The following is a 72,089-nucleotide window of genomic DNA, read 5'->3' as shown; positions in this document are numbered from 1 at the left end:
TTCACTCTGACACTGCAGATCTTAATGTGGCTATAGCTGTTACTTAGAATCTAGACTTCAAGCAGTGAATTCCATGCATAATTCAGCATGTCCTAACATTGCATCCTGGGAAAAAAAGCATCTGCTCAATGGTCCCCTTTTTTCAGAGTCAAAAAGTAGTCCAGATGTCAGCATCCTCCTAAGAGTCCATTTACTTTTGATTCCCAGAGCAGGGAACGGATTTCCTTCCCAATGCTATGCTCCTTTCAGATTTACGTGTCCTCCCTCCCTATAATATGCTTTTCTATCAGGGCTGGGGGTTGCCATAGAGACAGAGTGAGTTGTCCTGCTGTTTTCACCTTTGCTGTCTTGTTTGGTACAGATCGCTGTCCTCAGACCAAACATAGTGGATGAGATGCACATACAGATGTCTGATTTCCTGGCAGTTGGTCTCTAGGGTTTCCTATAACACAGCACTTCACAATCTGGCATTCATCCTCTCTCGGTCTTTCTCTCTAATGGCCCCATCACATGTCTCTCTGCTTTTCTGATCTCTCTTTTAAGCGGGACAAAGCAATTCATGAAAGTATATTTCTGAAAGCTTTCAAGTCCGACCCCTTCAAATAAACTGTTGAAATATCCACTAATGCAGTCCCGGGCTACGATGGGTCAGCTGCTGTAGGGACAGATTAATCATCTATATAACACTTAGAGTCTATGTGCTTAAAGCTTTATTGAAAATCAAACATATAATTATTTTTCTGGGGTTAAGCATAAGGACAGTAGAAAGCAGCTGTTATTGAGTATATCTGACCACCAGGCACTGAGTAAGGACTAAATAACACCAGAACACAGAAAGTCAATAAAACAAATCTCTTAATTGAGGTTTTAATGTGTTGCTCACAAAATCCAGTTGGCAGACTAAAATCCATATGTCACTGCTTGTCATAGATAAAAGCACATTTGTGCGCATCACTTACTGGAGAGCAACAAGTAGCCTGTAGAAGTCATGATGGCTACATGAAGCTATCTGCTGGTAGCCCCCACTCAACTGAATCTGTTTTTAACACACCATTCTCATGATGTTAAAGCTCTTGAAAATGCACGATGTATATCTATTATTTTAACATTTTACTTTGTTTGAATTCAGAATTCATTGTCTGTACACATTGTATTTGCTGGCACCAAAAACTCTATGGAATTATCCATAAAGAGGAGTGATACAGCGACATGCAAATATTTGATCTGGCTAAATTTAATACAAACATACAAAAACATACAACACACATTGATCAATTCCCTCTTTTTGTACATTCTTAAGAATGACAATGTTCTACCACCCTGCACTTGCTTTCATATCTTCCTGACATGTTGGGTGGTTTACATTCCTTTTCATTCCACACTTGTTGCAAATAGGATTTAGACCAAATGGTAATGATCATTCTCTTGGCTTAAACCATCTGAATTCAGGAAAAACTAGTGTAGAATGTAGAGATAGTCTATCCCCACACTAAGCTATGGGTCTCGGTCAGTTTAATACTATAGGGCTGATTCACTAAGGTGCGTTAAAACGAGTGCTATTTATAACACGCGTTAAAAATTTTATTGCATCTAATTTTTCGCATCTTAACGCATGATTCACTAAAAGGATACTTGTGTTAATTTAGACGCGATGCTGTTCGCGTTATTTAAGTCGTGAAGACTATTTTTGTGCGGTATTTGACGCAATGCGCACTAATTAACGCAGTGTGCACAAATTATCACCGCGTGCGAAAAAACGCACGCCATATTAGCCATACACACCATTACTTTTTCATACAGACTAATGCGATATTTAGCATTAGTTTGTGAATCATGCGTTAGTATTATTTCTGCGCGCTAATTATCGCAATGCTGTAAAATTAACGCATTTGGTTGCGTGCTATTTAAACGCACGCGATATGTGACTTAACACATGCGATAATACTTTAGCGAATCGCACGTTTTTTTGCGAGGCAATTTTAACACAAAAAGCGTGCGATAAGCGTTATCTCACTTTAGTGAATCAACCCTTATATGTGGTGACTTGGACAGCCTGGGAAACCCTCCACGTCTAATGTTCAGAACCACTTTCCCCCAACTGATAAACCCATTATACAATCAGCATAGGCAGGACTTAATCCTGCAACACACCAAGGTCCATTCTATTTCTCTGTATCAGTTACCCTTTTTTTAAAAAAAAAATTATACTGTAACTTTGTGTTTTTTTCTTTCTTATACTGTTAAAGGAGTATAACTGACAGATACTGGCAGTGCCACGTGAAGCTGGCATTCGCACTTGATGATTGTCCTTTTTTTTAGCTCCTACCTATGTGCTGCTTACGAACTGTGCTCTGTTTGTCTAAAAATTATTAAAAATGTAAGTTACAAAATAAATAGTATATGTGGTGAAGTATTTTTTGCACTAAGAACAGATATAGTAATAAGACCATACGCATTTTGATTTTATCTCATTTTTAAGTTAATGAGGATAAAGCAAAGTCTGCAAAGCTCTCATAATTAGCCAGTCAGCAGTTTGTATTTTATAAAGTGAAGTCTGGAAAATGAAAACAACCTTCTAATTGGTTGTTATGAATTATTAGAGCTGGGTACATTTTACAAATATTTTCCCACTATGGTAAGATTCCTTGATAGGCCACTTTATATCAGCGCCGGACTGGCCCACCAGGATACCAGGAAATCTCCCGGTGGGCCCAGGTGTCAGTGGGCCCTCCTGCCCTTTACCAAATGGCCTGCTATATGGTCATTACCTATTTCTAAATGGAAATGAAGAGGAGAAATAGATGGAAGAATAGATGCTAGCATGTACAGTAAATAAAAGAGACTAGGAGAATATAGATGTTGGGTGAGGAAAGGAGGAAAAATAGTTTGGAGAGGGGGCCTATGATATAAGGTTTTCTGGTGGGCCCCTGGGGTCCCAGTCCAACACTGCTTTATATGACATAAACTGTTTGTTGGTTAAGCATTTATTCTGGGGTATCTTTTCCTGAGTTAATTAAGCTTATTTTTTTTTATTGTGGGCACCAATTACAAATGGGGCCTAATTGCCAAGAGCTACAGAATATGTGTGGTGTATGTACATGAGTGTAATGAGCGCTTCAATAGTCCTCAGGCTTTATTTCTCTTGTTGTATGTGTTTCACTGCAAGATCCTGTAATGCATCAGCCATACCATGTCAGTCTTGTTTTGTCATCCAATGGCTGGAGTTTTTTTCTGAAACAAAACACCTAGTTATTTTGAGGTGAGGGGTTAGAAACAAAACTGCAAATGATGATTTGTCAGTAGCAGAATGTTTCAGGGCTTGAAAGATATTTAAATTGAGCAAGACGCTTTGCCAGAGGTCTTATTTGAGAATTCAGAAGGAGGTTCCCCCAGGACATTTCAGAGTGAGAGATGGCTGCTTGCTTTCCTGGCAGGTCATTACGGCGGATCACGCTGAGGCACTGCGCAGTGTGACACCGGCTCTTTCTTTTACTGGATACTGATGTCTGAAGAATCCTAAAAAGATGAATTAAAGTATGTCTTTAACTAATACTTGACAAAGCAAGGAACATCCCTAGGTACAGCTTTACTGTTTTTAACCCACATTACAGTTTAGTGAGGAATTTGGGCGGGCAACAGGTAATTAACTTCTTCTGGATTACCTTTATCATCATTTTAGATTTTACGTATAAACTAGAGATAGAGATCAGGGATTAAGATCAGGAAAGATAAAAAATAAATCTAATATTGTTCTGTCATATATTCTATCTTTAGATAGTCAGCCTGATAAAAAAAAAAATATAAAGTATTGCTGTGCCTGAATGTCTATATACCACTTTAAACAGGTATGATTCTAAAAATGTATTGTGCAGTACAGTGCTGAATTCTCTGTCATCCCACAACACCACTCCCTCTTAAGGCATTATTATAGAAGAATATGCACCTAGGTATGATTTCAGCATAGCTACTAACTATCTTGCTTTTTATGGCACAGGGTTCTTTATAAAAAAAAAAGTAGTTAGGGTGTTGGCATGTTTGAGCTATATACAAAGCATTTTTTGTCATGCTGTAAGTCTACTTATTAAAGGGGAATGCAGAAGGATAGGCATTAATGGCAAGATGTACATATAAACAATAAGCATTGTCTAGGACTAGGTCATCATCCTTTTGACAGGTGCAGCTCATTGTAGGAGGGATTCCACATCTGAACCACACTAACATTGTTATATGTAATGTACAAGCCAAGCCACATATTTCCCAGATTGTGCTCTCTGGCAGTCCTAGAAAATGGTCATGTAACAATTTTATTTTCATAATTAATGTAATAATAAAGTCCTGAGATATAGGTAAAGGCCTTCAAAAATATGTTTTGTGGACTCACTTATAATTTGTCCACAGAGGAGACCAGATTTTATCTGTAATTTGATGGGTAAGGCCCCCTAAATTTAAAGGTGAATTTCCCCAACCATGAGTATGCAATAAACATAAAACCTAATGTTTAAACTGGGAGAAGATCTTCAATGGAATGTGCATTCTCTACATGTAAAGGCTACATATTTCAGAAGTGTATTATGTTTAATAGTGTTATTTTGGTTCTAGTCACTGGATGGCACTGCTAGATAGACAGTAGGATCCCCTTAAAGAAATGCAATAGCAGGTTCTCCTCTGTGGCACTTAAAAGGAATTTCCCTAAAGACACAGAATAAAGGGGAGGACAGTGTGCCACCTCCTCTTTGTTTGAAGTGAGAAGATAGGATAAGGACCCAGTGAGAAGGGACACTAGGAACATATTACCCCTGTGCCAGTGGCCTGTGAAGTACATGTCATGTCTGACGAAGGGGCGTGCCCCCGAAACGTTACATGGTTTGCTACTATTAAAATCAGCAGGGTTTATCCCGCTAAAACAAATCCTGTTGTGCCGGTATTTTGTGCTATTTTGGATCGTGGTGGAGAGTGCCGACGTCTCTAAAAGTACTGTGCACCAGGTGGAACAGAGTGGAAAGGCCAGGGTGTGCTGGTGAGTGTGGATTGGCTGTGAAGTACAGAGCCTCTTACCTTAAGAGAACAGGCAGGAAGGGAAGTGGCAAGCTAGGGCCCAGCAGCCTGAGAATCAGGAACTGTGGAATTTCTACAACAACTATTATTGGAGAACTACAAGTACCCTCTGGGTTGTGACAGGGTTATTTTCACCACTTACTACTAAAAGTTATATTTTGCACCTGTTACAAACTGTACATCGTGAACATAGCACCTGTAACTGACATATAAATGAAACAGGTTGTATGTGCACTGAATATGCATGCTTATTTCTGGGTGTCTGCACATATTAGGCACATGTTATTCCTGTGGGCATACTAGCTGTACAAGGGTGTGTGACCATGTAAATGCATACATCTAAATTTTATAACCCTCCACAATATATAGAGCCCTATAATTTCAAGATTAAGACTGGTCAGTAGTACCATGCAAGTGAACAACCTTGCTGAGAAATACACAAAAAATGAGCTACATGAAAACCTTCAGAAGCCCCAAACTAAATGAAAGTAAGACCCACAGATTCCCTTTTGCACTTTTGATATTGCTCCTAAAAGCAATCCTGCAATGCTGGATGTTCTTCATTCAGAACATATCCTCCTCTGACCTCATGTTTAACAAATTCTTCCAGTAAAATATTTATCTTTTTCTTTTTAAATTAAAAGTGTCTTTTTCATATAGGATTTGATTTTAGGCAACACACAAGCCTGATCCCTGTAGCAATGTACATATGCTTACAGGGTATTAAATGCTGCCGGTCTTGCTGTAGGAAATTGGAGTTTTGTTGACTTTGATGTTATTCTCCTCCACATTGCTTGTCAAAGCAGCAGTAGAGAGAACAAACCTGCAATTTAACAGCTTAAACTGTGCAACTCAGAGCATCCATAGTTCACTGCTGAATTCCAGATTGTCTCCAGAAGCAATGTCAGCACAAGAACTATTCATTGGGAGCGGGGGGTTTTTCTGGGTGATAAGAGGCAAACAAATATACAGTAAATGGTATACTATCATTGTAGTGATAAGAGGTAGATTTGTCAACGTTCAGGTTTGATTTTTTTTCACGTTTGGTGCAAAAAAAAACTCGAATGTCTGGTATTTATTAAGTGCAAAAAACCCAAAAATGTAATAATGTAAAAAATTGCCCTTTAAAAGCTTATGAGTTTCTATAGAAAGTAGAAGAAAATATAATGGTGTAAGGCTCTATGGTATCGCCCCTGGTTCCACTGAAAACAAACCTTAAGGCTAAAGCATACAATTACATCCTTTACAACCTTACATGCTTCCTACTTTGTAGCAACAGTTTGAAGACAGTTTTTTTACATTTTCAGCACAATAATGTCCCAATACATTCAAGAATTTACTGAATAGTCCTGCACCTTCCCTCCCCCTCGCGTCAAGCGGGAGCGCGGGGGGGGAGGGACTCATTGTCCCCCAGCGTAATGACAACCAATGGGGGCAAGAGAAGAGGCAGGAGAGGTTCCTGCCTGGCGCCTCCCAATCGTTGCGGCCTATGCAGGTGCTTCTTCTTTATACACCTAGTCCTGGCCCTGGATGGAAGTAGCCTTGTTTGGCCCATAACGAGCCCTAACCTCAAACACCTGTAGATAAATTGGAACACCAACTATGAGTCAGGCCTAATCCATAGCATCAGTTCCCAACATGGCAAATACTCTTGTGACTGAATGGAAACATATCCCACTAACTAACAAAAATCTCCAGTTCCTCTTAATGTGGGGGTACCCCAAGGCTCTGTACTTGGGGCATTGTTCTCCCTCTACACGCTGTCTTTAGGAGATCCTATGCGTTCATTTGGCTTTATATATCATCTGTATGCTGATGATATCCAAATTTATTTTTCGACCCCTTTATTAACTGAGACTCAAATCTCTAACTACCTCCTAGCTATCTCCAATTGGATGACCCAACGCCACCTCAAACTGAACCTAACAAAAACTGAACTAATGATCTTTCTGCCTAAGCCTGGTCCTAACCCCCCCCCCCCTTTACTATCTCTCTTTCTTTCTACTGCAACAGCTAGACTGCTCATGCACGCTCTCATCCTATCCCAACTTGACTACTGTAACCTGCTACTAACCGGCCTCCCTAACTCCCATCTTTCCCCCCATACAGTCTATATTAAATACTGCTGCCAGAATTCTCCTCCTCTCATCCAGAGTCCAGGCCCCTCCCCTACTAAAGTCCTTATCGTGGCTTCCTATTAAACAAAGAATATCTTACAAACTCCTTCCCTTAAAGAGATACTGACACCAGAAATTAAACCTTTTTTTACATCTATCATAACATTGTCTTTGCATGACTTTCATTTTTGCCATAAAAGTATTTGCCCAATGCTTTTATATTACCTGTCTGATCCCCCATGTTCCCCTATAAGGGGGCTGCCATATTAGTGCAGCAGGAGGCCGTTAGCATTAGAAGCTGTAACTGACAGGCTGAGAAGGGACAGTCAGGTTGGCAAAACAGTCAGGTTTAGGAACTTCAAGTAACAATTACTTACAAAAGCAAATCTCTCAGCGAAAATCAATCAACATGACCTATAGGCAACTTTTTATGTACATTCATATTTTGAGGAGTCGTTTTTTAGTGTCAGTGTCACTTTAACCTTCAAAGCCCTCCATTCCTCTGCTCCTCACTACATCTCTTCCCTTGTGTCTCCGTACATTCCTGGCCGACTCCTTCGTTCCTTGCAGAGCAATCTGGGAATCTATGGCCTTCCCTTGCCAATTAGTAATACCTGTATATCTAGTATATCTGATTGACCATGACGTTGTCATTACTACATATATTTTTTTATTTGTTAAAAAGGACCCGTCACCCTACGAAATTATTCAAATTCTTTTCTATTGTTTTTCAAGTAAAATAAACTTCACTTACACTATTAAATATTTAAATCTTGTTTTCTTCAGTCTTTGATCTCACAGCCAGCAGGCAGGCAGGCACCATTTTGCAGGCACTGTTATTAAGGCAAGCTTTGTATCAACCCAAAATCTTGTGTATGTGCCAGAATGGGGGATCTGATGCCCAGGCCCATGCACTGGCTGCACAATTAGATGGTGAGGAGGAAGGGGGAAAGTAAGGAGTGTAGTGATATCTAGGAAGTGCTGAATGGAAAGTGAATGGAATGGTCTGCCCCATCCCCATGTCTATGGCAAAGAAGTGAGGCAGGCAATATATGATCGACAGCTGGGATTTTAAAAATAGTTTTATAATGATCACAGATGTTTTAATAAAAAAGAAATGTGTGGTTCACATTAATTTAAAAAGTACTTTCATTATATAGCTTTTTATTTCTTGGTCACAGGTCAACTTTAACTCAGTATATTAAGTCAGTATATTTTAAGTATCATATACCTACAGTAGCATCATGCTTAGTCACATCCAAAGACCACATCACCCTTGGCACACCTTGGCACACAAACCTTGCCCCCCTTATTTAATAAAACCTAACGCCAGAATTTCTGATGTTACATATGTCTTTGCACCAGTAAAAAGAAAGAGAAATACATTCACAATTGTTTGAGCAAAATATGGTTCTTATTGTAGAGATTTAAATGATATAATTCTAGCCCTGATTTGGCAGCGAGTCCAAAGGTGCACAACGCATGGAAACCGGGAAAGAAACTTTTAACTTGCTACAGAAAAATGATTATTTTACAATTTAACTCTTCACTTGCTTGTTTTTTTTTTAGCAGAAAGGGGTTTTACATTCATTTAGAGTACATCTTGAGTATTTGTACCTAAAGCAATAAACTTTAAAAGCAAGCGTAATCCACAGGATTTGACTTTTCAACCACAAAACATAACTTAACCAACACTGCCACCTAGTACTCGGTTCCCAGTATTACAATACTATTTGACAAGATGTTTTTAAGAAATACTTTTTCACAACATTGGGGTGCGAGGTGGCCTTAACACTGCAATACTTTATTTGCATAATTTAGAAGAAAGATGAAAATAGTCAGAGTGAGCCTGTATCCAAGTGCAACAAAACTAGAAAAAATGGCAATGCGTCTAATTTATTCCAACTCTAAGGATTTGTAAATAACAGCTTTAATCATAATGCGAGTGACTCAATCTGGATCCCACCCACATCTGACTGTTTCCCCTGAACCAATCATTCCTACTAGCTAACTTTCTTATATAGTTCAAAGAGGGGTAAGTGTGGTCCGTGGAATTGTTAAGCCACCTGCTATGACAATAACACCACCCCCCCCCCCCCCCCCAGAGGTAAAACACTCCTATTTAGTGCAATTTCACCCTACGTTATCATCAGTTTGAGACAAAGAAGCAAAAAATAAAAAGCTGAAGACATGGGAACAGAATAGATGAAAGGTGCAATAACAATGTAATACAGGTATAGGACCCATTATCCAGAATGCTCGGGACCAAGGGTATTCCGGATAAGGGGTCTTTCGTAATTTGGATCTCAATACCTTAAGTCTACTAAAAAATCAATAAAACATTAATTAAACCCAATAGGATTGTTTTGCATCCAATAAGGATTAATTATATCTTAGTTGGAATCAATTACAAGGTTCTGTTTTATTTCTACATAGATAAAGGAAATCAGTTTTAAAATTCTGAATTATTTGATTAAAATGGAGTCTATGGGAGATGGGCATTCCGTAATTCGGAGCTTTCTGGATAACGGGTTTCCGGATAAGTAATGTAATATGTAATGTAATGTAATACATTGGGGTTATGTTATAATAGGCACTAAGTTTGTCTAGGAGCAACCTATCAGCAGGTAGAATTTACTGGCCACCTGTTTAAACGCAAACATCTTATTGGTTGCTATGGGTTACTGGTCCTGGGCAAACTTAGTACCTTTTATTACATATGGGGGCATGTGACTGATCTGAAAGCTAGGCATTATACAGTGCAAGCTGAAGTTGTTTAAAGAGCTAAAATGCATTGCAGAGTGTAATGATATTCTGCTTTTGTGGATTGAACTATTCTTTTTAAGGGGGGATAAAATGAGGTTTGCTTGCCATATAAGCTGATGCTACTGGGCTATTTATTAAATTCTGATGCAAGTTGCGCTGGTTTCAGAGCTGCCGTGTAATTAAAATCTGCTTTAATTACTAATCAGCCTTGCATTGTGACACATATATTCTATATATACAGCATATTGTGAGTCAGTCCCTAAGCTCATGTGCAGGGAATCAGCAGAAAAGAAGATGGGGAGCTACTGGGGGCATCTTTGGGGGCACAGTTCTTCCCTGCTATGGGGCTGTGGTTGCCTTGGGCTGGTACATAACTCCATAAAATAATCGGGGTCATTTATGACTGCAAGAATTGTGGCAGTAGCGCATATTTCCATACAGTCAATTGCAAATAAAGCCCCATTCAATAAGGGTACTTGCGTCAAGTGTACTCTTTGCACTTCCATATAGTTGCACTTGGCACCACTTAGGCCTTCCTGTCTTCTGTTCTATATCGAGTGGATGTAGAGAAACCCTGGAGCTACCACCACCTCCAGTGCAAAAGGCTCAGCACACTAAAATATTGGGACCTCACTCTCATGCCCAGCACCAGAAATGATGCCAGCTGGACTACAGCATAATTGTTTCCATTTTACATTGAAGTGCAAATGCAATTGCATAAATTGGTTGCAAATGTGTCAGGCTCAACTCCCCGGTGTGCAGGAATTCTGGGGGAAAATGCTGCATTTTGGGAAAAAAACATGGGATTGTGTTTGATATTGCACTTTGCTCACTGTGGTTTGCTCACTGTTCTGGATAACAGGTCCCATACCTGTACTATAGTTATATATAGATATTATGTGCCAAAAGTTAGTTAAACTGGTCAGAATGGACTCAGTTGTGTATACAGATGAGAAAGTGTACCAATTAATTGCTTGTACAATAATAAAGTTTTTTAAAGGGATTCTGTTATGATTTTTATGGTATACCTTTTATTTCTAAAGTATGCTGATCGGCTGCTGGGGGGAAAGGGAGGGGGGTGATATCACTCCAACTTGCAGCTCAGCAGTAAAGTGTGACAGAAGTCACATGGCTGTGGCACCCTGGGAAATGAAGAATTTGGCTAGCCCCATGTGAAATTTCAAAATGAAATATAAAAAAAATCTGTTTGCATTTTTGAAAAACAGATTTCAATGCAGGATTCTGCTGGAGAAGCTCTATTAACTGATGTGTTTTGAAAAAAAACATGTTTTCCCATGACAGTATTAATGAAAAGTTTTCCAGTACTGGAAATGTGTTCCACTATCTAATACTAGTCACGGGGCAAATCACACTAATGCATCTGCCAATACAGCAAATTCTTGCTAGTGCTGTGCAACACTACATGAGCAATAATATAAAAAAACGAATATTTAAAAAAGCTATGTGTATGACCATCTTATTGGCAGTCTATAAATTCTGCATTTCATGACTAAGTATTGAGCAGGGTTAAATCTAGAGCTAACATTGTTAGAAGGGGTAGCTGAGGACACACATACCCATGTTTACAATCTGTGCAGTATTTTTAACAGTAGGATTTACTGTACGTCCTTGTGTGTCTGCCCTCATTTCTTGCTGTATGACACTACATACATATTTAACTAGACTGCACTATGCTGTTATTATTATGTGCATGATTATATTTAGCTTGGACGGCTGTGACTTTGGATAAGTGAGAGACTGTATTTCTGCACAGCAATATGCGATAAGACATTGGTTCTTGCAATAGCAGGGTCTCGGCAAACTGCCTTCATGGATGAGTAGTTCACTTCTACATGATGATAAGAACCTTAGCTGCTCACTTAGCCCTTAGGTGCAAGGATCTCTGTTCTAGCTGATTTGCTTGTCCCTTTCCTGACAGAAGCCTCTAGATTTCCCTGCCTTTGAATGCGGCCAAGCCCTTGTCATGGTGTTGATAACACTCCTTTATTTATAATCACCAGTATATCACACGGAGCTGTTCAATGAGGGCAATCTTTTATCTGACAGATTACATTCATTACAAATGGCAACATAAGGAATTGCCAGCTATGCTACAATAAACCTACAATCAAGAGAAAGGAAGAATATATGAAACAAAATATTGCGGGAGTAATACTGGAATTTGTCAGCCTACAATGAACAGCTATTAAATTAGTTTGAGCCGTCTATCAACTCCATAATAGGTAGAGGTCAGTATCTTTACCGGCACATCTTTTATTTCTATGGTTCTGGTTATCATGTTTTTTCAGTGACTATAATGGTGGCAACGGGCTTTGACCAAGGGGGTGAAGTGGATAGGTGCTTCCATCGTCATGCTAAGCAGCCAACTCTATAAGAGGATTGCATGGACTTTAGATGTGGTGCAGACAGAACAGAGTTCAACAAACAAAATGCTTTCTAAAAGAAGTAATGCAAAAAAAAGTGTGAAGTTATTCTGGACCCATCGCTGCTATACAAAAATTAGGTTATAGTCCCATGTGACGTTCTCTAAAATAAAGGAGCTGAAAAGGTGAGAACAACAAACTGACATATCTATCTGTTAGTATTTAATTTGCCAACACACTTTCCAGTCAAGAATGTGTTACAGGAGATAAACCCTCAAAGCAAATTAATGTAAAATTGCTCAGGGCGCTTTGTGAGCACGTTTGCAATGTGCATTAACTACTTTTTTCTAATTTTCAAAATATTAGCAATAGTGATGGGCGAAATGTTTCGGCAGACATGGATTCGCTGCGAATTTCTGCGTTTCGCCATTGGCGGATTGTTTCGCGAAACGGATTAAAAAATTTGCAGTGGAAAAATTTGCTGCACGTCCAAAAATTGCCACCCGCGTCAAAATAATAGTCGCGGGTGACAAAATAATAGCTGTGCGACAAAATAATAACCGCTGGCAACGAAATAATAGCCACGGGCGACGAAATAATAGCCACGGGCGACAATTTTTTTTTGATGTGCGACATTTTCAACGTTTCGCGAATTTTCTGCCGTTTCACGAATCTTTTGAAATGGGACAGATTCGCTCATCACTAATTAGCAATTCTTTTCCACTCTCATTTAGGCTGACTGGATAAAGATGATAGAGAAATAAGACAGTAAAAGGCAAGTTGTGTGAATATGCCAGATGACTCTTCCCTGCTTCTCTGCTAATTCGTGTATTCTGATGGCTGCTGGCACTGTTGTTTCATATGCATTATATCAGTAATGTAAAAACTGCTAATATCTTGAACACTAGAAAGAAAATTATGTAAATTGCAAAAGTGCTCAGAAGAGCACCCTGAACATTTTTATATTAATTTGTTTTGAGGGTCTACATGTACTTTAAGGCTACAGCAGGTGACTAATCCTCCCCAAAATGCCTTTCTACTAGCAACAATATGAATTGCTGGTGGAAAGGCCTACGCATCGCTTCGGTTTTTGTCGGTGGAAAGGCATTTTGGAGAGATTAGTTGTCCGTGATAGAAGAGATCAATTGTTTTGTGACTAAATCTCTCATGGGATATCAGCCTAAATAGGAAATACATGTAAACTCAGATTTCTAGAATTCAGACCCACGTTTAGTCTTTAGTCTTTAATAAATCATAGGGGCAGATTTATCAAAATTCAGATTTTTGTGGTTTTAGAGGTTTTTAAAACCATAACTAAACTTACTTTATGAAAAAAAAAAAAGCCTTTCAAAAAAGCATTAACAAAAAAGACCAGAAAAATTGTGAAAAACGCTCATTTTTCTAGCACAAATGAAAGCAACAAAACCCAAAAAACTCTAAAACCATGGAGCAAAAAAAGATCATCTACTTGTAAAAAAGGAAACCTGCCACTGACTTCTACATGATCTCGGCAGCTTTTAGATGGCGTATTTTTACTTTTGGATTTGTTGCATAATCAATGGTGAAAACAATGGCTTATTTTGTGAAAAAGTTGTATTTTTGTGCAAAAAATATATGTTACTGGATTTGCATATAGGACTTATATAGTACAGGTATTGGACCCCTTATCCGGAAACCTGTTATCCAGAAAGCTCCGAATTACGGAAAGCCCATCTCCCATAGACTCCATTTTAATTAAATAATTCAGAACTGATTTCCTTTTTCTATGTAGAAACAAAACCTTGTAATTGATCCCAACTAAGATATAAATAATCCTTATTAGAAGCAAAACAATCCTATTGGGTTTAATTAATGTTTTATAGATTTTTTTAGACTTAAGGTATGGAGATCCAAATTACGGAAAGACCCCTTATCCGGAATACCCTTGGTCCTGAGCATTCTGGATAATGGGTCCTATACCTGTATATGCATAATAATAAAAGCATCACAACTTTCCGTTGCTTGAAGCCCTGTGTCGTCGCCAAGCTGAAAGCCAAATAATGTGGTTTAATGCACATACACACCTCCCAGACCAGTTACAGACACACTAAGCAATATTATTTATTCAAGAGTAAGAAACAAGAAAATGAAACTGTCTTCATTCAGATACAACATAGAGATAAAGCAGCCTAATCATTGTACTTTGTTAACACAGTCACACACATTTCCCCCTTTGAAATAAATGATGTGTCTTGTGTGTTATCATGGTGTGTCATCTGTGTAATCATGCCATCTGTATTACTGATCTGAACTGCTCTTTCATTTGCTCTTTTGTCCTTCGGCTATGGCTTTGTCTGAGACTGTGTACACTAAAACAACACACATTGTGACATATTTGTTTTTAGGGAGACGTGTGAATGGGTTTAAGCTGCCACTGAGTATATGAGGGGATACGAGGTTACACAAACAAAACAGTCTATCAAAGTGCTGCGCCAGTACATGCAATTTATAATAAAACTCAGTTCAACAGCTGATGGTGAAACTTACATACTGAAGGGAGAATTTGGCTTTATATCACTGAAAAACGATTCCTTTACTAGTTCCTTCAAATGAATGAAGCGTTAAAGAATCATTCCTGAACGTAGAAGTACTTTGCTTTGCCTAAATGTTGGCAGGCTTATAGTACAGTAAAATGGATCTGCATTTTACTAATGGCAAACGTTTTCATTTTGTAGAGCTGTCGCGACTTTGTAGACCTCTTTTCATGGCGGTTCTTTACTTATAAAAGAATCCACAATACCAGCTATCATTCACTTAGGTATAGGTGTAAATGGAAAAAGGAACTCAACAAGGGTCATTTATTGATGCAAATGCAAAATGCAACATACACAATGTTTTACCCAAAATGCAGCATTTTTTCACATTTTTGCAGCTACAAGGGGGAGTTGTGCCTGATGCAATTGTCGCCTTATGTGTCATACAGTGTATGCACAATTGGACACATTTATGCTAAAAATGCCATTTCTGCCATTTGGGGTTAAAATAATGTCTGCACATGGCTCATTAGGCGCAAGTCTGCTGTGATTTTAGCTTGTAAAGCTTATCTCTGGAATTACCCCAGCTTGATAGTGGTAGTAACTTCAGGGATTCATACAAATATAAATTGCTTATTCCAGTGTTTGCCGATTCTCTCCCACAGTCATACTGGTTATTGATACTGGCTCCTTTCTGGTAAGATTCTGGAGACAGCTGTGTATCTGTATTAGATCTGTACTTTTGTAGTGTATTAAGCTGATGTAAGGGAAGTTGTAAGTGTTGCCCTATGTCTAGTAACCATAGTAACCAATACTTTTAAACAAGGGGGCAGTAAATGTGCTGGTTTGTTACAAACTTTGCAAGTTTTATTACAGCCACAAATGTCTGCAAACCAAGTGTACACATCTGATAATGATAACCCAAAACACAAGCCTTCTCTGCCCTGCTCAAAACTGGTCCTAAGCATTGCTTAGATTCAGAGGGCAACAGATAAGGAGGCAATGATGTAACTTAAAGTCTCTCAACAGCCTGGTTGACTTTCACTGCTTTAGCTAGTGTAGAGGTGGATTTCCTTTGGGTACAGCTGGGAAAGTCAACCTTAGCTAATAAAGAGCACATAGCATCAGTAATACCTTATACTTTGTCTGTACAAGGACTAAGTGCTCTAGGGAGGTGGGCAAAACAAAACCTGTACATATACCTTACAAATACAAATGATTTATGAATGTATATATATATATATATATATATATATATATAATATTAACCATCTGTATGTGAGCAAGCCCCGCTCCTCTGCAAATAGGTAATTTGGAAGGTTATATTTAGTATAATTAAATGTATTCTCTGCAGAACTGCAAATCTCTTGAAGTTGTTAGAAACCAAGAAAAGCTACTACTCCGCTGACAAGCAACTGAGCATACAAATAGAGTCTCGGGAGTCTGGCTATCTATTTCAATTTCCAGGCTGCAGAGGCTCAAAACTCGCACCGCTAGAGACCTGCCACAAAAACTGAGATTAATTGGTGCGATGGGCTCATGGGTTAAGAACTGGTGTAGAATGAGGTAAAAGACAATTGCAGATTAGGAAACCCAAGCAAAACATAGGACCTCTGTCATGAAATAAGAATCACTTTATTACAACTCACTCTGTGCAATAAAAAATTATGAAAAATGATTTTACAAGAAGGGGGGTAAGAATTATAATGCCTTTATTATAATGCCATTTGATTCCACTGACAGCATCCCGAGGTGAGAAGCAGTCATTTGATTATTATGAATTTAATACAAATTCCTAAAAATAAATATACTGTATACATGGAACATTCAACGCAAGAACAACTGTCCTTGCTGGAATCAGCAGGATATGCAGAGCTAAGTCATTAAGTAATAGCAGACAATTAAAAAGTAGCATCATTATGATAAATACAAAGGAAAGCTAAAAACAGAAGTTTAAGTAGGCCTTTAAAGGTTGAGGAGATCTAGGTTTTAACTTTCAGACTTTAAGTGGCAGATAGACAGACACTACACACCCATGAAAGGCAGTCTCTATTGCTGTGAAATACCAGTATAAGTAATATAGTCACTTCTGGGTAAATCATGCAGTTTATAGGTACAAACTAATAGTATCCATGCTACACCCATTAAATTATTTGGTGGTAATTGTGCTTTACTGTGATTTTCCTACTTCCAGAGAAGAAGGGCATCTCTACCAAATCTTGAATGTGAAAATGTGAAATGTAATGACTGAGGCATTGAGGAGTAGGTAAAGAGAAAAGTATGAGAGGTTTGGTAATTACTAAGATAAAACAATTTGTCATCAGCTGCTGAGAAGGTAAGGGTCAAGATTGTATTGTAAAAGATACAAAAGATACAATTAGCGGTGAGCGAATCTGTCCCGTTTCGCTTCGGCGAAAAATTTGCGAATATTTCAAAAGATTCGCGAAACAGCTTAAAATTTGCAAAACGGCGAAAATGTCGCGCGTCAAAAAAAAATGGTCGCCCGTGGCTATTATTTCGTCGCTCGGCTAATATTTTGTCGCCCGCGACAATTTTTGGACGCACGCAAATTTTTCGAATTTTCCGAAATTTTTCAGCAAATCCATGCCTGGCGAAATGTCATCACTAGTGACAATATCTGAAGAGGGACCCAAGTAACAGAGAATTACAGCAGCCAAGTTACATGATGGGAGAGTTGTTTGTGGCCCCGTATGTCAGAAATGTATTTTGGAAATATTTTTAGGTGAAAGTAACATAATTTAGTTGTTGTTTAGATATGAGAAGAGCAGGAGTGGACAGAACCAAAGACAGCCCCAAGACATCAAACTGGGGAGAGAGGGTGATATTAGAGTCTTTCATGGTACAGGTAATAGAGATTTCTGGGATGGTATGGGTGTTGAAGCGGGGAAAGTAGGACCATTTCTGTCTTTGATTTGTTTTCACTTAAGATAGTGCTGGGATATCCAAGCAGCAATGGTGACAAAAAGAAGATACCCTAGAGATCTGGATTGTGATTAGGAGAGAAGAGATACATTTGAGTGTTACAAGCATATAAGAATAAGCATATCTGATATGAGTTAATTAGTTGGATAAGGGAGGGGTATGCAAACAGAATAATATGATGACATTAAATGTGTGACATATTTACGGTCATTCTCATTATGTTGGGAATCTTTCCACTCCATTGCTATCAAATCCATAAACCTGGGAGTTATGCCCTTAAATGTTTTTATTTCAGTGTCTGTTTAGTCTTCCAGTCAATGCATTACTTTTCCAATAATTTGTTCGAATTTATGCTGCCAGTTACTGTGCTTTGCCAATAAAAAAACAATTATTTAACAAATTTATTACATTAAATGTAATGGCTTTAAAGGTGATGGAAACAACAGTCTGAATGTTTTAAAAGAGAAATTAACACAACTTTGTTTTTAGGTCAAAAAATAAACACAAGTTTAGGGACAGTTTACTCATAACTATAATTAGTACAATGAGATAGACTCAAGGGCGCATAGGTGCAATGTGTTCTCTTTCCCACCAAAAGTTCTCTACAGCTGAATATTTTGTTTCCCCAAAGTGTATAATGAAAACCTGTCTCTTCCCAATTAGGATGAAGTAATGTGATAAATTATAATCTAGCTCACACAACATACCCATGATATCCAAAGTTTCAATTACCCCTTGCAAAGAACAACCAGGTCTTAGATGGGGTATGAGTTAATCTGTTGTATCCATTTTTGCTTGAATTCCTCAGCCTATATGTACCCAGGGTATTTACCGTTTTGAAGGTGGGGTTTTTTTTTTCTTTGCATCCTGCTTGCTTAAGTGCTTTATAGCTAGTGGTGCATGTAACATTTAAAATTAAATTAAAAAATATATAAAGCCCCCTACAAAAAATATTTAATCAGTAAAGAGTCTCTTTGAAATCTTTAAATACCTGTAACTCCTGTAGTTCAATCAGGTTATTAGTAAGGCTGCAGCATCGCCTTAATCACTTAAGGTTCATTCTCCTCTTCTAACCCACTCGTCCCCCTCTCTTAGGCTCTTGACTAATTGAGCATGCTCAGTTCTTATCAACTCCCTACAGTGAAGAGATGACATTGCTGGCTTCTATAGAATCTTTGCTCTAGCTGTGCACTCTGCTGGAAAAACATGTTTTTTCTCTTAACCTCCTGTCCTGAGCTTAATTTAATCGTTACAGGGCACAATTCAAGCAGAACTTTTTATCAAATTAGGTTCTGCTTGTGTAAGCCTGCATTCTTCATTGCATGGACCTTACAAAGCACCTATGTTGTTTGCAAATGTAAATGTAGCTGAAGATCTAACTCCTTGTCCATTGACTGGCTGATACATTAAATAAAGCAGTGATTAAATGGATACTATCGTTTTTAATTAAAACACTGCAGCTTTTCTTTGGAACAAATGCACCAATTAGCTATGGTTTGCGTCTGCAGTCCTGTCAGGTTATGTTGGGGACAAAGAAATGTTAGAGACAAGATTTGAGTCTGGACTAAACATATCCCAGGTTTTAAATAAAGATTTATAGAGTAGAGAAGTTAGTAATAAGCAAAACATGGGATACAATTGTAACCCATCCTTGGCCCCAAACTGTACTTTTGGCTATGGAGTAGAGCACAGTTACACTGGACCCTCAATCTTAGCTTGGCCCTCACTGTATGGTGTGGAGGAAAGGAATGGTGTTGCTGATCTACACAAAATATGCTGCATAATCTGGAAATATAGATGTCACTGGCTCTTAACTATTCAATAGTAATTTTAGTGAAAAAGCTGAACATTACTCACATAGAACAAGGTCACAAATAAGGTAGATTACAGTAGGTGTAAGGGCATTCTTGAGCAGAGCAAACACACAGCTACCACTGTAGAGATGTGACTGGGTGGTTTGAAATCACTTTCTGGAGATGCCCTTTAGTTATCTGGAACCTGGTCATCTGGGTGTCCCTTCACTTTAGGCAGATATCGTCAAGGAAAGCTACTCCAGTTATGCCTGAAGCCAAGTACTGCTCTTTCTAGCTATCCTATCTGTCTTACAACTCTGAGATTTATTATTACCAGTGCTATTTTGTCACTAACTGAATATCTCGTTCTTGAGGCCCTTTTCACTAATAGCTTAGTTCCTTTAGTGTACTCATCTTTATTGGAGACATTGTGCTCCAAACTTCTGCAGCATCCACCCTGTATAGCAGACTGGGTCCAAAGCAAAAGAGTCATATGCTCCCACCCAGGGCCGCCATCAGAAATCACGGGGCCCCTCACAAAAAAAATTTCTAGGCCCCCCCTCCCCCCACACCCCCAATGGCCCCTCCCTCAGTGACCCCTCCCATCAATACAAAAGACATACAGACATTGGTAGCCGGGCCCCCTAAAACATTGGTGGCCAGGGGTTACGTTTTGCATTGGTGCCAGGGCAGGTACCCCCTAAATCATTGCTAGCCAGCCCAGGGCCCCCTAAAACATTGGTGGTCCTCCCCCAAATTACTCATACTATGGCCTGCTCTCCGCTGCTTCCTTCCGCATCCTTCGGCTCCCCCCCAGCATCCTCCTGTTTCTTCCCAGGCCACCCAAGCATCCTCCTGCTTCCCCCCAGGCCCCTCCAAGCATCCTCCTGCTCCCCCCCAAGCATCCTTCAGCTTCCCCCAGGGCCCCCCAAGTATCCTTCAGCTTCCGCCAGGGCCTCCAAGCATCCTCCAGCTCCCCCACAGCATCCTCCTGCTTCCTCCAGGGTACCCCCAGCATCCTTCAGCTACCCCCAGGACCCCCCCCAAGCATCCTTCAGCTTCCCGCAGGGCCCCCCCCAAGCATCCTTCAGCTTCCCCCAGGCCCCCACCCTCAAGCATCATTCAGCTTCTCCCAGGGCCCCCCCACAAGCATCCTTCAGCTTCCCCCAGGGCCCCCCCAAAGAATCCTTCAGCTTCCCCCAGGGCCCCCCCAAGTATCTTTCAGCTTCCCCCAGGGCCCCCCCCAATTATCCTTCAGCTTCCCCCAGGGCCCCCAAGCACCTTCCATTTCCCCCTTCCCTCCCCCCAGCGGCCTCCAGCTCCCGTGATACAATATTACTAAATATTACAGTGAAAACCTGTATCAGGCGAAGAGCTAATATTGCATATTGGATTGGCTCTTCCCTTACTCATCAGAAAGGCTTGTGATTGGTTGGTCCTGTTAGCATGTCTAATAAGCAATAGAGAGTCAAATGTTCAGAGCAGAAGGAATTCTAAAACCATACTGGCCTTTTTAGACAAAATATTACAGTACAATAAAGATTTGGAGACTTCAGTGCTTGCTAATAGGAATAATTCCCTATTATTCTATGTGCCGCGGCTCCCACCTACTTCTGTGTCTTTAGTCGTGTCCTCCGCTATGTGCCGCGGCTCTCTGCTACATCTTTCCTTTTATAAGGTTGCGCCCGTGCGTACTGACGTCACACGCACGGGGCGCAACCTTATAAAAGCGAAGATGTAGCAGAGAGCCGCGGCACATAGCGGAGGACACGACTGAAGACAGGGCTCGGGCTTTATGAAAGGGGGCCAGAGCTAAGGAAACTCTAGCACGGCCGGGCCCCCTTTAAAGCTAAAAACGCCCGGGCCCGGGACAATCGTACCCCCTGTGCCCCCCTGATGGTGGCCCTGCTCACACCTATTTTATTAAACATGAACAGAAGCCAGCCATAACATCCCTGTTGCAACAGGGGAAAACATCATTCCCGAGGGCATAGGTTACAGTTCCTGTTATTTCCATAGCCAGTAGGAGAATTCCCCAACCAATAGGTATTTAATCCTGTGGGACCCTGGACAAATATGCAGAAATTTGCCTACCATGTGAGCCTTATTAGAGTCCAGAATATACATAAGCAAAACATATCCAGTCCCTTGGTCTCACTTCTTAAACTCAGAGATTAGATGACTGCAGTTCCATCACAACTAGATTGACCATTATTGTCATTGAGCAAAATGCCTTCTTAATACAAAAAATTCAATAGAAAGTTTTCTGAAAATAGAAGGTATTGTAATACATACTTCATTCCACACACAGCACATAACCCTAGCAAGACTAGCCTATTAGTTCTTTAGAGCAATAAATTTGAACATGCAAAACAGGCAGGCCTCTTAATTCTGGTTTTAAAGCATTAAATACCTTCTACATTAGGAAGACTTTCATTTTTGCCATTATGTTTGCTGAAGTCTACACGGCAGAGAAAGAGTTATGTTGATAATTTCAAAGTTTTTCAATTGGTGAATAGCCATTCATGTAGATTATATTCTGAAATAAACTAATAGGGCTGTGGAGAGCTGGAGGAGCATTCAGTGGCATTGTGGGTAAATATTCAATTGCATTATCCTTTTGTACAAAGTGTTGAGTTAAAAGTTGCTGTGCCCCCGTGCTGTTCCATGTACTGTATATATACAGTTGGCCAATGGACCAGTCTGTTCTAGAGACGGAAAAATCAACTTTCATTTTAACAAATTGTTGTACAATGCTGTGAAAAACCCTGCTTTAGGGCTGTGGCACAAGCTGAGATTAGTTGCCCACGACAAATCTCCCTTGTCGCGGATGACTAATCTCCCCGATATGACATCCCACAGGCGAGAATGTAAATCGCTGTTAGGATGGCATACGCGGCGCCATCCCACCGCGATTTACATTCTCGCCTGTGGGATGTCATATCGGGGATATTAGTCACCCGTGACAAGGGAGATACAGCCCTTAAATAAAACAAAGACACGTATCTTTATGAACCTACGTTGGATGTGCAGAAAAATGTGAGTTTATATTCCACTTTTAATCAGACTGAATAAAAGGCTTTATAATTGGCTGAACTGCAGATTCCTGGCAGTGAAAAGTGAAATATTTCACAGGTTTCACGGCAAAAAAACACCCATAGACTGAAAAAAAAAATTGTACCGTAAAAAGAACAGTATTGCACAGTATCAAAAAAGTGCCACAAAAAATGTCCATTGGCTACAATTCAGTTTGCAAATTCTTGTAAAGTTCTCAAAACTGGACAGATTAGCTCATCACTGATTCTTGGCCTTTTCCCATAAGTCCCAAATTTGTCACATTTTTTAACACTTTATGTCAGAAATATTTTCATGACAGGCAGCAAAATGTGTTTAATCAACCATTTCCACCTTTTCCTATAGTGATTTTTCATCAGAAAGTGTTTTCAGGCCAAAGAAAGTGGACCTCCTTCTGACATCAATTCAACCATGTCATAGTGGTGGAAAGGAATCTAAAATTAGAACCAATTACTTTTCTTTTGTGAAACTTGTATTGAGCTAAACCTGCCCCTATGAGTAGGGTAAAATCATTGAAATGATGTATGTGTAAGGCACCAGTATATTCATCCCTTTGCAATTCCACTGGTATATGCAATTGATACATTGGACACTAACCATTGGCTGCCAATCAATTTGTTGCATTTATTGTTCTACCTGCATCTGGCTAAAAAAAGGCAATCACTGATTGGCTGCTATGGGTTACTGCCCACAGGCAAATTTGCCCATCATTGGTAAATTAGCCACATTGTCTTTGCAATGCTTATGTAAATCTATTTAAAATATAATTCCACAAGTAGGGTAGCTCACTTCAGTTTATTAGGTAATTGCATTTTAGAAAATTTGTAAATAGTTTTTTTCTTAGGTCACTGCACTTAACATAGTGCAGGGGTATATTATATGAGATCATGTTTTTGGAACTTTATAATTTGGCATTTACATGAATAGCAGCGAATGGGTCTTCGTCGTTGTTGCTTATTTGGAATTTAGCATAGCCATTGCCATCCACATTGATCTGCCTGCCTGTGCAGCGAGATCCCTCCTTCTGTCCAGAGATCACATCACAGTAGGTTCCACTTGGAAGGCCAGTATTCAGAGTGACATCCAATTGCCTGAACAGATTGAAATGAACAGATTTCCAATTAACACATAAACGTGAAATTTTACTGATTACTTAGTCTTTCAGCATATATACAACATATATTTATTGGATATTTGTTCATCTGCTTGGAGTTGCACCCTGGCAAAAATTCAACAAAAAAGTAATTGCTGTTACCACTGGGTTATTTAAAAGATATGTTCATATATATAAGGGGGCTCACCAATCATCATTATTAAAGATTATGAATCCTTTATTGCCACGTCCAAATGCAACTTGGTTGCTCCCATTATCCCACCAGTTTGAGAAGGGTTGACCATCTGCTACATTACGGAAGGTAACCATGTTCCTGGAAAAAATAGTCAGAAGCATTATTTAGACATTATTATTCAAGGTAACCACACAACTGCTCCCTTTTTATAAGCATGTTTAATCATTTCTACAAGGTTGAATAATGCTGCCACAGAAAGGCATTGTTTTCATATATACAGGTATGGGACCTGTTATCCAGTATGCTTGGGACCAAGGGTCTTTTCATAATTTGGTTCGCAATACTTTAAGCCTCCTAAAAATGATTTAAACATGAGGAATCTTTTGTCTTCAGTGGCTACTCTGTAATTTACTCACTTAATCTGACGCCATCTATGCTCACAGACCCAGTTGTCACCACATGTTGAGTCAGGGTTGATTGGGACTGATTTGGTGGATCCATCGGAATTACTAGGAGGGCCAATCCAGTCATTTTGATCCTGCATAAAAATGCCATTCTTTAGTTTGGAGAGTAAAACATTAATAATAGGAAATTGGGGGGTATTCAAGATGGTGTACTGACCAGATGCATATTAGGCTAGCTTTATTCATAAACCTGCAATCCTGTAATCACCCTGCCACTCAACACTAATAACCAAATATGTTACCTTTTAAAAAACAATAAGAAAATAATAAAAGTTATATAAATGTTTGTTGGTTAACTGGACTGATAATTGATAATGGATGAAATGGCATCACTGGATACCTATTTTCAGTTAAAAACAAAGACGTTACCTTTCCATTGACTATGTTCCTAGACCATCTGAAGCTAGACATGACACGAGTAAAACCATAAGGATGTGCCAGCATGAAGCCAACTCCCATTTTGTACAGACTGCAGAGAAATACAATGGAAAGTTAGTACTTAACATTTAATGAAGATTGCCACCTTACTCATTACATTTCCAATTGTAAGATACTTACAAGTTAATATAAAACAAGCTGAAGAAGACAAAGTTTAAATCAAGTAAACTAAGCTAGTTCAAATTATTTAAAACATATTTCTCTGGGCCATAATAATATAGGAAGATTCTATAATACCGTGCATCCCAGAAGGTGAGTATGGAAGCTCCTCCAGCACCGTGTCCTCTCTGATTATCATGATTGTCAACAAACACCAAGGCTCTGTCATTAGGCATGAATCCCCAGCCTTCTCCCCAGTTCCTAGAGGGAGAAAAGGACCATTTTTACAAGAACAGTGTTACAGATAACTTGATTGCATCAACATTAAAAGCCTAAATGGCAGTATTTTTCAGTTTGGAACAGGTGCCATCTCTCCATAACAAGCTACCTTAGGTAGGACAACTTTTCTCCATTCCATTTGCGGATGACTGTCCCAAGCTTGGCACCATACTTGAACTCAGTAACTCGTCCGATTCCATAGTATTCGTTGACAGAAATTGCTTCACCCCCAAGATCAATTACCTTGTAAAAATACAATGAAACATGTTGAGTATGACTAAAGGTTTTTAAAAGTGGAAAATTAACCAATAATACTGGTGGATACTGAAGGCCTTTATAACATGCAATGTGAAATACACATCTTTTACAGCTTTATTTCTGCATATAGCAACATCAGCTGTGGTCACATAATCTTCTCCTTTTTCTTCTCCTTTTTTGCATTAAAAAAATGTGCAAAGACGTGTGTATAAATTTTCAAGGGTGTGATACAGTAGGAAAGCAAGTAAGTCAGCCCTGCACAGCTGGGGAAGATTTAGTGGGAGATAGACATTAATACACTTTAGATAGACTATAATACAATTGCTCTTAATATTATATAATGAACTGAAATAATAAACAAGCAGTATCTTGTTAGGTTTGGTGCCTTTCTCCTTTTAGTGTACATCTGACCTATATGTCTTTCATTCCAGGACAAATGCCAATCCTGAAGCAGGAATCAGATTATAACTGGGTTTAAGGAAGGAAAAAGAACATTTGTCCTGGTTAAAGCCGAGTTTTTGAGGTAGCAGCATAGTGACTAACAAGAATCATAGGCAGGCAGCAGAGATGCTGAAGATAGATGGATGTTGGCTGATGGGGGAAGCAAATGTCATTTTGGAAAACATTACGTTAATTAAGTATAAGGTACAGTAGTTGTGTAATATTTCATAGAATTGCTTTAAACTTAATATATCCTCCCACCCAATATCTGCCCATCAACATGGGCCTCTCCATGTTAAAGATTTCTTTCCCCTTAAAGACAACATAGTCATTCCCATTGCAAAATCAAACAACATTAACTTTTATAACTTTGGGTCATTTCAACAATATTTTCTATGTGGTTTAATATTAAGAGAAGAATTGCTTTCAAAATATGAAAAATAGTACTGCAGAGATTGGGTGTTTCCTCTCTGCCAAGCCAGGGGATCACCAACATCATGGCTGTGTAAGATCCTGACTACACTGCAATGATGTCAGAAGCAAAGCAGTGGAAGCGAAGGTATCAATCTCTACTGTGAGTGCTTCTTTTATTTGCATTTCCCTGATGTGCTTGGGTGATGTTATTTAGCCAGTCAGATAAATGACAAGCAAAGAAATGGCACAGGAAGGGGCATGACCAATAGCAAGCATTGCCTGTGCCTCCATGCAGTGTTACTGTATAAGATAAGCACTAGGCCCCTGGCTGGCAGAGATAAGAGACCATGGGGCCGATTCACTAAAGGTTGTTAACGCTAAACGTTAACAATGTGTGTCATTTCGCATGCGTTAACACTCATATCGCATGCGTAAAAAAATGCATTATCACAAAAAAGTATTTGTATCGCATTGCGGTAATTATCAGATAGAAATAATACTAACGCATGATTCACAAACACATATGAATTGTTAAACGTGTAAAATATCGCAGTAATCTGTGCTAATATTAACACCTACTTGGAGGTGGCATTTAAAAAACATTGCGGTTCGTGAGCGTTTGGCAAGACAAGATGGAGTTTGCAGTCGGATTTTTGTTGGTTTGTGAAGAAGAGGATCAAGTATGTGTTGGCCCTAGACCTAGAGTGATGCATCCTAGAGTTTTCAGGGAAATGGTAATTTTCAGAATGCTAGTTTTCAGAAAGTAATGGTTACGTGCGTAATAGTGTGTGCTAATATTGCGTGCTACGTAATAACGCATAAATATATTGCATGGTTTACAATATTGCTTAAAAATATGTCATCAGTAGATAAATAACGATAAGAACATCGCTTCTTAATTCAGACAAGTGTCCTTTTAGTGAATCGATCGTTAACTCGCAAAAAATAAGAAGCGATATTATTTTTAACGCATGCTATAAATAGCGAATTAGGGAATCAGCCCCCATGTGCTATAAAAAAAGGTTATTTAATATCTAAACTATAATGATTTTGTTAAGAGCTGGCTTACTAATGAATTGTTCAATATTCTATTCTAATTATTTAAAAACAATACTTGTTTTTGTGGGGGATTCTCCATGTAGATGTTTTACCTCTTGGAAGATGAAAGGTCGAGCTCCAGCAGGGAACCATTTTGTATTGAGATTATTGAGTCTTTCTGAAATAGCCTTTAGGTCCCCAGGCCACATATGCTTAGCAGCATCCAGTCGGAATCCAGCAACCCCAATGTTAATAAGATTGTTCATGAATTCAGCAATCTTTCCACGAACATAGTCTTTCTCCAGTGCCAAATCAAGAAGACCGACAAGACGACAGTCTCGGACCTATGGAAATGCATTAATTCAAGTTTCCATTAGATATTTTTCTGCTCAACAAAAATGTGTTTATGACTTGAAAAACATTAACTTTACCCTGGTATTACAGGCTTTTATATTTCTTATACAGTCATCCTAATAATGTTCAAAGATTTGTGAAATGATTTCACTATTTGGAAAAATGAGCAATAGGAACCACATGTTGTCTTCCAAATAAATCTGTATGGGTTTGCAGATATTCCATAACTTCACTGGAGATTTAATGTGGCGTTTGTAGTCATTACAAATTGGTAAATCTACTTATTATGGTATTAATCATATGTTTATATTATTTTGGATGATCCCATTTGCCACTGGCCTTACTGTCAAACAGGTAACAGAAAATATTTGTAATGGAGGGAATAAAGAAAGACAGCAGTGTTCTACTTGTAATTAATACAAGGTATGAAAAGATGTGAAGAAAAGGAAGGTTATTTGCAATATTTTTCATATTTAAGTAAATCAAATTATCTAAATTGGCTCATTTTTTCTAGTGTTTGGCAGCAGGGTATGCCATACTGCTAACATGTCCTGGAATCAGTTTTAAGACCAGGGACTGATATACAGAGGCTGATGGGTCATTATGTATTCTCATGAGTAAAACAAACTAATCCGATTAGATTGAATCAAACAAGTAAAAACAATTTCTTTAACATTTAAAGGGACTCATTTGTGCAGTAGATTTTTTTACAGTCACTGCAGTTCCAACCTGGTTAGCATCCGAATAGTTTTCTATTTCACCACTGCCAGTCCTGCACTTTCCATCATTAAAATCCCAGCTAGAATAGGGAACTGGGAACTCCCTGGATCCTGCATTGAAGTAGCTGCCGCAAGATGAATGAGTCCCAGCACCTCCACCTGAGCCACACATATGGTTAATTACGGCATCCACGTAAATATATACCTGAAGGAGAGAGGTAAGTTGGCAGTGAGTAATACACAGATGCATAAGCAAGTCTATATGGTCTGTCAACTTAGGTATCATGAACATTTATCAGAAAAAAGCTAAGAACAGGTGGTGATTGTTTGGAAGATCTTACTTACGCCAACATTGTTACATCTTGTCACCATGTCTCTAAACTGTTGCTCATTCCCAGAACGACTGCAGAGCTTGTAACTTATAGGCTGGTACCTCTCCCACCAAGGTCTATAAGGGTTTGTCACAATAATGTGTTCATTTGGGGGTGAAATCTGGTAAGGATTAAAAAATAATGAAATGCAATTTACTTTACGTTAATAATGTGGTGAGAATTAACCACGTTGTACTGATGGTAATTAGAAATCACATACTTGACTTTACATGCATAAAAAATTCATTGTATATCAGTTTTGCAACCCAGACTTCTACTTAAATCTGAAGTGCTTCATGCTCTTGCTTTTCATTTATGTGTTAGCTACTTTGAGCCAGTGTTGAGTGTAAAGACAAAAATAGAAAATTACACTTGTTAAATATTAGTTATGGGTCTAGGGTACAGTTGGGTACATGTATAATGTCTGCTACAGAATAAAAACTATATTGACTAATGTTTGAATGGCACCCACTCTAATCAGCCCTTCATTTATAAATCCTTATTTTTCAAATTTTGCAATGGATGTTAAATCCATTTTTAAATAATTCTCAAAGAAATGATTTTCAGGGTGTTATGTTTTTCATCCACATACTGACCTGAACACCTCCAAAGCCATTTGGTCCCAAATACCGTTCACATTCTGCTGCAATATCGTCCCATCTCCATTCAAACAGGTGCACAATGGATGTTCGTCCAGATTGAGTGTTAGGATTATATTGGGCTGAGCAGAGCCCAATAGCCACCAAGAGTAGAAGGACCTTCATCCTGCCAACTGATGCAAAGAGTCTTGCTTTCTAGCTCCTTATATACACTGGACATTAAGCAAAATTGAGTGTGTTATACAATAACCACCTGTCACTTGTTTATTGAGATAAAACATACCAGGTGGAGAAAATACTGACTTTCCCACTGGTAACCTGTGTTTCTTTTTATAACTCAAGCATTGTAGCTATCAATTGTACTTTATACTCAAGGTTCAGGGAAAGGTAAACCACAGCTGAACATTATATAATTCTGTTCCCCACTTGATGTTCAGTTGATTGCTATGGGTTGCTATGTCAAAGGTTGGCACAGCAGTTTAATCACTATCATGAACATAACTGACACTGGAATATATTATTTCTCATTAAAACTTGCAGATTGCTTTTTAACACCATATCAAAATATTGCATTCTAGTGTGTCTCTTCAGAAACTGGATGGTGATTTATATTCATAATTTAGAAACAACAGGATTATTTGATTCAATGCATACTGTTTGACTAAAGAGAGGAATAAATCCATCATTATTCACTAATTCCTGATGTTTTTACATTTAGAATTCATTTAGAATTCATTTCCAACAATTGTTCTTTATGATTAATGATCATTTGGAAGATATAGCTTTCTCCGGCCTGTAAGAGAAAAGAACAGATGAGATAAATAGCTCAACCACCGTCCCAAATACCACATCAGCCACAATAAGTGTCAGAGGATAGGGCAAGAATTAGTGGATGACAAATACTCACTAACCCTGTAAAAATACAAGACAGCAAGACAAGACTAGTTGGCATAAGCACCGGGAGTGTAGCAATGTGGTCAGATGGCTTGAGTTTACAGTAGTTATTGTAGTTTTTTTACACAGGCAGGTACTTAAAGGGGGACCTGTCACCCATACATAAAAAGCTGTATAATAAAAGACCTTTCACAATTAAACATGAAACTTAAATCCTTTTTTAAATCATCCATACCCATTATAAAAGGTGTTTAAAAATCTGAGCTGTCAATCATATATTGCCTGCCCCGCCTCTATGCCGCAGATTTTTAATTACAATTACTTTAACTTTCCATTCAGCACTTCTTAGATATCACATAGATGCCAAATGCATAAGATTTTGGGGAGATACACAGTAACACATAACAGTGTCCACAAAATGGTGCCAGCCTGTTTGCTGTAACTATACATTTTAAGACTGAAGGAAAAAGAAATTCAATAACTTAAACAGTGTAACTAAAGTTTATTTTGCTCTACTAACACGATACAAAGGGATTTGGAATTATTTCATAAGGTGACAGGTCCCCTTTTAGTATGTTATAAAATAGCCAATTCTGAGCAACTTTTCAATAGTTTTTTTTTTATAGGTTTCAACTTGTTTGCCTTCTTCTGACAGCAAAAAACCCTATTGTAAGTCTTATGATTATAATAGCCTTGAATATCATGCTTGTTTAAAGGAAAACTATACCCCCAAAATGAATACTTAACCAACAGATAAACTATTAAAGAATCTTGCCGAATCAGTAAATATTGCCCTTTTACATCCTTTCCCTTGAGCCACCATTTAGTGATGGGCTGTGTGCTCACATGACATTAAATAATGCAGCTCTAACTGTAACAGGTAGAAGTGTGGAAGCAAAAGACAAAGCTCTGTACATTAATTGGCTGATGGAGTCTAGCATGCATGTGTGTCCTTGTTTGTTTGTGTGCACTGTGAATCCTATGATCCTAGGGGCAGCCCTTAATTCTTAAAATGGCAGTTTTCTATTTAGGATAACCCAATAGCACATACTAATAAAACAGTTTATTTTTATAAAAATGGTTTATGTAGGTGAAGCAGGGTTTTTCATATGAGCTTCTTTATGCGGTACATTTTTCAGGGTATAGTTAACCTTTAAGGAAACATCCAAGCCCCTCTTAAAGGCATTAATACAATTTGCCATCACAACATCAACTGGCAAGGCATTCCATAACTTCAAATGAAAGTTCTGTTCCTCTAATCTCAACAGGTGGCCCCTGGTGCCTTAATGTGTTGATATTTTCTATGGGAGTAAAGATCCCTGACTATCTATCTATCTCCTATCTATCTATCTATCTATCTATCTATCTTAAAAAAGTTTACAAACAATGAATTAAGGCATTACATTTTTCACTTTTTATGTCTTATTGATTGTTCAGCTTGGAAATACATGTCTTTTTCTGATTTATTTTGGTTGCAGGTGTCTTTATATACTGTATGCTATACGTGCAAAACATACCCAATGATAATTCCTAATGTTATCTCTCATGGCTATTTCCATTATATTGGTAGTTATTAGTATGTAAGAACCCAGTTGTATGCCTTTTTAATTGCCTGCCATGCAGAGTAGTATATATTATTATTATCAACATTTATTTTTAAAGCGCCAACATATTCCACAGTGCTGTACAATAAGTATAAACTATATTTTCTCTGAGTTGCTGTTATAGATGAGAAATATACAAAATACCTTTCCAGGCTATGATGACCTGTCTCAGGTGGGTGGATCAAGCTTGTATGTCTGTATGCCTTGCAGAAAAAATAGTTAGATTTCATTAATATGACTACTGGTATATATCTTATTTCTCCAGAATAAGTGTATATTTTTCCCTGAATAAAGCAAAATATGTTATAAGTGAAATTTGTATTTTTAGATCCGGACAAAGATAAAGCACTAACTGTATAGCAATTACGAATTTGATAGTTGTAGTACATTCCAGTTCTAGCACAGCTAGATTAGATTTTAATCATTAACCAAGTAGATATTAGTTAGACCAGTGAAGCCAGAGGTCATGTTTAAAATGGAAAAGATACAGACTGCTGCACTGAATACAGAAAATTTAACTATGGCAGAGGTATTTGTCAAGGAATCAGTTTCACAACATGCATTTTCTGGGCATCCAGTCATGCACACAGGCAATATTTGCTCAGGGCATTAAAAGCATTCCCACCATTCTTATATTTAGCAAAATTGTTTAACCCGTGTATTCTATATTTAAAATGAAAAACCTGAGGGGATATCTTTTGGATATCAGATAGTGTGATCTCCTATTTTTTCTTTCTGAATAAGCACTATATTGCATTTCTGTTTAATCACTTTATTTAAAAATTCATTAGAATGATGTCAAGCTCATAACTTGGCATTTACATGGATAGCAACAAATGGATCTTCTGCAGTGTTACTGATCTGAAAGTGAGCAGTGCTGTCCTTATTCACAGTGATCTTCTTGCCAGAGCACATTGTGTCTTGTTTCTGCCCTGAAATGACATCACAGTAGGTTCCAGCTGGCAGGCCAGTATTCAGAGTCACATCCAGGTCCCTACAGGCAGGCATAATGTTACTACAAAAATGTTTCAATGGAAATTACAGGCTGTGTTACAAAACAATTAGAATAAAAATAGTAATGAATGGTTTGTGCAATTAATAATAGTTCCTTAATGATTGCCTTATAATTAATTGAAAAAGTCTGATATCTGAACCTTTACATGATATATTATGGGGAAAATGCTATATTGTGCTGTTGTGCCATTCCAGAAATCAAACAACAAAAAAAGCTGCTGAAGTATCATGCACTGAGCTAATGTTATTATAGCCACTTGTAAGTTAAGGTCACCATAAAAAAATCTATTGGAACCCATGTTCTGAGAAGCCATTTAATGCTTGTGTCGCATAGTTGCAAACTCTAGTCTATGACAAAAAGAATTAATAATATAAACAGACAGAATCACCCAGAACTGTTCAAGATAAGCACCAGCACAGACAGTATTTTTAAGATGTTTTGTTGAGAATACCTGAACATTTTTTGGTATGCCTTCCCACCTGTGGCATGTGTTAATGAGTAAGAAAAGGCAAAGCTGCTGGAATCAAAAAAGTAGATGTGCCACCTGACCTGTATTTTACCAGCCCTCTCAGTGAATATGGCATGGATGGAAAACTAATTAATAGAAAGACAGATACTGTAAGAAAGGACTCTATTATTCCAGAATAGTTGGCAACCCTAGCATGGCAAATGGAAAATGGGGTGAAGTACAGGAATATTGAGAAGGTGAGAGAAAGGTAAAGAGACAATGAGGTATGTGTTTGTGCTTTTTCAACAAAATTGGTGCAAGTAGTAAAACAGATATTTTTATTCAGTATTAACTGACCAGATTGACTTATTTCAAAATAATTCCAGACATTTTGTGAAAAATCTGAATTTGTCTCACACAACTTGTATCTCTGTGTAATCTGTCATTTAGAAGTGGCCTCCACCTGCAATTAGCTGGCTGTTTGGAGAACTATGGGAAAGGTATAAACTCAATGTTCAAGAAAACTATTTCTTTCCATTATACAGGACTGCTTTAGTTCATGCCTTCCTAGGCAACAGATCCACTGTTGGATCCACTTTCCCTTTGTTAATCAGTGCATGTGCTGTATAGTTTCTATATACTGCGCATGAGCCAATAGCCTGGAGTACCCTTCTTCTCTCTCCCTTCTTCTCTCTGCTGCATTTGACTAGGGATTTTTTTTTAGTATTTCATTTTTATATATGCAATTGAAGGCTACACCCTCCTAGGCATCCACCATAGGCATGGGCCCTGATGTGTCTATTTATAAACATGGCTCTGGCTAGCTGCAAATATCACCCCCAGACTGATGGATACATTATAATTATGATAAAAACACTTCCGTAGGCTGAAACCTAAGAGAGAGATCTGCTCAATGCATAAATGTGCACATAGGCCACTTACCAGTCATCATTATTGAAGACTATAAACCCTTTATTACCACGCCCAAAAGCAATCTGGTTATTTCCATTGTCCCACCAGTTAGTGAGGGCCTGGCCATCAACCACATTCCGGAATATAACCATGTTCCTAAAAGGTCAAGAGATTTAAGTTGATATTTTCAAGGTGATAACAATTTCTCACATTTAAAGAAAGCACGGCCTTACTTTATCTGGCGCCATCTGTGCTCACACACCCAGTTGTTACCACAGGTTGTATCAGCTTTAATAGTGACAGGTTGGGTGGATCCGTCAGGATTGCTCGGAGGCCCCATCCAATTGTTTATATCCTAGAGGGTTAAAATCATATTTAATGTACTCTTGTCTTGCACAGGTAAAACCGGTGTGTTTGCTTCAGAAACATTACTATAGTTTATATAAACAAGCTGCTGTGTAACAATGGAGGCAATTGAAATAGGGGTAAATGACACAGGTTAAATAGCGGCTAACATATAATCTCTGTAAAACATCATTGTATTCTACAAAGCTTATCTGCTATCTGCTAAGTAACCCTGAGCCTTTCCTCCTTTTAATGGCTGCCCCTATGGTTACACAGCAGCTTCACTTATATAAACTATAATAGTCTTTCTAAAGTAAACACATCAGTTTGACCAGTGCAGGGCAAAAGCACATTATATTTTGCCTTTTGACAGCAAGTCTAACCACAGCATCCACAACATTGTTTTTATTTCCACTACATAATGCCATATCTGGCCCCCAACACTTTTCTGCTCTTCTAAAAAATGTAGATGAGCAGGCAGCCCATACACCACTGATAAGCACTTTAGAGTCTTTGGTGACTTCTCCTTTAAACGAAACATAATTTTGTTCAAACATAACCTCTTTGGATTGTATGCTAAGTGCTTCTTGACCTTCTGTTCCATTATTATATATTGTGTTTATTATAACAGAAATTCAAGATTTGTGGTTACAGTGCTTAGGCATCTGCCTAAGTGTTAATGTTACCTTTCCATCTGCAAAATGTCGAGGCCAGCGATAACTTGACATCACGCGTGTAAAGCCATAAGGATGTGCGAGCATAAAGCCCACTGCCATTTTGTACAGCCTGGAAAGAAATGAAACATTTAACTCCTAATCTGCTAAACATTCTTCTGTTTCCACAAAAACCAAAATGGAACTACTGGCAGCTGAAACTTAAAGTTTATTATGCACCCCTCAGTTCCATCAGTATATTATAATATTCACACATATCACACATTGGGTTTGCTAAACAACTGGGCAGAGAGAACTTTAACCTAAAATATCTCTCATATTACATACAATGTATATTTTACTTACTGAGATTCAAAAAACGTAAGTATTGACGATCCCCCAGCACCATGACCTCTCTGATTGTCATGATTATCCACAAATACCAAGGCTCTGTCACTGGGCATAAACCCCCAGCCTTCACCCCAGTTCCTGTAATAAAAGGAAAGCTGTGACAATTTATTTGTTTAATTAAATATTTATATACAGGTATGGGACCTGTTATCCAAAATTCTCAGATCTAGGGTTTTCCAGATAAGGGGCCTTACTGTAATTTGTAATTCTCCATATCCTTCTAACATATCATTTAAACATGAAATAAACTTAATAGGATTGTTTTGCCTCCAATAAGGATTAATTATATCTACATATGGGATAATAAACAAGGTACTGTTTTTTATAATAGAGAAAAAGGAAATAATTTTAAAAAATTTAATTATTTGATTAATATGGAGTCTATATGAGATGGGCTTCCCGTAATTCAGAGCTGTCTGGATAACAGATGCCATACCTGTATTGTATAAAAAATTCTTCTGATTTACCGCAGGTAGGCCATTTTTTCTCCATTCCATCTACGAATGACTGTTCCAAGTTTGGCTCCATACTTGAATTCTGTAACCCGACCAGTCCCGAAATAGTCACTTGCTGAAATGGCCTCTCCTCCCAGGTCAATCACCTAATTTGAAGAAAAATGTCCAGTGATTTTCAATGGAATCAGAATCCAATTGTTCCTATATAACTACAGATATCTTAACTTTATATCAGTAGATTCTGTCACGTGTGAAAGCTCCTATTGGAAATCAGTTGTTAAGAGAAGCTAAGCAAAAAACAATACTACAAAAGGTGTAAATATATAATTTTCTGAATTGCAGTGTACTAAGCTTCTAAATTGTGTTGATTTAAAGGCATAATTTACTTACAAATGATTTGGATGAAAATCTACACTTTTCTACAGTATTTTCTGGGTTTACTTTGCAAAAGATCCCTGTTAGCGGATTAGAACCTACTGTATATAGAGACCTCAGCAGGGGATGCTGAACATGGGAAGAGAAGCACAATTATAACATTTATATTTTAGTGCCCAGCCCTATATACTGCTTACTGCACAATTAGGGGTCAGGGATTTGCCTTCAGAGATCACTATAATTTTTTTCTTATTATTTTAACTTGCCATTAATTAAGCAAACAAACCAAATATGCATCTTACCTCTTGATAAACAAAAGGCCGAGTGCCATTAGAAAACCAAGTGGTATTCAGGTCCTCAAGCCTGTTTAGAATGGCTTTGATATCTCCAGGCCACATGTGCTTAGAGGCATCGAGACGAAATCCAGCCACTCCTATATTAATCAGATTATTCATGTATTCAGCGATCTTTTCACGAACATAATCCTTTTCCAAAGCGAGATCCAGGAGACCAAGGAGCTGACAATCTCGGACCTGGGAAGTATTGCAAAAATATAAAAGGTGGTTTATTCCCAGCATGTATTGAATTACTGGATCTACAGCAATTCCTCTGTTAGCTGCAGCTTTGTATGCATTTATGTCAGTACTGGAAAAGGTTAGTTAAACCAAATTCAGTTCAATTTGTTTATTATATGTGAACAGGCAAAACAGTAGCTATAAAGCTAGTGCATATAGTGATGATGGAAGCCCTAGCAGGGAGACCAACAATAAAATGGAACAGCAAAATATGGTAATGTAATTCAGATGGATTTAAGTATTAATGGTAATTATTTTCAGATGAATTTAAGTATTTAATAATCCAGCCATTTCTAGTGTCAGAAAATAATTATACCTTCCCCAGGAAACACTACTGCTACTTAAACTAAGGCCCAAGAGTATTGGAGGGAATATAACATTTACATTCAGTTCAAGGACCCTTAAAGGAGAACCAAAGATTAACTAAATAGGCTAGAAATGGTGTACATTATGTTCTGTACCAGCCCAAGGCAACCGCAGCCCTTTAGCAGGGAAGATCTGTGCCCCCAAAGATGCCCCAGTAGCTCCCCATCTTCTCTCTGCTGATTCACTGCACTGCTGTCACTTACTGAGCATAGGGACCGACAATATACTGTATATAGAATATAAATGTCATGTTACAAGGCTGATAAGTAAAAAATACAGATTCATATTACATGGCAGCTAAGAAATCAGTGCAATTTGTAGCAGAATGTAATAATCAGCCCTGTATAATCAGCTTCTATGACAGATGAACATCATTTTCTGCTTGATAATTTGTAACAACTACTAAGCTTAGCTTCCCAACAGCTGCCCAGAGCACACTGAGCATGTGCAGTGCCACTGACACTCCTAAAAAAAATCCAAGACGGGGAGCTACTGTGGACAACTTGGCTTGAACCATTATTGTTATAGGAATTCTGAAACTTTAGGATGGTGTAGTAAGTTCAGTATATAAAATAAAGCATTTCTACCCATAATTTATTTAGTTCTTCTTTAACGCCAGGGTTTGAACATGTCTGACAAACTAAAAATGTATCCATAATGGCATCATACATACATCCTTTGTATGTGGAGATCTCTGCCACCTCATTGCTTAAGGACAGTTTTTCCACAAAATTATTGCAAATTGCTTTGACCTCTGTCATGAGTTTGGTGTCTTAATTTCCAGAACACAGTTGCACTGGTTACACTGTAAGTGCATGTCACTTTACTGGCATCTCTACAGAATAACAAATGTCTATATACTCTAGTAAACATTTTATACAGTGCTAATATATTATCCAGCTTTTTACAACACATAGACCCCCAAGTTCAGTGACCGCAACGCTCAGCCACAGTGCAAAGTTGACTCAGGTATACTGTATGTTCTCCACTGCTTGGGTTTATAATTATTCCATCATCTAACTAGTTTTAGTGAGAAATGCATAATAAGGTAGACAGCCTGAAGAACCATTAAAACAAGGTCAGGTTACTTCTCTAATTATCCTTGAATCTGTTTTAAAAAGTTATAGATTCTGATGCTGCATTAAAGAAAGCAAGCTTAGTGAAATCACATTTGTCACTTGAAGACAACAAAAGAAAATCAATCACAAACATTACAAAAAGAATACTCCGCAAATCTATTAACTTTTAAAGGATTTCTAGAGTGAATTTTTGAGAATATATTGGTTCACTGTCTTTTTACTCTTTTGAAAATATTCCCCAGATTTACATAAGCTTCTGTGATTTATATGTTACAATAAAATGACAACACAAGTTAAAATAACTATAAGGATCTATTTATTATTTTGTATGGAGGCCAATTGAGAGCAATAGATCCCTAATCAATAGCCTGCAACGATAACTGTGAGCCAAAATAAAGTAAAAGGAATATATAGAAATGATAGATATCTTTTGCATGAGTGAAGCCAAGGATTTATGAGTTGTTAGAAACAAAACACTTAGGGCATGTAATGCTCTCTGGATTGGTGCTTACCTCCATCAATGACATGATTAGCCAATAACATAATTAGCTGGAACCTATTCTAGAAAATCCTTGTTTTAGAGGAAAAAAACAAGAAGCATAATAGAATTAAACAGTATTGCACAAAATGGGAAGAACCAAGATAATGGGGTTCATTCATTAAAGTCCAAATGAGTACAAATTTAAAAAAATCGTATTTTTTTTTTCAAACTTTTAGAACTGAGTATTTTCTGCGATTTTTTCGTTAATTTCCAAACAAATATGATTTTGTACGAAAGTTTTGTTATTCATTCAAGTGTCGGTATTGTGACCACTATACGATTTTTTGTGCAATTAACGCACATCAGAAATTTTTATTATTGATAAATAAGCCCCTAAGGGTTGTTCACCTTAAAATTAACTTTTAGTGACAGATTTACTAAAACTCTAACATTTCTAATTTTTTTTCTTTTTGAAAATTTGATTAAACACATTTCCATGAATGGCAACTGAAAAAGTCACAGAAAAGGACATCTGCCATTGATTTCTAAATGATCCCAGCAAGTTTTAGCTGGTGAATTGTGGAATTTGTATTTTTAGCCTTTTTGTCACACAGTAAATCTTTTCTGGGACGTTTCGCAGCAAAAATCCGAATTGGAATAAAACAATCTGATGGTTAGTTAATAGCCATCTTAGAATGATGTAGAAACTACTATGCTTTTTGTTCAGCAGCTATCCAGGTTGGAATTTCAGCAGCTATCTGGTTGCTAAGGCCCAATTTAACCTAGAAACCAGGCAGTGTTTTAAAGAGACAGGAATATAAATAAAGGAGGGCCTAAATAGAAAGATTAAAGCATATATAAAAAAATAACAGTAAAAAGCTTACGGGACAGTCATTTTTTTGGCTGCTGGAATCAGTGAAGCCCATTTGAAAGCGGGAAAGTGTCAGAAGAAGAAATAAAATCATTCAAAAGATAAAAAATGAACACAAATTGATAAGTTGCTAAGAACTATTACACACTAAAAGTTAACCTATAGGTGAACCACCCCTGTAACATCTTCATGGTGAATGTGATCATACCTGATAGGGGTCATTGTAGTTTTCTATACCGCCACTGTGGGATTTGCATTTGTAGTTACTAAAATCCAGGAATGAGTATGGGACAGCTGGAAAGTCTCTTGCTCCTGAATTGAAGTAGCTCCCACATGTTGAACTGTTTCCAATCCCAGCCCCATATCCAGTCATATGATTTATTACTGTGTCCACATAAATGTGCACCTAAAACAGAGTAATTTGATACATTTAAATTCTACGTCAGAAAATGAATTTATTATTCCACATACGGAAACACAGACACTCAAGCAACTAAAAGAAAAATGATATGTCAGAGCAGAGATCCATGTGACTGGAAGAGATGCTGGCAAAAGCAACCAAGCTCTCACTAAGATCTCGTGTTCAGCAGACAAATTTATATTATAAGAGCTTTGAAATACTTAATGTAAGTACTTTGTATATTTTTTATAATTTATTTAAAGGATATATGCTATGAGCACCATACTTGTGTTTTAAATCCATAAGACATTGACATTCCACATTCCAAACAATTTGTGGTTTCTGCCACTTATAGCTTCTCACTTTACTATAGCTGTTTGAAGAAGGACTCCATGTTGGCATGCTATATGTCATCGCTTCTAAATCTCTTTGTTGCTCCATAGCCTGCAGTGTTGATCTTTAGAATGAAGTTTTATGGCATTAGCACACAGGTAGAGGCATCGAAAATACCTCTTTATTGAGTATAATTATCTCTCATTGGAACATTTTTCATCTAGTAAAACAGCAATTACAATGGTATTTAACAGAAAGGTATTACCCATAGGTTTGTCCTCTGCCCGTGGGTGTGATTTTGTGCATGTTACAAAATGTGTCATTGCCCTGAGGCTTGTTACATAGCTAATTTGTGTCGAATAAGGGTCATAGTCCATCAGGTTCAACCTGTCCAAATAAACCCCCCTATTTAACAATATCTATACTAAGTAGTTAATAACCTATACTAAAAATAACAGTAGCCTTGGATATTATGGGCATTATGCCAACAATCATCCAAGCCACTTTTAAAGGCATTCACAGAATCTGCCATCACATCACGCAGCAAGACATTGCCCAACCTCACTGTGCTGCTTCAAATGAATGTTCTGTTTCTCTATGCCCGGCAATCCCTGACCAAAGGGGAAGGTTGGGGAGCCCTGCTTTAGTCTAAAGGGGTGGCCTCTGATGCATTGATCTTTTTTATTGGGGAAAAAAAACCCCTGCCATCTGTCTACAATGTGCTCTAATGTACTTGTACAGAGTAATCATGTCCCCTCGCAAGAGCTTTTTCTCCAGAAAATACAACCCCAACCAGTCTAAGCTCATACTTTAAATTCTCCAACCATTTTTACCAGTTTAGTTTCATATCTCTATACTTTCTCCAGTTCATTAATATCCTTCTTAAAGGGATACTGTCATGATTTATAGTATACTTTTTTATTTCTAAATTGAACTGTTTACATAGCAAATAATTCACTGTACCATTTACAATTTTATTCTTGAACCAACAAATGTAGTTTTTTTTAGTTGTAATATTGGTGTGTAGACAGCCATCACAGTGGTTTGTGCCTGATTCTGAGCTTTCAGAAGGAGCCAGCACTACACAGAACTGCTTTCAGGTAACCTATTGTTTCTCCTACTCCCATGTAACTGGGGGAGTCCCAAGCCGGATTCCTTACTATTGAGTGCTATTCTGATATCTACTGGGAGCTGCTATCTTGCTCCCTTCCCATTGGTCTGCTGATCGGCTGCTGGGAGCGGGGTAATTTCACTCCAACTTGCAGCTCGGCAGTAAAGTGTGACGGAAGTTTATCAGAGCACAGGTCACGTGGCTGTAGCACCCTGAGAGATTAAAAATCATGGCTAGCCCCATGTGAATTTTCAAAATTAAATATTCTGCTGGAGAAGCTCTATTAACATGTTTTCCCACGACAGTATTCCTGTAAGAACTGGAGCCCAAAACTGCACTGCATACTCAAGGTGAGGCCTTACCAGGGACCTATAAAGAGGCAAAATTATGTTTTCATCCATAGAGCAGAGAAAATGGCAGTTTCACTAGCTTCTGCTCATTGTGTGCAGTTATTGGTTTACTTTATCTAGTTTTCACTGCGCACACATAATGTTAATATATACATTTTCTGGGCATACTCTGCCCTGCGTTTGCGGTGAAAGTGGATAGCATTCAAGCCAGTTACTGTGCACATAGGACATAAGATGGTAAAATTGGCAAGTGAACTGAAAACTGGAGAATTAACATCTGTTGCAGCCTTCTGCACCTACTACTGTGTCTGTGCAGCTACTCCTAACATCAAAAACAATAAATGCATTTTGAAGGAAAAGAATCTGCCTCAAAAAAAGAAGGTACACACCCCAGCATTGTTGCACCTGGTCACCATGTCTATGAACTGCTCTTCATTGCCAGAACGTGTGCAAAGCTGGTAGCTGACAGGCTGGTATCTTTCATCCCATGGTCTCCAGGGCTTAGTAATCACCAGATTTTCATTTGGTGGAGAGATCTGAAAATTTGTATTAAACATTTTTAAATCATGTGCCATGCTTCCATAATTATATATTTCCATTAAAAATATAAGGTTGATAATTAGTAATAAAGCAAAAAGCAATGTTGATAACATCTGGCAGATGGCCTCTAAAGCTGCTTTATAATTTCAATCATTTTTAGGCTACTATAGTTATAATATTTTGGCTTTGTCCTTTACCACTGTTAACTCCCAACCAACTGAAGCCACCTCTGTAGAGCAGATTTTCAAGCTCCAGACCCCTATGAGTCTAAGTACCCATAATAAAGGTACACTAATCAGACATGTATCGCTTACCTACAATACAGGTATAAGTAAATTCAAGTGTAACTCTGCAGTACACACTTTTATAAACAGGTCAGCCAGAGCTTTTACATATTAAAGTCATGCCCAAAAAGCATTAAAATATGCAGGGAATGTTCTAGAAATGTTTGGTCTGTTTTTTTGGTTTAAAATTCTAAATGCATTTTGAGAAATATGACTGTAAGTTTCAATCAAAACAGGATACAGTGACATTTTTAGTATAATATAAAGCCATTTAGATCTATGTAAGAAAGAAACAAACAGAGAGAATAATTTAAAGAAGTTACATTACCCATTTATTTGCTGTTACACATCTTAAACCGACCCCCCCCCCAACAAATTTGTGTAGAATTCCTATACCTGGACACCTCCAAATCCATTGGGTCCCAAATATCGCTCACATTCATCAGCAATGTCTTCCCATTTCCATTCAAACAGATGGACAATAGACGTTTTTCCAGGCTTAACATTCGGATCATACTGTCCAGAGCAAAGTTTGATAACCACCAGGAAAAACAACAGCTTCATTTTGCAATCCTTGTGTGTCCCAGTTCTCATTTTATATTCCATGGAAGGGAGGAGGAGCAGACAGTGGCACCTGGATCATTGCTCTACAACATAAGCAATCAGACCTTTTTACTGGAAGTTGCACAATTTGTAACGGTGATCAGCAGAGCATTGCTACAGAGATCAAGAAATATCACTATATTATCTTTTTTATTTCTCCTGACCACAACTGACTTATTTTGCTATAAGACAAAGATGACATCATACCATTTTCATTAATTTAAAAAGAGATAAAATGGTAATAAAACTGGGGCCTTTGCGATTTATGTACATTTTTTCTGTTGGCCATGAACAATGTTCAGCTAGAAGCATTAGATAGAATACAAATTTTGTGTACTTGTGTAAGCAAGATTTAAAGGACAAGCTAAGCCAAATTTATTGGGGGTCAATATGTTATGCATCCCTGGGTCAATTCAATTAATACATTTCTTTTTGCGTGGGGGGGGAATATGCACTGACCCAGGGAACTTGGGGACATGGGGCCATCTTACTTGCCTTTCTTGGTAATTCCTTGGTAGACTTTGGGGAAGATTTAACAAACTGTGAAATTAGAGCTCACCATTGAAAAATTCAACCACTTTCTATTCATTCCTATGAGATTTTTAGAAGAGTTCAACATTTGATAAATACATGTTAAAAACTTCACAGGAATGAATAGAAAGTGGGTGAATTTTACTGTGGTGAACTCTAATTCCACACATTGATAAATCTGCCTCTCTGCCAAGTGGGCTTTCTTAAATAAGAAAAAGTTCGGCAACTTTTAGGTGCCAAACTTTTTCTTATTTAAGAAAGCCCGCTCGGGGGAACAAAAATGTCAACTAACTAGTTTTTTCCATGAAACCCTGTGGGAGTTCCTCAGCTTACATTGGGTTTCCTTATGATTGTTTGAATTGAAAGGCTCTAGCTGTAATGGGTTAAAGAGCATATCAAGTTCGGGTTCCTAACCTCAACTTTGCTGCAACTCAGTGCTTGACCAGTCCATGGTGACACATTCAGATGGAGTCTTCCCTAAGACCTATACTGATTTTTTGTATTAAAGAGCTAGACAGACAATTAGCAGCCAGTTGGTCTCACTAACATACATGGAAAATTATTTTTTATGGGATACTGAGACATAACATATAAAACTTAGGGGGATAATCCAAAAGAATTAAATCAGTTTTATCACTTCAATAGGTGTTGGGATCTCTCATTAGGAATCTTCATTCCCAGAACAAAGAAGTGGCACACCTTGCAAGTGGTGGGAAAGGATATAAGTACCAGAAAATCAGTGAGCTTTATATACTGCAGTTTCCAGAATATAGTTTCCATAAATATTGCATGATAACTAATATCTAAGAAGGTTAGTGTCAGAAAAGTGATAATTCCACCAAATAGGAGTCCATAAAGGTATTATTTATATCCAGATTTGTTTATGTAGCACAGTCTAATACATTTAACAAAACGTTTGTTATTTTTATCTATATACAAAAAAAAATCCCCTACCAGCAATAATCCGAATTGAAAAAGCACAAATTAAATTAATTAAAATGTAGAATGAAAACAAAGAGAACACGGAAACCACAAATTTATTTGTGGTTTTTACATTTTTCCAAGAATCTTCATGGACAATTGAAAAAAAAAAACAAAAACCCATTAAAACCACAAAAAAGATTGTTACTATTTGCCTAGGACAGCTCCCACTGACTTCTACATGACCTTGACAGCTTTTAGATAGCAAAGTTGTGTATGTGTTTTTCGATACGAAAAATTCATGAAAAAATCAAGTTCTAGCACAAACAAAACACAAATCATGAAAAAACAGAAATATGAATGAAAGAGGATCACCTATTTAGTCACATAAATAGGACTGTATTCCCAAACTTCTGCAGTTTTACCTCATTTACCAAAAAATCAAAGCTGGACATGTTTTGCCAATAGGAAAGTCTTACAGAGATGGATAACATAGGTTAGGTTTAGAAACTAGTAGACACTTGTACTATAAATGCACTGTTATGTAACATAGTAACACAGTATTAGTAGTTTGGAAAAAAAAAAAAAAAGACATGTCCATCTAGTTCAACTTCATCTAAATGAAACCTGCCTTAGTGCTAGTTAATGCAGAGGAAGGCAAAAAATGTGAAGTCTTTCCAATTTGCCTCAGAGGGGGAAAAAATCCATCCTACCTACAAGATGGTAAATGGACCAGTCCCTGGATCAGCTTTGTGCTATTAGCTAATTTCAATAACCCTGTATTTGCCTACTTTCTGAAGCACCATCCATCCCCTTCTAATGCCAGTAGAACTGATTCAGGGAGAAAATTCTCAAACTTCCTAGCTCTTGACTTAAAAAAAAAAACCCTTTCAGAATATTAAGATGGAACCTCCTTTTGTTCTTTTTTGGCATGGATGCCATTGTGTCTGCTAAAATGACCTACTAGTAAATAAGGCATTAGAGAAATTATTATATCACCCCCTTATATATTTATACATAGTTATCATGTCACCTCTTAATCGCCTCTTCTCCAGTGTAAACAACCCCAACTTGGCCAGTCTTTCTTCAAACCTGAGACCTTCCATACCCTTTACCAGCTTAGTTGTCCTTCTTTGGTCACTCTCTCTAATTTAACAATATCCCATTTGAACACTGGAGACCAAAATTGCACTTGCCAGCAAGGTACCTCCATCATTTTTCAGCTTTGCCTGCTGCTGTTTTATCTGTTTCTGTCCAATGTGTTACCCGTAAACGTACAGCACAGAATCTACAGTGTGGCGCAATGGTACTTTTATATCAGATTATACAGTGGGTGGCACAATAAGAGGTTAAATGAACAAAATGATGTGTAGTTTTACAAATTAACTGTTTCTTTTATAATGCCCATAAGACATGCTGGTGGGTGACCTAAGGGGTAATATACTGTAGTTTCATATAAAGAGATCACTGTATTTTGTACACTACATTTTACTGGCCATGGAACATGGAACTATTTTAAACAGGATGCTGTTTTCCCTAGTGCAATACTGCCTAAACTGATCTCTGCTCTTCATCTCCATCACTGAAAAGTGCCTTCTTTTTGCATTTAAAAACAAATGTAACTATTTTTTTCAAGTAAAAATGATACTTTTGATGAAATAAGAGCTAAGGCCCAACATGGGATTAGGCTACAAATCGGGCACCTTTTGCTTACAGCTTTCTTTACGTGACCAGTACACGTGAACCCACATCACTTCCTGTTGCAAAAATATACGTATTAACATACTGTCACTTATATTACAACTCCGGGGTTGTCTGATTTAAATGAAAAATACAAAAACATGCAGATTAAACAAAAAAAAAAGTCTGCTTCCCTGCTTTGCAGATTGCAAGTCACTAATTAAAATGTAAACAGTATTCATTCCCCTTAAGTATCTTTATTTACGACTTGAATAACATGTTGTGGTAGAGAGAAACTATGCAGTTCCAATGTAAGAACAAAACATGAGGCATACAAACCATCAAGTAACGCATTCTTAAAATTACCCACAAGATGGCCCTTACACAACAAGTCAGGCGATATACAGACAACAAATGACTCCTACAAAGTTAACCAGGTATCACGAGGGATTTGGGATGTGAGAATCTTTTTAAGCGTGCTGCTTTCATCCTTGTCGCATTTGAGTCAAACTTTGCTGCAGGAGGTGATTTTGGATGAAAATTGTCATGGGTACAATAGCCATTAGATGTGAAAGTGCTCACTATGGAATTTTCAAGTTGAGAAGGAACGGCACTGGCACTTTCAGGTGTTTCCCCTTCAAGTTAAAGGAAGCCACAGCTGACTGTTAATTAGTGTTCTTTTCTGCTTTAAAACCCAGTGGGTGAGCTTTAGCCTATAGGATAAAGCCATGTAAATGGGATTTTTTTTAGGAGTTTGGAATTCATTCCCAGAATTCCTTTTGTTTGTTTTTATCTGTACGAGGCAGTCTCCTCAACCTTAATGATTTGTTTGTCTTCTTTTTAGAATGTGATATTCAGCATTAAGTCTTGACAATTTTTAAGGGAAAATGAATCCATTCTGACATTATAGAGAACTATACAATAGAGCAAAAGCTTCTCATTATTCTGAATAATCCTGTAAGAATGAGTAAAGAATGAGTTTTAGAAGTAAGGTATGTAGGAGTTAGATGACTAACATAAGGTAAGGCACCTGTGATATTCCTCGACTGAACATCATGAAAACAATGGCCAACCCTTTAAAGTAGTTGAGGCCAGTGGTAGAAATTGATTCATTCACTTATTCATTAAAAACTTCTAAAATACAGTTTAAATATATCTATAGGAAAACTAATGAAGACTTAACCAACAAATAGTTTCTATTATATTAAGTGGACTATTAAAGAATCTTACCAAACTGGAATATATATATCAGTAAATATTGCCCTTTTACATCTTTTACCTTGAGACACCATTTTGTGATGGGCTGTGTGCTCCCTCAGAGATCACCTGACAGGAAATAATGCAGCTCTAACTGTAACAGGAAGTAGTGTGGGAGTGGCGCAGCACTGTCCATTTATTGGCTGATGTAACCTAGCATGTATGTGTGCCCTTGGGTTGTTTGTGTGCACCGCGAATCTTACGATTCCCAGGGGGTGGGCCTTGTACTTGAAATGGCAATTTTCTATTTAGGATTACCCAATGGCATACTATTAAAAAGGTATAAAGGTATATATATATATATATATATATATATATATATATATATATATATATATGTATATAAAAAGGTATATAGGCTTATTTAGATGAAGCAGGGTTTTACATATGAACTGTTATATGCAATACATTTTTATAGGGACCTACATTAGGTCTAGTTTTCCTAAATACGTGCTCAAATTGTAAATTAATTTTTCAGGGCACTGCATGCAAAGGCAGGCCTGGCACATCACTGCTAATAAAAAAAAAAAAGCTAGGTAAATTATGTCAGCTTGCAGAATTTAAAAAGGCTCACTCCCAGCCAGGCACCAGTGACAGGACACCAGACTGTGATCTTTGCAAACAGGTGTTAAAAGGTCATTATTGCCACAGATTTACTAACCAATGTATTAGCTAACAGCTGCTTGTATGTCTAGCTGACAGACTTCTTGAATTTAGCAGCTAACTTGGGGATTATTTACCTAATAGATGGGTTCCCTTGATCCCCTTTAATACAATAGACAATATACATGGTGTGTAATTGATTTAAGGTAATTTTTGGGTCACAGATCTGATCCTCTGTTTTAAATGTTTTGCCTTCAGAAAAGAGGTTAGGCAACCCTGATCTAACCTATGGAATGTATGCGATGTTAGCATGTTTTGCAAGATACAGTGAAGTTCATAATATGAAGCTTTGTTGCATGGTTTTGTCACCCTAGCCAGATATGTTTTAACATTCATATCCCATTCATGCTTTCTGTTCAACATGAGATTTTAGTCAGATTATTATAGAGACACAGATTTTTATTAACTGAGGCAGCTGTTGCTAAAATCAAACATCTCTTATATACAGGCAGTTTTTAAAACAGGTGGGGCACTGTAAAACATGGATAAAACGAGAATGGGGTGATGTGCAAATCATTAAAAAAAAAACAAAAAAACCCTATATTTAGTTGCATAGAGTACAAAGACAACATATCAAATATTGAAGCCGTGAAATGTTATTTTTTTTTTTTTTTTTTAAATATGCTTAATTTGGATTTGATGCCGGCAAAACACTTTGAAAGGGGGCATGTTTTTCCCAGTGTTGCATCTTCTCTTCTTTTAACAATACTCTTACAGCTTGGGGACTGAGAAGACCAATAGCTGTAGTTTTAAAAGTGAAATGTCTAATTATTGATATGGGATTTCAGTTGCTCAGCAGAGTCTCCTAAGCAAGGCTGTTCCTGGAAAGGTGCTGTCTGGATGGCACCATATGTTTTTCCAAAACCTGTATATATTGTTCAGCATTAATGGTGCCTTCCCTATTTTAAAGAAAAATTTTTTACATTTTTCAACATTTGACATGTCATCTTTGTACTATTTGCAGGGATTTATATATCCCTTCAATGGCTACATGGAACACAATGTTCCCTCTTTAACAATGGCTGTGTTGCTGCCAGATGGAAATCCAGGATCCCTACCCAATATTTTTCCTTTTTCCCTTTGAGGGTATGGTTTCACCTATTTATTTCAAGCCACAGACTGACTTGTGCAGTATAACAAACGTTATACCCCTCTGTTATATTGATAGAAATTAAATGCAAGGTAAAAACTTTCCAAGTAAACCCAGCACACAGAAACCTGTACTGAGCTATAGGTAAATCACACATAGCATTACACAACCAAGGACACATTCTGAAAAGCTCTGGGGTTCTAGGAAAGATACAAACACATCCACGTTTTGCAGTGGGGGATGCATGATTTCTTTGCAGTGCAGCCTTGGATATACTGGTTGGCAACTATTCCCTACTCACTATTGATGTGGGGGTCCACAAAACGTTGACCCGCACCCAACCCTTACCTGCACTCAACCCTAACATGCAGAGTCTCTGTATTTATAAATACTGACATCAGAAGGCGGAAGCATGACATGAGCAGGGTGGGTGCATGGAAAAGTGGACTTTGGGCTGGCCTGTACATCACTACTACTCACTAAATTAAAATGTTTCTTAAAGGAAAACTATATCCATGAACAGTGTAGGTCTCTATAACTATTGAATAAAAGAGCTCATATGTAAAATGCTGCTTCATACAAATAAGCCATTTTCACATATACATGTTAGGTCACATCAGCCAATAAATGGACAAAGTTTTGTCTTTTACTCCTGTTACAGTTACAGCCGCATTATCTCCTGTCGTGATCTCTGAAGGAGCACACAGAAAATCACAAAATGGTGGCATCAAGGAAAAAGATGTAAAATGGCAATATTTACTTATATATATATATATATATATATATTCCAGTTTGGTAAGATTTTTTAATAGGCCAGTTTATATGATATACACTCTCTGTTGGTTAAGTAGTGTTGGGGTACAGTTTTCCATTACAGCTTAAAAGATAATGTAAAGGCAATACACTCTTGGATCAGCACTATGAAGAAAGACTCAAAGTTGAAATTTGAACAGCCTATATGTTTTTTCAGCCACTGCTTAGGACAATGACACAAGAGTCTTAGAAAATGGCAAAGCGACAAAAACCTAGTGCATAAATGGTTGTATACTGCATGAAGTTAGACAGCAAGCAAATTGGCAGTGAATGATTGTGTGAAAATGTTTCCTTCTTGAAATAATACCTTCAATATTAGTGTAAACAGTGTGTATGTTCTATACACAAGGTAAAAAATATTCACCACCACTTATCTTGAAAAATAAAATTTATTTACACTGTAAAAAATGTCACAAAATATGTACATTCCAGAAGACAGGCATTTCATAAATAGACATTTTTCAGTGTTACATGTCTGCAGTAAATATGCTGTTCCTCTTGATGAGCTTTACCTGGAATACAAATAGAGGTTCAAGTGTTTGCATTCTTTAAAGCCACCTTCAGAGATGAATGCATTTGCCTTAAAATGTGCCGCCACTAGGAAGACAATCAGAGTTCAATTTTGTAACTTAGTACATTTTTTTCCTGTATTTCCAATTTTTAAATACCGTAGACCCCTGATTTTAAGTTTTTCCGGATATTACAATGTTTTTTGTGGTCCCATACAGACAAGCTGTGTTTTGTTTTTCCATGGATTTTAGGTTTTCCCTCTGGGAAATGTAAAATTGGGGTTCTACTGTAAACAGGATTTATATAGTTCCCTAGAATCCTTAAACAAAGCCTGGAAATTAACATTTAAGTTCCATTTTAGCATGATAATTAAAAATTACACTATGGAGAAAAAGAACACTAATGAAAAAGTCATATATATTTAACTTATTTAAAAATATAAATATTTAATGTTGATTTTTGCACATGATTAAAGTAAGGCTGTCAGCCATATTCAGGGCTGGTATCATTTTCAAGCATCAGGGTTTCAGACTGCAAATAGCAATAAGTGAAAAAATTAATTTTTGTCCTAAAAGGTAATAGTGTAAGCTTCATCATCTAAAAACCTACCAGCTACTGCTACTGTTTTTCTAAATGAGAACTGGGGGCTTTTGAGTGAAATTAATAAACCTTTTTTTTTAATAACATTGCTGTTTTGGAAGGGAATCATGTAAAGGCAGCATACTAAAATACATGTTTTACAGTAATAAACACACAAACTTACCATATAGAACTTAAATGGCTGCATCCAACCTTTGGTTAAATATAACAGCAACTGTCCAATATGCATACAAGATGCTAGAACTCAGCAGCAGGTATAATCATGTATATGCCCCTACCTCTGCTGTATGATGAATACCGCTGTGCTTTTAATATGACCTTATGCCTTCTCAAATGAATGGAAGATAAATAGTATATCTCTAAAAGCAATTAACACTTTAAGGGGTTGTTCACCTTTAAGGTAACTGTTAGAATGTTACAGAATCTCCTATTCCTAGAAACGTTGCAATTGGTCTTTATTATTATTATTTACAATTTATGTACTATTTGTCCTCTTCTGTCTATTTCAAGCTTTGAAGTGGGGGTCAGTGACCCCGGTTGCCAAATGTGACTAAAATGTTATTATAATTGTTACTTTTTATTGCTTAACTTGTAATTCAGTGTCTCTTCTATTCATATTCCAGTCTCTCTTTAAATAAAAAATAAATGTAGAGTATTACCAGAAAGTAAATATTGATGAAAATATTTCCTATACATGGGTAAGATATGACAGTGGTTAGGTTCTGCACTTAACCTTTTTATTATATCATGTTTCATGATCAGCACAGCCATTTTGCCTTCTCCAATGTTTGCACCATTTTAGCACTAACAATAAATACATAAAGGATACAACAATAAAGGATACACTTTTCAAGCTTAACAGCAGTTACTCGGCCATCTTTAGGGAGAAGAATAGCACAAGTGTTTTTATTGCATTTTCTTTACCAGTTGTTATAGCAGTAAGCATTGCCTTTCTGCTAAGGCAGTTTAAGAACAAGATTGGTAGAGGAAGACTAAAGTTGTCTGTATCTGTATATGCATTTGCTTCACAGGAATAAGACACACCAGGGGTTATGTAATAAAAGGCATTAAGTTTGCCCAAGAGCAGTAACCCATAGCAACCAATCAGCAGGTAAAATGTACTGGTCACCTGTTTAAAAACAAAGATCTTATTGGTTGCTATGGGTTACAGCTTTTGGGCAAACTCGCTGACTTTAATTACATATGGGCGACTGAGACCAATCTGCACAACACAGCTACAGTAAATAAGAATGTGCTAGAAGAAAAGACCCCTAAGAACACTAGCTCAAAAAAATAAATCAAAAATGAAACAGAAAAAAACAACAGCCACCAAATCAAAGGAGTAGAATTAATATCCTTAGATATTTTTAATATAGTAAAAATTTTACAGTTTTTTTCTGCACTGGAAAATGTTCCAAGTCAAATCATCAATCAACTGCAAGCCACAATTAATGATCTCATCAGCTTAGATAAATGTGTTTTAATTTGGAAGGAACTTATTGTACAGCGCTGCGTAATATGTTTGCACTTTATAAATAAATGTTAATAATAATAATAAAAACTGAATGGCAGATGCAGCTGCTGGCATTTCAACACTGGCTAAGGATCTGGCATGTGTGTCCTTAGCCTAAATTTTGCAATAATGTACAGGGGCATAACTGTCTCTTTCATGCTCACTTATCTTATAGGGTAACTTATTACACTAAATAATCCATCCAACTGAAGTGAATGTTTCATAAACCTGTTTATAAATAAACCTAGCCCCAGAATAAGGTTAGTGTGGGTTATGGGCCAGACTTAAAGCAGGGCTTGTTCCATTTATTGACTAAAATCTACCTAACACTGACATGCCTTCATGCCAAACCGTCCCATTTGTGAAATCACTGGTGGCATTAAGGGGACTGAGGCTGGTTTAGCCGCTGCTTGACATAAAAGTTTTCCAACCCTTCTATCACCCCCACCCTCATTTAAAGACCTCCATTAAAGGTTTGGACAAATACAGAACCACATATTAATATTTAACAAGGGCTGGGATTCAGCTGAATTCTGACATGAATCCTAAATTCAGTGCATCCCTACTGAAGCTTAATTAGTAATTTATCATGTGTCAAACAGGCATCCTTAAATATTTTTTTATGCAAGACATACCTTCCTCTCTATTTCTTCTTTGTTGTTTTAGAGGCTTCGGGCTTTGGACGAGCAGATCGAGCGAATTGCTGGTACAGATTTAAGTAAAACGTAATAGGTGCAAAGAATTTACTAATGGCTACACCGAACCCAACGAACAGGCATGGGGTAATGTAATAACAAGTGTGTATATGCTCCAGGTTTAGCAAACTATGTTAAAAATGTATTCCCTGTCAACATAAGTTTTCCTTTTATGGTTATTAACAACAGATTATATAAAACTTGTTTTAAAATAAAATGTGTAGGACGCGACAAAGCACAAAGTTTTTTTTGTCTTTCCTCATAACTATTTACCAAGCATGCAAGCATTTGTTCTTGACAAGATTTGAGACTATAAACCTATGTAAAGACATAACAGGACAAAAGTGCAGCTTCAATGTCATATTAACTAACTTGGCTAAGTCACTCTTACATAGTACCCTATTAAAACTGCAAAAAAAATGAACTGAAAGCATTCTCACTTTTTGAACCAAATTCTGATATTCAACATCTGGAGTTAACTGCTCACTACATTAGTGTTCCACTCTCCCTGCTTGGCCAATAAACATCTTTAGGATACAGGTCTGATTTGACTTCTGCTCTGTGTGTACTCTCCCAAATCAGTGCTGAGGAAGGATACACAGTACAGGTATGGGATCCCTTATCCGAAAACCTGTTATCCAGAAAGTTCTGAATTACAGAAAGGCCATCTCCCATAGACTCCATTATAAGAAAATAATTTCAATTTTTAAAAATAGTTTCCTTTTTCTCTGTAATAATAAAACAGTACCTTGCATTTGATCCCAACTAAGATATAAGTAATCCTTATTGGAGGCAAAACAATCCTATGTTTAAATTATGTTTAAATAATTTTTTAGTAGACATAAGGCATGGAGATCCAAATTACGGAAAGATCCCTTATCTGGAAAGCCCCGGTTCCCAAGCATTCTGGATAACAGGTCCTATACCTGTACTTTATTTTGTTTCACACAGCAGGACATCACTGAGCAATAAATACACCAATATACTGCCAGCTTAATCCCTGACTACTGATACAGAGAAGTCATTTTTGAAATGGATTTATACATTATGCACTCTACCAATTACCTATATCAACATTTTATTATTTGCAAAAACCACTCCTTCAACTTTCATTTTCTATGGATTAAGGACGTTGGTGTAAAATTCTATTTTCAGATATATAAAAGGATACAATCACCATTGGCTTGTCATGGAGTACATATCCATGCACGTGTTTCAACGCCTGTGCTGCTACATCTTCAGTGGGAAATCCTATGAAAGCTTGGCCCTTCATCCTCCCTTCTTTCATCAGACGAATATCAAACCTACACATGCACAAAAAATGCTTTGTCAAGAAGTCAGTCTTTAAATGTTAACAAGCTGCTGATAAATATGTTATTCAAATAAAGAAATAAATAACCTCACATAAAAGCCTATGCTGAAGTACCACAGAAAAAGTAATATCAATGAATTTCTGTGAAAACCCCAAAAATAAAGCAAATATCCTTACTGTTTATGGGTAAAAAGCAGTTTTCCACAAATGACACTTAAGATGGCCATACTTATACCAAAATACATGTATGGTGGCCCAGGTATCCTAACCAATAGCCATGTACTATGAATCTGGTCAATTTGGAAATTAGCTAGTTTAAAAAAATCTGTTGATGCACCATATCAGCCATTTCATGGGCTGATTAGTAAAGAGTTCTTCACTTCCTGCTGTTCCGTTCATTTGATCAAAACAACAAAAATACAGCCATGATGACATGTATGGTTTCCTCGTATACTCTTAGTCCGTTTCATTTGTGTACATCTTTAAGTACCCAAGTACTTTACTGAGGCAATAAAATCCCACAGAGCATAATTAGCAAAGTACTTTTTTCAAGCAAAGAACTTGAAAATCGCGAATTGAAAATATGGCTTGACTTTGCCTAGGACAACTTCCATTGACTTCTACATGAACTTGCAAGCTTTTAGCTGCACTTAAACACAAGTTTTTGAACAAACATGATATCTAATCATGAAAATATTAAAAATTCGAACACTGATAAATCACTCCCTTAGTGTATTTTAAAAAATTATTTTTATCACTGGCAACAGTCTACAGCAGTGATCCTCAACCATCAAACACTTTGATGTTGTTTTCTGAGGACCATTTTTGAAGACCATGGTCACTACCCATGGCACCAGCCTTTTGTAATCTGCCAGTCCACACTGAGCTACCAAAAAAACAGTCATAGCCTTTTAAGTACATTTTTCATGCTTGCATTGCCCCTCAACTTTTTTACATTTAAATTTTGCTCATAGGTAAAAAAGGTTGAGACAAATATTGCACTGTAGATGTAACTTACATATTCTTTTCTGTTTCAGATGAGAAGTCGATGAACCTTCCAAAGATAAACTTAAGATCCTGTTAAAAACATTTGGGGGGGGGGGGGGGAAGCCAAGAAACATTACATGACATACCAAATAAGTCAAATATATTTATGACATAAGCATTTGATACACACCTTTTCTTCAGCCTGCTTGGAGAGGTTTTTTACATACAGTCTGCAGTTTGGTTCGCCTGGTTCATAGTTTTTGAAAACAGACGTTTTCCTCATTTCTATTGAATTAAAAATAAAGTGTCACAGTTACAGATTTTTCTATTACGTTAAATTCCATCATGTACAACCATTGCTTAAAATTTCTGACAGTCACTCAATGTGAGAACAAAATATATTAGGAATTTAGTAGAATTTATTTCTACTTGTACAGAAGTATGGAAATCCTTTATTGTATTCTCAAAACATTTCTCTTAAACATAACTGTATCTAATGAATTAGGACTAGAATATTGTTTATTCCCCAGATGTCCATCTACCAGACATTTCAATGGCCATCAAAACACGTAGGAGGATTTCTGCAGGTAGCTCATTACCCATGACTGTCATACAAAATCATGCCCAAAATAGCACAGCCATAAGGAAAGTATAGACTTGCTAATAAAATTTGAAAGAGGAGAGTATATAGTCAAGCTGTCACTTTAACATCAACTTACCTTCTTTAGTAATTCTTCCTTTTTCGAGCGCTCTCCTAGAAATAAATTCCTTAGGCAAATCATCATCTTCTTCCTCCTCATTGTCATCAATGTCTGGAGCTTGGGCTGGGTAAATCTTGCCAAACCCAGATAAATCTTCACTTATTTCAACTTCTTTTTCTGGCTCTGAAACAGATGACATTCCAACATTAGGGGGCACATTTATCAAAGCACAATGACCACAATTGCGAAAAATTCTTATTTTTTCTAAAGTTTATGGGAGGCTTCCAAAATCATGCATTGAAGTTTCAAAGGCAGAAATGTTTTCGCGCCGTTTACGATCGTTCGGATAAGAAACTTTCGGACTGCAACCACAATATTTTCTTACGACCACGACACAAATTTTTGTGCAATTTACGCACAACAGAAATTATCGTGGTTAGTACTAATTTTTTCCAATCATACTTAGAACAATCCGAAACTTGTACTTTGATAAATGTGCCCCTAGGTGTTTAAGCAATAAACCGGCAGGGGTAGGCAGTGCACTACAGGATGACACTGTTCCAACTACAAACATTTTCAAGTACATCCCGATATACCTTAAACCTTGGGATTGAAGGAAAACTAAACCTCATAAAATCAGTGTTGAAAAAGTTACACTTTATGTTTTGTAGCTTCTGAAGCCCGTAGCACAGATTAAGAAACCCTTGCAGAAACTTTAGAATCTACTATCTTTTAAAGTCATTGGCATATATTTTATGGTGAAGGGCACTAAAAGGATTGAAGTTTAATGCAGATCACTACAAAATAAATAAATAATAAAGTATTAGGCATACATTCAAACAATCAGGTGTGTGTCTGGGTACAAAGAGGGTATAATGAAATAGCAAAGGTCTTTCAACAGGCCTTATGAATTAGAATTTGTTTAATGTGGAACAGAACTTAATAAAAATGCAGAAATGATTTGGAGCCCAACACACAACACAACATCTTACTATTTTCGACAAAATGGACCAACTGTTTGAAAACAATGGCCAAATAGGTCCTTACCTTGTTCACAATGTAAGCTTTGAGTGAAAATACTGAAATGCAAACCTGCTTACCCTGAGTAGCTGTTAGAATGTCAGTAGGAATATGCAGTTCCAGTTTTTTTGGGCCCATAATACATGGTTCTTCAAATACATCAGAAGGCTGTAATGGTGTGTGAACATTGCTGGAAAAAACCATACAAACATTTAATGTGTAGTTTCTTTGTAAACAAAGGTCTACTGGTTTAGATCTTGTCTCGGTTCCTTTTCATTATGGTTTAGGTAATAGGTGAGGTTATCCCACATCTGTTCCCAAGGCTCTGCAGTGTAAACAGAACTGAACCAAGCAGGTACAAAAAGATTTGGAAGTCCCCAGAAAAACAAACATTTCTTTTTATCAGAAGTAACTAACCTTATTGCGAGGAAAAACTCATCATGCATTAAGACCCTTTTAGCATGATGACAGTGCAGCACACCATTTTTATAATCATTTTATAATTATATACACACACACAAATAGAGATGGATGGAGCACACAGTACAGAACAGTTACATGAAACCATACGCAGGACTTACCTATGAGGCACAGCAGGCACAGTAATATAATCTTTTAACTTTTTCTTTTTTCGTGGCTGGCTTTGCTTCTTTTGATTTTTTCTCTTAGGCAGCAAAGTTGCTATTTCCTTCAGACGAGCCATTCTATGAGAGGCAGGAAGAAAAATGAAATACATAATATAACTTGATCAAAACACTTACATTTAACTATGCTTTTTATTTAACAATTAATTATATCTATAAAACTGGACTACTGCCTGCAAGCAAAGTCTTTCCAGTCTTACATGTGCATGGAATCAGATTAAGTACAAGAGCATAAAGTTCAGTGAGGGAGAATGGTAGGGGGAGAGGGAACTCTTGCTTGCGGTTCCTCCTGAATATTCTTGGAACTATGGCTGAATGGCAGATGCAACCATATTATTATAAAACTGTCCGCTTAGTATTAGTGCCCTGAAAAAATGCTGGGCCTAAGAGGGGTGTAAAGGAAAAGAAAGTGAAAATCACTTGGAAGTGCCTATTTGTCACTGGCCTGGAGAAGATCCTCTCAGTGCTACAATGCTACATCCGGCATATTCTATGCAGAACTGTAGCACTTTTGATTTTTACTTTACTGCACATGGTCCCAGACAGCCACTGAGACCACTGGGAAGATACATAAAGTTGTGGCATTGAGAGAAACGTATCTGGACAGTAGAACTGGCCCAGGGCCCATGGTTAGCAATTACTGGGGAATATTTGACAAATAGGAACCCATACCTAGGGATTTTTCCTTTCCGTGTCCTTTAAAGGGGCAGTTCAACTTTAACTTTTAGTATGTTACAGTATCTCTTAACGTGGTCATGGTAAAATAGAAATTGGCACTGAGACTGTTCATAGGAAGTGATATCACTTATGTTGTATCTCTGTCCATAGCCTATTTGAATTTATCACATGATGTATTAAAATCAATCAGAAAAAATATATGGAGTTCTTCGTAGACTACTAGTTACTTACACCATATAAATAGGAACAATGTAAATAACATTCACCTCTCTTTATCCTCCTCTTCCCCACTCTCATATTCCGACTCTTCCCTGCTGGACACCTCCATGTCATAATCATCATCGAGCTCTGGCAAAGGGGGGTTTTCAGGAAGGTCTGGTGGCACAGGTGGGTATGGCATAGGTAGTGCTAAATAGTCTGCATACTGCAAAAGAAACAGTTTAACAATGACCCACTTTGACCACCCAAAGTTTTTTCTTTTTGAACCTTGATTCAGCTTTCTGCACAGGATTAGCAAGATCAATGAAAAATACTGAGAAAGAGTGCTAATGTGGTGGACTTATTTGGGCTTCTTTGTTATTTAATTATAAAAAGCTTTTTACAGCAATCCACCACTACTTTGCTCATGTGAAACCTATGCATAAAAATGCTTCACCTTGTACAACTAGGAAGATTTTATACAGCAACTTGTGGGTCACACTGATTGTGAATATACACTGTCTTGAAAGTTGTATTCAGAACAGCCTTATTTTTATTTTTTATGATTTGCCTGCTCCCTTGTGCTCCTCGCAGCTAAGCTAAATTTAGGGATCATCCTAACAAGTGGAGAAAGGAAGGCAGCATCAAACTTTTAACCCAAATAAATTGAGCAATACACTTGATCCATTAAAAATTACTTAAATTGAAAAAAAAATAACTGCATTTCTCAGCATCTTATTTAATCTGGAGAAATGCTGAAATCTCTGTGCTGTCTGAAAAATGTATATGGCAACTGAGAACGAACATTAGGCACAAATGAACTTACCAGTACCTACTGTATAACTAATCATGTTTAACTACAAAAAAAACAGAAAAAAAAAAGAACCAGACAAAATGAATAATGAAATGTGTACTTACTACTGGAGGCTGAGCTGTTAGTGGTCCAAAAGGAGCTGGTAAATTCAGTTTATTCATTAAATGCAACACCTATAAAAACAACAATCATGATTTCTTATTCGTTGCTTTACAGAAGTAACCTCTTCATTTTGTAAGAAAAACTCACTAAGCACAGGGCTGTTTACATCAACAAGATTTGGATAAACACAGTCAGTCCACAGATGAGTAAAAAGGTGTCCTTTTTCTACATTGTATTAAAATTTTAGTGCAAGCTTCCACACTACTTGTTCTAACACCACCAAGTGCCAGACTGATGAAAAACTGTGGAATGCTTGCTCTCTTAGAAAAGAGTATTATGTATTTTTTGTAGCAACATATATTTACATTAAGTTTATATATATACATAAGTAAGCAGAACAAAATTTATAACACATGCATGGGATACATTTATTGGAAGCAAAACAATCCTATTGGGTTTATTTAATTTTTTTTAGTAGAATTAAGCTACGGAGATCCTAATTACAAATGGATGCCTTATTCGAAAAACCCAAGGTCATAAACCATTCCGAATAAGAGGTCCCATACCTGTGTATATAAAATATTCACAAATAATAGTAAAAAAGGCAAAATCCTCAAGATGAACCTCATAGATCAATAATAATGAATCAAAAAGCATTACCTGAACATAGAACTTTGGAACACTTGCCAAAGCATTGGCAATATTTGCCAGAATAGTGCTGCTTGGTGGAGGATACAGATACTTTAGACTGGACTTTATTGGAAAGAGAAGTCTAAAAGAAAAACAAAAAAGTAACAAAATTCAGTACATTCAGCAGGAACTTACAAGCCCTGGTACACAAACAGTTTTCTTTTCACTGCTTGCCCCCTTGCATTCAGTTAAAAAGCACAATGGGTCACATGGCACCTGCTACTAGCAAATGTAAGGACAATAGAACATGTTGTAAAGCACTAACAGAGGGTGTGGAACAACCCATGGAGGATTCCATCAACTAAAAGAAAGTGCTTTAGGGAAAGTAAAAATATTTTGATTGGTGCCACAATTAGCAGAGGAAGCCATGATTATTGCAGTGAAAAACTGGTTGGAAAATGTGTAACTGTGAAGAGCTAAATAATATATTTTTTAAACAGATTACAGCAATATTCAGAGGTAATTTTATGGCAATTATCTAGTGCTGAACCAATGTATAGGTGTCAAAACCCTACAGTCTTTACAGAAAAGAGAGCTAATGGGATTTGGAGCAAATGTGTAGTATAGCTGTATATATATATATATATATAGTGGACAGTTTGCATTTTAGGTGGATCTGTGCAGAGTGCAATATATTCCAGTACACAAGCTGCAATGTACAACAGCCAGAATTTGGATATCTAACAGAATCATACAATATTTACTGGTGAACTCCAGTTAACATTTAAATTAAGTCTCAAAAATGTGATAATAGGAGAATGTAGACAAACAGCAGATGAAAAGTATTAATGAAAAGCTATATAACATATACAAACACCAGCTGGACTGTTCCCAGCTAAGAGTTCAATGCGTCCAACAGGTGTGCCTATAACCAACATTTATCTTGCGTTTCCAGGCTCAGTTACATAACTGTTCGTTGCACTTATGAACTCCTTAAGGCTTGTGTCATACAGATAAACTCTGTTGCCTGAAATGACCTTGTATTATATAAAGGAATTTAAAGGGATACTGTCAGACACTACTAAAAAATGTGCCGAAAAGTTTCACACTCTAATTCCGATTCCCCATCGATTTTCAAAATGCTGTTTTGATCTACAAAATCCCTTATAACAGATTAATCCTATATTTAAAATCCCTACCCCATAAATAAACCCATCAAAATCAAAGATAAAGATTTTACTCTCCTCATATCCTTGTATCTGCTAAGACAACCTACAAGAAGGCTCTATATATATATATATATATATATATATATATATATATATATATATATATTATATATATTATATATATATATTAAACCCTTAATTTTACCTCATGTATAGGATTAGTCAGTTTGCACTTTATTCTTGGGTTTGTTTCATTGCAACTTGCTCCGGCCACACACTTAACCGCCACTGTACAGGTCAGTATACTAGTGATGTGCAGGTTATAAATATTATGATCTGCACCTAAATCAATTAATCTAATCTAAAGACCGCAGATCCTTATTTTTAACTCAACCCTAACCTGTTGGTGATGTAAAAGGAAGTGTGCATCTTCCACTGACATCATCAACAGGAAGGACCAGAAAATAATAGCAAAAGGAGCTCACGAAAGGCAGGTCTGGCAATATCAAAAGTTATACCTACCAACTGCCCACACCACCTAACCCATTTTGTGACCAGAACCCGCAGGTATCACTGGGTACTATATCATAGACTAAAGAAGAATACTGGTAACCATGGCCTATATACTACTGAAAAGAACCAGGAGTCATCTCTAAGGAAGGAATATCCTACCTTTCAAATTATCTAAAGGACTATACACAATACCATTTTTCATACACCTGGCGCTAAAATTCAGTCATATTTAACAAATCCTTTTTTTGCAGGATCATTACATAACAACATGTTTAACAATGACACACTGTCCCGCACAACAGATACAGCCAAACATACAAACATCATACAACTTCAATGGAAAAGCACTGTAATTGAGCAGCAGACATGCATTTTTTTCTAGGATGCCTTTATAAATACAGGTCTTTCCTTTAACCCTGATATTCAACTATTACAATCCCAATCTGTGACACCTACCTATTTTCTTTATCATTTGGTGCTTCTACTAACAATAAGGGGGCAGATTGATCAAAATGTGAGTTTAGAGCTTAACACATAAAAACTCACCCATGTTCTATTCATTCCTATGGAATTTTTAAAGTGTATTTATCAATGGATGTTCACCATTTGATACACTTCTAGAAATTACATAGGAATTAAAAGAATGTAGTTGAGTTTTTTTGTATTAAGCTCTAAACTCGTATTTTGATAAGTCTGCCCCTAAATGGTAACCTAACACACATATTATTGTTGCATAACATTAAAAATAAAAGTGTATTTAAAATACAAACCCATGATTTGGGGCTATTCCTCTTTCGATAGATATCTGATCCGGAGGAGTCTTGTCTTTCGCATCATCTTTGTTCTCTGCACTATATAATGCATTAAATGTTATACAATGTAACAGAGATGTTTGTTATCAATTACCAGAAGAGCTACAAGAGAATAATCTAATCATATAAATAATCTGAGTTTGCAACACAGTAAAAACAAAATTAAAAAAGTCAGTAATACTTTTTCAATACTGCTCCCCATTTAGTTACCTTACCACAGAAGATGTGACATTGTGATTTCCATTAGTTTTGAAGAAGAAAACTTTGCATTGGAACCATTAGGTGTCCCCACCATATTTATACCATGGATCTCCTCTAATCTCAGCATACATGTGTCAGTTGTTAATAATGGTCAATCGGCCATGTAACTGGAAGTGATTCCACGAAAGTAAAACATTTTAGGAAAGTAAAGGTGGCCATACACTGAAAGATCCGCTTGTTTGGTATGGTTGCTTAACAAGCATCTCTTTCCTCGATATGGGAAATAGGTTTGATCTGATTGTTTGGCCCGAGGACAAAAAAAAATCCACAGTTTGGGCTTTAACTCCCCTATAAACAACTTAAGGTGGCCATACACGCTATGATCTGCTCGCTTGGTGACGTCGGATCTTCTCCCGATATCCCCACCTACGGGTGGGGCGATATCGGGCCAAACGATCGAATTACAACAACAGGTATAGGCGTCTGTCGGTTCGGGCCCATCTTTAGTGCCTATACATAGGCCGATAAGATGCCAAATTGGTCTAAGGGACTGATATCGGCAGCAGGAAACGGACCGTGTATGGGAGCTTTTAGTAGCATACAAACTACTTTTAGAATAAAAACTGACAATGTAATTAAAGAAAGTAGGATATACTTACCTTTTCTTTTTTTCAGAGAAAGGAGGCTGGTCTGATAAGTGAATGTGATTTTCTTTAGCATATTCAACCACGAGAGTGTGCCCCAAGATGGTAAGTTGGTGAAGTACAGACAGAGCCTGTAATTGGAATTATCAGCAGGATGTAAATACAGCTCACTCTAATGCAGCAGTTATCAGACTGAGTTCTAACATTTGGTCATGTCCTCTTATCTCAAAACAACACTATCAACATTGCTGTATCACAGTAATTCCAGGGCAATTTAGCATAGCAAATACATGATTGCTACCAAAATCTTAATCTAAAATATCACATAACAGTCCCTTAAGTTGGCCATGCACGCACCGATTTCAGGCCGTTTCAGCCCTGAAGGTTAGTGGCGGATTTAACGATCTTAAGATCGCAAATCGCCACGTGTGTGGCCACCTTTAGGCTGGGACTGCCAAAACCAAATTTTGGAAAACACTAGCCCAATGCATTTGAAATATATCTTATTAACAAGAGCAGTGACATAATTACACAGTTTTATATTATCTCAGAATTCTAGGCCAGTGCAAATTAATATTTTTGTAACTACCGGAATTGCTTAATCTATTCTAACATATGGGTTAAATATACAGTGCTGAGTATACTATGTAGAACTATATAAATAAGATATACATACAAACCTTTGCTGCTGCAAATTCATTTGGATAGGTAGCGAATGCAGTAGTTCTCTGAAAAAAGCACATTTAACAATATTGATTTAGTTCACAATAAAATATAAAGTAAAGAACATGAGTGAGAAATATACACTAATCAGGGTAGGGCCAGCCCTAGGCCAGTTTAAACAAGTGAGCTCAGTTGAGCCACACTGTGACATAAATCTCAGTGCAGTTACCCCCCCTGGAGTACCTATCAGTTTCCACAGTATACTGCAGTATATTGATAGCCTGCTAGCGACAGCCAGTTTAGATGGCCCCAATAAAGTTGGGCCCATATCAAGGGATATCCAGCCTGCTGCAGTTGGCAAGGGATACTGGGAACTGTAGTGCCATACATGTGAAAAGGCATAGCTACTAACACATCCTCAAAGCACACTAATATCTAGCAGAGGTCTATTGCACTCCATGATGGGATGTATTTACAAACACAGTCAGATCTGCACCTGGGCAGTAACCCATAGCAACCATTCCGCTTTTAGCTTTTTTTCAGCCAGCTTAACTAGGAATAATGAGGTAAGGATTGAATTGCTCGCTCCGGGCTAATGCTCTTGCGCACATTTGCACACTGTAAATAAATGAGCCCCATTGTTGTTACATCCCAGTTGCTGAGTTCGGCCCGGGACTCCCCTCCGGCTCAAGTGATCCCTCCTCACCAGCTTATAATTCCGCCCGGCTCCCAGGCGCACACTTTGCGCCCCGCTCTTCTCAAGCAGTTGCCTCTGTTCCTCCGGAGTTAGCTCTGAAGGAATGTGTCGCACCAGGAGCGTCTTCCTCTCTTCCGAACCAGACATTATTCCAGCCCGAGGCTTCTCCTGCCCAGCTAGGCCGCGATAGTTGCACGTTATCGTGAGACACCGCGAGAGTTTGTCCGTAGCCGGGCGATAGCTGCTTCGGGCGGACACTGCCATCGTGTGGCCTCCGGTTACTGCTTGCGTTCAGGATTCTGCAGTTCAACAGCAGCTGGTTTGTGTTTGTTCTGAGATGCGCACTGTGCGTCTGCCGCTCATGACTGTGGTAAATAAAGGGACCCAGATGCGCCACTGACGCTGGGTTTTGGAAATATCATACCGGGCTCAGAAATTGTTTGCCCGTATGTACCCCGATACAACCTACAGCGCATTGTCGCTCATGGAAGGCTTAGGGGCTGATTTACTAACCCACGAATTCGAATCCGAATTGGAAAAATTCCGATTGGAAAACGAACATTTTGCGACTTTTTCGTATTTTTTGCGTTTTTTTCTGCGCCTTTACGACTTTTAGGAAATTATCACGACTTTTTCGTTACCAATACGATTTGCGCGAAAAAACGCGAGTTTTTCGTAGCCATTCCGAAAGTTGCGATTTTTTCGTAGCGTTAAAACTTAAAAGGCGCAACGTTTTGCGCAAGTTTTAACACTACGAAAAAATCGCAACTTTTTGCGCAAGTTGTAACGCTACGAAAAAATCGCAACTTTCGGAATGGCTATGAAAAACTTGCGTTTTTCCGCAAAAATCGTATTGGTAACGAAAAAGTCGCGATAATTTTCCGAAAAAATCGCAAAATACCGATCATTACGAAAAAAACGCAATCGGACGCATTCGGCCCGTTTGTGAGTAAGTAAATGGGCCCCTTAGTATTTGGGGGGCAGAGTTAGGAAAATGTGGTTTTGGTTCAAGGCAAGTAACATATATACACAGTTTCTATGGTACATTTAATGGTATTTAAATGTTGCTAAAACAAAAGAAATGATTGTGGAGTTTAGGAAGTTTCTCCCAGCTCATAAGGCTTTTATTGCTCTAATGTTCAGAATGTCAGTAACATTACATTTGTAGTGGTTGAGATTTCAGACAATCTCACTTGGAGCCTGGCTCTATTTTCTGCAAAGGTTAAAGGAGAAGGAAAGGCTAAAGGGCACATTTTGTCGCAATGATCGTTTTTTTTTGCGATTTTTTTTTCGTAAATTGTCGCAACTTTTTCATAGCCGTTACGACTTTTGCTCCAAATCCACTAACTTGGTATTCAGCCAAACTCCCAATTCTTCCTTCAGATGAATACTAAATTCAAATCCACATTTGCATATGCAAATTAAATGTTTAAAAATGTTTTACTTCTGTGTTTATGGGACAAAAGTCACGTGATTTTAAGCATTCTGATTGGGCTGGACACGTGATTTTAGCCAAATCCGAATCTTGCTGAAAACGCAGAATATTGGCAGGATCCTGGATTCGGTGCATTCTTGCACAAATGTATGCATTTTCATGCTGAAATTAGTTACAGATAGGAACAGATGGGTGTCTATTGTCTTTTCGTCTGCCTACATTTATATATAGATGTAATTTCTATTAAAAGTGTTAAAAGTTCCATGCCTTTAAACTGGCCTTCCAGATTAGTGAATTTGATGTGTTTAGCATGTGTTTCTTTGCACCTTCTTGTGTATGGGCACCAAAGCCAAGTTCCCTGACTGACAGACATGCATGCAGAGATGTCAACCTTTGAAGTGCGTTAGCAGGGGGGCTTTTCTCCAAATAACCAGAAGTGACATCATTCACATGCACGCAATCCCGGAAGTGACATCACTCACATGCAGATCCCCTCCTGAAGCTGCGCATATGCCTTTTGTGATGTCACATGTTAAGGGTTTTTCCTGCTCTGTAAGCCTACTTTTATACTAAAAACTGCTAGTAATCACAGGTTAGCAGCCCAAACATCCTAATGGGAAAAAAAGTTATATATATATATATATATATATATATATAGTATGTTGCAAGAAGACAGGCACTCACGTATAAGTAGGTCCAAGGGAGCCTGGGTGCAGTCCCAAAATAATAGATGGAGTAGCTGTAGAGAGAGTCTGCCCTCACAGGTCTTACAGAAAATGTAGAGGTTTTATTCAAATGAACATCTAACGTTTCTGCTGAGAGAAAGGCTGTGGATGCAGCCGAAACGTTAGATGTTCATTTGAATAAAACCTCTACATTTTCTGTAAGACCTGTGAGGGCAGACTCTCTCTACAGCTACTCCATCTATTATTTTGGGACTGCACCCAGGCTCCCTTGGACCTACTTATACGTGAGTGCCTGTCTTCTTGCAACATACTATATATATATATATATATATATATATATATATATATAACTTTTTTTCCCATTAGGATGTTTGGGCTGCTAACCTGTGATTACTAGCAGTTTTTAGTATAAAAGTAACATCTAACGTTTCGGCTGCATCCACAGCCTTTCTCTCAGCCGAAACGTTAGATGTTGATTTGAATAAAACCTCTACATTTTCTGTAAGACCTGTGAGTGCGGACTCTCTCTACAGCTACTCCATCTATATATATATATATATATATATATATATATATATATATATATTTCTCACTTCTTGGTCTGGATACTAACTTTTTTTTCTGTATGGGTATATAAAAACATTGACTCATGCAAGAACAGTTTTAAAATACAAACTACAATTTAGTATAGTAAAGCAAGAAACAAAAACTCTTCCTGTCTGAGCATATAGGGCTGATTTTATTCATGTTGCTGATGATCACAGTTTTCCTATTATTTTCCTGGTATTTTTAACGATCACAGTTTTCCTATAAAAATTTGAATTTGTAAAAAAACACAAAATCACCTAAAATGTGCTAAGATTGTTTTAGAAACCATTAAAAAAAAAAAAAAAAAACATAACTGTTAACTGTATTTATTTTTAATTTGTTTTAGAAAAATCATGATAAAAAAAAAACTCAGTGCCAAAAAAATACAACATAATAGCAGCAAAAAAGTGTTTAAGAAAAATCATGATATTCACACACTTTGTGGCAAAAAATGACCATGAAAATGAATAAAAGAAACCTTTAACAAACACACACTACCTTGACTTTCAGGGCACATTTATGACCGCTCTAGCCCGAAGGCTCAACCATTCATTAATGTGCCACCGTAGTGTTTTTGGAAAAATGCAGTTCTTTATTGCTAAACTAAATGTAAGCAGAAATCAATGCAGTTAAGATTTAATTAAAAGAAATATATATAAAGAGTAACATTTACAGCATGCACCACTTCAATACAGTGATTATATCTGTGTAGTCTATATAAAGTTACTTTGTACACATTTACGTATTAGAAACTGACAAGGAAAACCAATACCTGTAGAAAACTGTACTGTAGTGTGTGTATATAGAAAAGAGAGTGCTTTTTGGTGAAAGAACTTACAACCATAAATACCTCTTCTGTTTCTTACACATCTCCCTGTAAGGTTTCTCTGTTTCTGAAGCATTGGCATAAGGGTGCCTATTAATAGGACTAGATGCAACATGCAAAGAAAAAAAAATACATGAGCCTGCAAGCTTTTAGATGACAAAGTTTTAAATTTGAGTTTTTGGATTTTTTTTCCCTTAATAGTTATCAGACATTCAAGGTTTTGAACCATAACTTCAATTGGACGAGTTGCAGCACTAACAAAACTCAAATAAAAAAAAAAAAAGACAAACAAGCCTTTGACCCTTGATGAATCACCCCTTAGTGTAAGATGATAGTTAAATGGAGGTGCTCCAGAAAACTCTTGGCTCGCAAAATAAATCAATAAATATGTGATTCTTGATTCCTGGGAATAGGCCCTTGCGTATTGTTGGAGGAAGGGCGTTGCAGAACTACAGCCCACAGTTGCAAAGCAATTGAGTGCTAGTGGTTCTTAAAACAAAGATTCAAGCCAATGCTTTACCCATCAGGGGTCAATAATTGAACAGCAGATTCAGTCAGCTTGGAAGTATTGAGACCTCAGTATCAGCCCCCCAAATAGAACCTAGGCAAGCTACAATAGTCCCTCATATCCTAAGGGTGGGGTACAACAGGTCTCATATCTTTCTAAATCTTGGTGGAGCTTCCTGTTGCTCAATAGCTATCCTGATCCTAACTGTCACTCCTGGAGTGAGCTATTACAAAACTATCCGGACACTATCTTTACCTACTGGGCTTAACCTTTGTCCAGGCCCTAACCTGAACACACCTAACCGGAAGGTGGAGTCCATAGAAAGAGTCAAAACACATGTTGGCTTCCCCTTTTATGGAATAGAACAATGATACCTACTGTTCAGTTACGGATCTGCTGGGAATATATTTTAACTTAGGATAACGAAACATCTTACCATCCCAATAGATAATTAGGGTCAACATAGCTGGCTAAAACTTTAGGGGTACTCAGTGGTGGGCCTCGCCCATCCTGCCACCCCCTGCGCATCGACATCATGAATGGAGGGGAGCGCAGGGAAAGGAGCTCTTAGGGTAAGTGAACCTGGACTACTAGGGATAAGCACACGAGGTACCCGCCTAGTGCTCCCCCACCGTTGTGTCCTAGCAAGGTCCCTTCTCTGCCTACCCCTAGTTCTGGCCCTGGGGGTGGGACTATCTGAATAAAGGGCAGCTAAACCTTCAGTTCATAAATAAGCTGGAGATCAAGAAATTTGAGCTTTTTCAATTTTGGGGAAAAAAATGTAAAATCCTTGCATTCGATTTTATTTTAATAAATCTGCCTCCTCTTCTTTATATGAATAGTAAACATTAAAGGGGAACTATCATAAATAAGAATCTTCACAGCTTAATGCTATAGGTGTAATATGTACAGTGGAGGAAATAATTATTTGACCCCTCACTGATTTTGTAAGTTTGTCCAATGACAAAGAAATGAAAAGTCTCAGAACAGTATCATTTCAATGGTAGGTTTATTTTAACAGTGGCAGATAGCACATCAAAAGGAAAATCGAAAAAATAACTTTAAATAAAAGATAGCAACTGATTTGCATTTCATTGAGTGAAATAAGTTTTTGAACCCCTACCAACCATTAAGAGTTCTGGCTCCCACAGAGTGGTTAGACACTTCTACTCAATTAGTCAACCTCATTAAGGACACCTGTCTTAACTAGTCACCTGTATAAAAGACACCTGTCCACAGAATCAATCAATCAAGCAGACTCCAAACTCTCCAACATGGGAAAGACCAAAGAGCTGTCCAAGGATGTCAGAGACAAAATTGTAGACCAGCACAAGGCTGGAATGGGCTACAAAACCATTAGCAAGAAGCTGGGAGAGAAGGTGACAACTGTTAGTGTGATTGTTCGAAAATGGAAGGAGCACAAAATGACCATCAATCGACCTCGCTCTGGGGCTCCATGCAAGATCTCACCTCGTGGGGTGTCAATGATTCTGAGAAAGGTGAAAAAGCATCCTAGAACTACACGGGAGGAGTTAGTTAATGACCTCAAATTAGCAGGGACCACAGTCACCAAGAAAACCATTGGAAACACATTACACCGCAATGGATTAAAATCCTGCAGGGCTCGCAAGGTCCCCCTGCTCAAGAAGGCACATGTGCAGGCCCGTCTGAAGTTTGCCAATGAACACCTGAATGATTCTGTGAGTGACTGGGAGAAGGTGCTGTGGTCTGATGAGACCAAAATAGAGCTCTTTGGCATTAACTCAACTCGCTGTGTTTGGAGGAAGAAAAATGCTGCCTATGACCCCCAAAACACCGTCCCCACCGTCAAGCATGGGGGTGGAAACATTTTGCTTTGGGGGTGTTTTTCTGCTAAGGGCACAGGACAACTTATTCGCATTAACGGGAAAATGGACGGAGCCATGTATCGTGAAATCCTGAAAGACAACCTCCTTCCCTCTGCCAGGAAACTGAAAATGGGTCGTGGATGGGTGTTCCAGCACGACAATGACCCAAAACATACAGCAAAGGCAACAAAGGAGTGGCTCAAGAAGAAGCACATTAAGGTCATGGAGTGGCCTAGTCAGTCTCCGGACCTTAATCCAATAGAAAACCTATGGAGGGAGCTCAAGCTCAGAGTTGCACAGAGACAGCCTCGAAACCTTAGGGATTTAGAGATGATCTGCAAAGAGGAGTGGGACCAACATTCCTCCTAAAATGTGCGCAAACTTGGTCATCAATTACAAGAAACGTTTGACCTCTGTGCTTGCAAACAAGGGTTTTTCCACTAAGTATTAAGTCTTTTTTTGTTAGAGGGTTCAAAAACTTATTTCACTCAATGAAATGCAAATCAGTTGCTATCTTTTATTTAAAGTTATTTTTTCGATTTTCCTTTTGATGTGCTATCTGCCACTGTTAAAATAAACCTACCATTGAAATGATACTGTTCTGAGACTTTTCATTTCTTTGTCATT

At 37.6% G+C, this 72,089-nt stretch overlaps 3 protein-coding genes across 5 annotated transcripts; all 3 read right to left on the bottom strand.

Moving 5' to 3' along the window:
• Window positions 1-23,422: 23,422 nt before the first annotated feature.
• On the bottom strand, window positions 23,423-30,507 carry amy2a (amylase, alpha 2A (pancreatic)). The gene is made up of 10 exons (XM_002938856.3): window positions 29,407-30,507; window positions 28,785-28,931; window positions 28,450-28,644; window positions 27,480-27,710; window positions 25,325-25,458; window positions 25,075-25,197; window positions 24,769-24,868; window positions 24,352-24,473; window positions 23,948-24,073; window positions 23,423-23,737 (listed from the first exon to the last, which is right to left on the bottom strand). Exons 1-10 carry the CDS (start codon window positions 29,572-29,574, stop codon window positions 23,548-23,550), a joined length of 1,536 nt encoding a protein of 511 aa, XP_002938902.1. The 5' UTR covers window positions 29,575-30,507; the 3' UTR covers window positions 23,423-23,547.
• Window positions 30,508-32,667: 2,160 nt separating this feature from the next.
• amy2b (amylase, alpha 2B (pancreatic)) lies at window positions 32,668-47,977 on the bottom strand. The gene is given in 11 exon segments (NM_001007947.1): window positions 32,668-32,901; window positions 34,313-34,438; window positions 34,516-34,637; window positions 35,314-35,413; window positions 35,647-35,769; window positions 36,159-36,292; window positions 36,824-37,054; window positions 40,102-40,299; window positions 42,477-42,623; window positions 43,308-43,558; window positions 47,926-47,977. Coding segments are annotated over 10 exon segments (1,539 nt in total). The 5' UTR covers window positions 43,476-43,558; window positions 47,926-47,977; the 3' UTR covers window positions 32,668-32,711.
• A 2,862-nt stretch (window positions 47,978-50,839) lies between these two features.
• rnpc3 (RNA binding region (RNP1, RRM) containing 3) lies at window positions 50,840-65,913 on the bottom strand. Of its 3 annotated transcripts, XR_004222176.1 has the most exons (16): window positions 65,582-65,913; window positions 64,893-64,940; window positions 64,228-64,343; window positions 63,326-63,406; window positions 60,904-61,015; window positions 60,246-60,314; window positions 59,396-59,553; window positions 58,389-58,511; window positions 57,888-57,997; window positions 56,806-56,970; window positions 56,277-56,371; window positions 56,118-56,176; window positions 54,959-55,091; window positions 53,728-53,795; window positions 51,743-52,456; window positions 50,840-50,981 (listed from the first exon to the last, which is right to left on the bottom strand). XR_004222176.1 is itself a non-coding variant. In XM_031900070.1 (15 exons), the coding sequence occupies exons 1-14, from the start codon at window positions 65,834-65,836 to the stop codon at window positions 53,736-53,738; spliced, it is 1,584 nt and encodes a 527-aa protein (XP_031755930.1). In that variant the 5' UTR covers window positions 65,837-65,913; the 3' UTR covers window positions 50,840-52,456; window positions 53,728-53,735. The 3 variants fall into 3 exon arrangements, 2 of the variants coding, with proteins under 2 accessions (XP_031755930.1, NP_001016017.1); XM_031900070.1 differs by having other exon boundaries at window positions 50,840-52,456; NM_001016017.2 differs by lacking the exon at window positions 51,743-52,456 and having other exon boundaries at window positions 50,843-50,981; window positions 65,582-65,860.
• Window positions 65,914-72,089: the final 6,176 nt, after the last annotated feature.

This window comes from Xenopus tropicalis, chromosome 4 (assembly GCF_000004195.4).
Source record: "Xenopus tropicalis strain Nigerian chromosome 4, UCB_Xtro_10.0, whole genome shotgun sequence".
NCBI lineage: Eukaryota > Metazoa > Chordata > Amphibia > Anura > Pipidae > Xenopus > Xenopus tropicalis.
Note: the sequence above shows the minus strand (reverse complement) of the source record. Positions and strands in the feature narration are given on the sequence as shown.

What these genes read in the sequence shown, in the direction of transcription:
- amy2a (XM_002938856.3), bottom strand. Translation starts at nt 29,574, where the DNA reads ATGAAGGTCCTTCTACTCTTGGTGGCTATTGGGCTCTGCTCAGCCCAA. An exon ending in GACCTTTCATCTTCCAAGAG is followed by an intron (nt 25,459 to 27,479) that starts GTAAAACATCTA and finishes TATTTTTACAAG; the next exon opens with GTAATTGATCTTGGGGGTGA. An exon ending in CTCACCTTCTGGGATGCACG is followed by an intron (nt 24,869 to 25,074) that starts GTATTATAGAAT and finishes ATTTCTCTGCAG; the next exon opens with TCTGTACAAAATGGGAGTTG.
- rnpc3 (XM_031900070.1), bottom strand. Translation starts at nt 65,836, where the DNA reads ATGGCAGTGTCCGCCCGAAGCAGCTATCGCCCGGCTACGGACAAACTC. An exon ending in GGAATAGCCCCAAATCATGG is followed by an intron (nt 61,016 to 63,325) that starts GTTTGTATTTTA and finishes TTTTTCTTTTAG; the next exon opens with ACTTCTCTTTCCAATAAAGT. An exon ending in CATTCTAACAGCTACTCAGG is followed by an intron (nt 56,971 to 57,887) that starts GTAAGCAGGTTT and finishes CATCTGTTTCAG; the next exon opens with AGCCAGAAAAAGAAGTTGAA.